Consider the following 72,089-nt stretch of genomic DNA (forward strand, 5'->3'; position numbering starts at 1 on the left):
ATGTTCTCTTTGTGTATATTGTTTAATGCAGAAACATAATACGTCATTGTATTTTTATAAATGGGATATATGTCAGAATAAAGTAGGTGTTGCAATTAATTTTCTTAGATCATGTATGTATCGCACCATTAATGTTTGTTTATTTGTGTATCACATTTTGTAATACGTTTATTTAGAGTTAACTCACAAAACTGGTGTTGTATAGGTTTATAAGGGTATACAAGCTGTGTAGTATACATTGGAACCAAAGCTTGGCAAGTTGGGTTGGTTGAAATGTTGTGGAATAAATCTCTTAAAATTGTTTTGGTGTTGTGGCTCCTTTCTTATGTTGTTACTATTCGAAAGGAAATTGGAAGGTAACCTTGGAGTGCTGCACCCAAATCCCATTCAGTGGAGTGCCGGTCCTCTCTATTATTTCGGTGTCATTTACAGGTGTCCTATTATGGGTGTCACCAGTAATGTGAGTTGGCCCACCCATTCCAACCTCATACCTCTACATTTTGGAAGGTATGCTCTTCTATTAAAATTATTTTCTCCTTACAATACATTAACCCACCCCTCTTCCTTTCTATCATCTGCATCATTTAATGTTCATATAAGTCATTTTTGGGTTAACTAAACTTGCAATCAGATTTTATGATGTATGGAATACATATTACTGTTTACTTTGGGTAGTAATAGACCACCTCTCGTGCTGTAACTTGTTAGTCCACCAATTGTACAGCACGGCAGCAGATGTTGCTACTTTATGAATAGCAAGAATTGTATTCATAAACCTAATTAAAATTGAAATATATTTACTTGCCCAAGCTAAGCTGTAAAATCTAAAGGAAAATTCAGGGCTTTCTGAGCAGTAACTGATTAACTGATTTTAATAATAAATCTCCAAATTAAGCACAAAAATATGAATTTACATAATAATATTAATAACCAGCAATATTATCTAACTGCAAATAATAGAAAGGGATCTATTTTTAGTTGTTCTTAAAACCATGAAGAGTAACTGTAAATAGAAAAGCAGATTGGTAGTTATCAAACTTTGACATTTTATTTTGTCCAATATACAGTTTTGCTTCCTCTGCACTGTCACATACAGGGGATAAATCCCACCTAAATTGAAGTGCTCCCAGAAGGATTGGGAAATTATTTAAACCCCATGTCGAGTGTCTGTACCTATCACAAAGTAAAAATATATATATATATAAAGTTTGCAATTAACAGATACATGTCATATCTTGTTTCCAGCTGTGCACTATCTTGGATCAGCAAAACTCCCTGCTGTATAAGGGAATGAAGACTCTCAACTTGCTTCTGTTCACGGATATATTAGATCCCTGTAATTGGAAACAGGTGAGCTGGAGTCAATGCTTAATCAAGTCTGAGGTCTAAGGTCTTGAAAAAAATAAAAAAACACAGCAATGTGAATTGTACAGTTTATAGCCACAAACAAAAGCTCAAGAAGGTTAACAATTGCTCTATCCGTCATAATAAAAGGTCAAATAAAATGTATGCAAGGAACATATGTTTTAAGAATCTTTTCAAGTTATTACTGTGTCACTGTCTTTATTCAGCTTGTTATTAATAGCTTTTGAAAAAAAAATTATATATATATATATATATATATATATATATATATATATATATATATAAATTATTGTATATAAATGATCTTCAGAGACCTGGATTAATGGGATACTATAGCCACCTTGACAACAGAATTAAGTCCACCTCCACTGGTTGTCATACAGACAGCCACAAGAGGTGCTTCCTGGTGCATAACAGAGTTTTAGCCCATGTAATGAGGATGGACATCCTCACGCTTTTACATGAGTTTGTCTAATGTCTTGAAATTTTGCATAGGATAGCATTGATTCAGAGCTTTCTTATGGCAAAGCTTTAATGCGTGTGCAGAAAGCACCACACAAGCGGTGCCTCCATTAAGTTGTATGAGGAGGAGATCTAGCTAGGAATGAGGTAAGTTTAAAAAGGGTTTGAAAGGGTTAATTTATTTTAGCTTAATAATAAGACTAGCAACCTTGTACATTGCATGGACGTCATATACGTACTTTGGCACATGTCCATCTTTGCTGCCCCACTCTTCTAAGAAGACTCTATCCCTATACCCTCCTATTCTAAGAAGATCCCGCCTCATAATGTCCCCTAGATAAGTTTAGAAAAAGAGGGGGCAACACAAGGAGTGAGAGATAAGAGCAGGGCTGTAACAAGCAGTTAAGAAACAAACGTGAAGATGTTCAAGAATACTATGTAAATGTTCTATGTTTTGATATATTGAACAGCAGCTCACAGTGAAAATATGTATATATATATTGACTGTATTGGCATGTGAGAAGTCAGGTTGCAATTTGTAAGTGAATTATGTGTTAAAAGGTTTGAAAAATAATTTTGGCTGAAAGGAAACGTTCGGAAGAAATGTGATAAATAATAGGAAGAATGAGTGTGCCAAGTTGAAAGACAGTCAGAGATAAGAAATCCCAGGGTGATTTCATGGAAGCTGCAGAATGCCTCAAGGTGAAAAAAAAAGAATATCAGCATTACTATGTATGTAGCGGCCTGCTTCGTGGTCGTGGACAATGTTTTAACTGTGGCGAGACTGAGCAATGACATCGACTATCCCTGATCCAGGGGCAGACCTAGTCAACTCTGCTCCTTATTATGACACATCCTATGATTCTCATCCTTCCTTTAAACCCTGCCCAAAAGGTGGAGACCATAGTACCACACATCATCATTAATGGGGAGGTAGCAATGACCGAGCACCATAGCCCAACACTCATGCGTTATTTTCTATATTACCAGACTGTCCATCCAATTTATTAGGCAGAGATCTCATGGTAAAAGTTTATTATTACATGTTATATTCCAGCCTTTTTTTTTCTAATTCTTAGTGTTAATCTGTGATTGATGTTTATATTTGTATGAAAGCTTACCTGATTCAAATCTTCAAATAATTTGTATCCCTGTATATATTTAAAGACTGTGTCTGCAGTTCAGATTGAAAATATGCAGTAATTCCATAACTATAAATTTATTCAGATATTAATCAGAATATATTCTCTAGTAAAATATTAATAGAATTTCCTTATGTAATGTTGAGTTATTGCAATTGCTGTTGATAAATTCTTTAAGACATTAACTAAAGCAGATCTGAATATCTGTCAATATTCTCACATGTTTAAAGCAAATTTAATTGTTACATGTTATTTGGTATAGATTGTTGTTCTCCAATTAAGTTTTAATTTAAGAAATACAGTTGTTGTATGTTATACTGTGTTGGATTATAAAACTAAGATACTTACCTAAGCTATCCTTTAACTGGAACAGTGATGCATTTAAATAATTACTGTCAAGGATGGATGAATATTATACAGAAAAGTGCTCTGATTTTTGTGTTGCATTATATGTTCAGAACCATATTGATGGGAGACTTTTTAATATTTTCTACATTGTATATATATGACAATAAGGCCCTGGAATCTCTGTTACCAAAATTCAGGCCCAATATCATCCCTGGGTACTAGCATAAATGTGCACATTGATCACTATAGTAAGTGCTATGACCTGGGCTTTATCCACCACTTAATACAAGATATTCTATCTATCTAGTCCTATCTAGTGGCAATACTCTTACAAATAATTACTCTATAGAAAACAATGAATATCAATATCCCAAGACTTCAAGGAAAAGACAACCAGCTTTATTCTTGGTACAAATAGCAACTGTACTTTATTTTCACTTCACATCATTATAAACAAACTACACCATTATCTCCACACTTCCCTTCCCCCATTCCCCCAAGTACACCTTGACAACAACAGCATATCTAGATCAAACAGGCAGATATCTCAGCATGACAGACTGTAACACAATCTGTTTTTGTCCCAGCTGGAGGAAGGGGACTCATTAAAGTCCCTTTTTGTCACAATAAAAGTATAATTTATATTACATTCTGCATATCAAGACACAATGTGAGTGCGAGCTATAAGAAGCCCCCAGATTTATTGCTAGACAAAAGTAGTGACCGACCAGTCCTGGAACTCAAGGGATGGCTGAAGTTAATAACAATATGCCTCAGTAGATACCAGGATAAAGTGTGATTAATTTAAAATTAATAGGCCAGGTATTAGTTGCCTGGATTAGTTCCTTATAAATACATAAGACAAGTTTATTACTTGGGCTATAGAAGCACACATAAAACCCTCTATTTTACCCAATATGAGTGGAATGTCAAGGTGTAAATGTTTAAAAAAAATAAGATGGATGGATGTATTTCAGTTGCTAGTGCAACTATAGACATTCTGGGGTGAGATCAAACCTCTTATAAAGTAAATGGTACAATACAATATAAACACTACTATGGATAGTAACCATAGTGAAATGTATACAAATACTTAACTTAAACGTTATAATGCAGCCTCCCAAGATCGTTACCCAAAGAAGACGACCTTTTCATATATAGATAACCACAAACAACACAAAGCTTCGGGATACGGCTGAAAATGGGTCTAAAAGGAACAAAAAAAATATACAAAATAGTGAAGTACAATTAACACACTTTTATGCGCTGTATACAAATGCACTCACAGAATTGTGTAGAATATATCGCTCATAGGGTGCCTCCCCCGATTGAAGTGGGGGGCTAGTAATCCCTTGGCTCCTTATGAGATTCCTTAATGATGCTCAGGACTCCAAACGGGCAATGGTAGGAAAAAAAGTGCTTTTATTGATAAAAGGTGAATAATCACCATCAATATAAAGTATAATAAAAGAGAAAACGGGGGAGAATACTATGGGAGGGGGAGAATACTATGGGAGAAGAGGGGGGAGAATACTATGGGAGGGGAGGGGGAGAATACTATGGGAGGGGTGGGGGAGAATACTATGGGAGGGGAGGGGGGAGAATACTATGGGAGGGGAGGGGGGGAGAATACTATGTGAGGGGAGGGGAGGGGAGGGGAGGGGGGAGAATACTATGGGAGGGGAGGGGGGGAGAATACTATGGGAGGGGAGGGAAGGGGAGGGGGGAGAATACTATGGGAGGGGAGGGGGAGAATACTATGGGAGGGGAGGGGGAGAATACTATGGGAGGGGGGGGAACACTATGGGATGATGGGGGAACACTATGGGATGAGGGGGGGGGATACTATGGGAGGGGGGAAATTTCCTGGAATTTCTTTCTAAAAATGAGGTGCGTGTTATATGCCGGTGCGTGTTATACGCCGATAAATACGGTAGTTCTTTTCTATATATGATAATATGGAGGAATATACACAATTGCATTTTTTAGTATATATACCAGCCAAATCCCTTTGAAATCTGGGAATTTAATTGTATTTGGGTGTATGGATTTTCTATATTTTGTAAACATACAGATAGTCTAAAATAACACTTTATACGTATCTATTAATAAAAATAATGGGTTAAAAATGTCCATATTATAATTATTTGGGACATTAGATATATGTGTAACTCCATTTAATATTGGAGAATTTTTTATAGGAACATCACAAGATTTCTTCATTTATTTATTATTATTATTATTCATATTAGTTTTTTGGCACTAACCACATATTAATAATTAATGAGTATTAGTATATATTATATAGTTTAATTGTGTATGTTACACTCTGAATATTAATATATTTTTTCTGTTGATCGGATTATACATACTAAAAAAAATGTGTACATCTGTACAATTTTCACTTTATAAATGTTTTGTATTACTGTTTGATCATAGCAACTAAATAATGGTGATTTTTTATAAGTCCAATTACAAAAAATATGCAAATAATGAGGTTACTAATACCATTTTTTCTTTAGTAGATAGAATAAATTGCTCTTTATTGATTTTTATGATCATATAATAATGTTGAAGTACAACGAAGGTGGAACGCATATGAACCGCAGGTGGAACGCATGTGGAACGCAAAAGGAATGCGGAAGTGCAGTACAACCCATACTTCCGGTTCCGGTTATTCAAACGCGCCAAATTTGATTACAGCAATGCGAGGAAGATGGGAAACAGCTGAACAGCTCCCTTACAGGACCAATCAAGTAACGGATACTGGATACCACCCACGGAACCACCAATGGACATAGGGATCAGTCCTATTTAAAGAGGACTCGGGGATGGGGGGAATAGGATGTGTTTTTTACATGTTATGATTGTATATTGATTTTATTTTTTATATACGGTCCCTGATGAAGTTCTTCACAGAACGAAACGCGTAGGACCATACAGTTTTCTCTTTTATTATACTTTATATTGATGGTGATTATTCACCTTTTATCAATAAAAGCACTTTTTTTCCTACCATTGCCCGTTTGGAGTCCTGAGCATTATTAAGGAATCTCATAAGGAGCCAAGGGATTACTAGTCCCCCACTTCAATCGGGGGAGGCACTGTATGAGCGATATATTCTACACAATTCTGTAAGTGCATTTGTATTCAGCGCATAAAAGTGTGTTAAGTGTGTTCCTTTTAGACCCATTTTCAGCCGTATCCCGAAGCTTTGTGTTGTTTGTGGTTATCTCTTATAAAGTAATCATTTTGTTAGGTAATGGTGAAATAGTTGCAGTACTATCCTGGGCTAAGTAAGAGTTTTTACAAATTAAAAAGGATAAGTTCTGCGCTCACTCCCATCACTTCTGGGCAGCAGCAACAATCACAGTACACATCAGCCCCAATATATACAGTAAAAACCAAAGAAAAAGTTACCTGCGCTCTCTCCTGAATTCCTATGTATTTTTAAACAAATGGAGGTCATTTAGTTACTCCAATGGCCATTGGAAGGAATGCCTGCCAGCCAACATCAAGGCACACAACGCCCTAGGCGAGTCCTACATTGACCATTCACCTTGCTTCCTTGAGCTTCTTGCAAAGATATCTCTAATGAGACAGAGAGGGGTATTTTTTATATACACCCCTATATCCTTATTAACCCTTAATAGGGAACACATAAGATGGGCGGCAGCATTTTAACCTAGCTGTGTGATACAAAAGTGAATACAAATACAAAGAAACAAGTGCTGCGCTCAAACTCCCATTATTCCTGGGCGGCAGCAACGACCATACTACACATCAGCCAAAATACATATAGTAAAAATGAAAAAAGTAACCTGCGATTTTTCCACATCCCTATGTATTTTTAAACAAATGGAGGTTTTTTAGTTACCTCCAATGTTTTAAACAAATGGAGGCTGCTAGAGTAGGACTTGCCAAGAATGGGGTACATTGGTGTTGTGGCAGGCTTATGCAATATTTGATCATATAATGTAACTAAACCCCCATTATTTTTTGGTGAGGTGCTTTTAAATAAAACTACTACAATCTGTGGGATTTGAAATCATTGTTTAGTGAATAATCGAGTGCGCTGGATTGTATATATATATATATAAAATGTATAATTGTAAATGTGAAAGATGTAAAAATGTCGAAAGCCAGAGTTCAGTACACTATGTGACTCTCAGATATGAAGTGCACCCCACTAAAATACTATTTAGCAGTTTAGGACCCCAAAAAATTTAAGTTTTAAAACTGCAATGTGACAGCAGTATTTGACGCTTCTATTTGACTCTCAGATATGAAGTGCACCCCACTAATGTACTATTTATCACCCCAAAAAAATTACTTTTTAAAACTCCGATGTAAACGCGGTATTTAAAGCTTCTATTTGACTCTCAGATATGAAGTGCACCCCACCCCACTAATGTACTAGTTTGCAGAATTCTTTCCTAAGCTGTCCCTATCAGCGGCAGCATCCTCTCCCTACACTAATAAGACCGCATGTGCATGCGGCGCTACGCGACTCCAGCTTATATATAGAGGCTTGGTCACATGCTGCACTGGCCAATCACAGCCATGCCATTAGTAGGCATGGCTGTGATGGCTTCTAAGGGCACACAAGTCAAACGCTTGTTGATTGGCTGCCCTGCAGCCTTTGAAAACGCGCCATTAAATCACCGAACACTGAACTCCAACCCAAACATACAGTGATATGTCCGTGTTCGGGTCCGGGGTCCAAAATACCTAATGTTCGGTACAAACCCGAACTTTTCAGTTTGGGTTCGCTCAACTCTAATTAAGACACATTATCAACAAGTCAAAGCCCAACTGTTCATTGCCTTATATTTACTAATATTATTAGGGGAAGTAACTATGCAACAGTACTTATTGAACATCTTCGTTAACTTATTGATAAATCACTTAATATTGAAAATACATATAGTATTAAAACACTTCTGGAAAACATCACAATTATAATTCCAAAATATAAAGTAAACCATTAGGAGTTATGGTTGAATTATACAGTATACGTTGCCCTTTATCCTTTATCTGCTAAAATTGTATAGACACTTTTTACTTTTATTCTGTTATCCAAAACAAATCAAAACTTGGCAGTGGAGATACTGTATATACAATTATTTTAGCTCATATATTTCCTGAAGATGTGTGTGTTTATAGTGTGAAGGAGCCACTGGTTAGGAGGATTGGAGATATTGGCCAAATGTAAAACCCAACTTCTTTTCCAATTGCATCTACTATATCCTGAAATCCACAGTAAATGATTTGCCTCTGGCAAAGCAACCATGACTATTCAGTCAATGCCATAATATCATTGCCTGTGAGAAACCACTATGACCTTCTTTGACCACTGTTAGCAAGGTGGAACTCAAACAACACAAACGTTCATTCCAAATATGAACAATTGCAATGGTGTCAAAATGTAAAAACACAAATACACAAATCACATATCTTTATGAAATAAAATATTATGATATGACACAGGTTAGATAGAATCAGATAAACCTAATGATTTAAATTTCTTTAAAAAGAAATTAGCAGAAAACCATAATGTCAGTTCAACCATATTTATGGTCTGTCCATAGTGAGCTCAGCATTTTTAAGAATTGTAAATCATATTGCTGATTTTTTAAATTATATTGCTCCTGACTTTTTAATTTCTATGTAATTGTGGTGCTGGAATACAAAATATGCACATGCAGAAATAAGTCAAAGGTCAAGAGTGATATTGTATATAGGTTATGTAAGTACAATTCTACAAAATAAAAACAGAAAATTTTGAAATAACTATGTTTTTGCTTTTTCTATTTTATGTCAGGAGAACAAAAATCATTTGTATTTGCCCTGATGTTCAGGCTAGGAAACTAAATGTTTAAAAACAATAAATGTACAGAAGACAAATTGTAAGGATTACATTTGCACAGAAGGGAAAATGTAACACGATTACAAAGCACTACAAGGTATTAACAAGGCAATTCTCCACTCTCTATGACATAACAGCTTAGTGGGTTTTCCATTGCAAGTAGGCAACCATAGATTAACTTTTATGAAGTTTTCTGTCCTGGGTTGATGGTATCAAAAAAATTAAGACTGGCTCTTTAAAGGAGATTTCCCTGATACAGGCATTTCTTTTTGCATGCTTTACAATTGTACTGAAAATAACAAATATTTTTTAAAGGAGAACTGCCATAAAATCTAGGAAGCAGTGTACAAATTATATATTTATGTGCCCTCTGGCAACTTCAAAGACGCACTGAAATCATGGTAAGGTTTGGATTATGTTCAATAATTTGGAATTCTGTAATAATTCTAGTGGCACAATCTTCACTTAGAAATTCATCTTGATGGAACTGGCTCTTTGAATACATCCTGGCAAAATAAAAAGTGATGAATAACTCATATCCTGCACATTTCATAAATGCATAAATATCCTTCGAAAGTAACTTGGACCAATCTAGAATCACACTACAAGCTAAACTGTAATATTGTTGCACTTTGCCTTGTAGAAACTATTTTAACCTTAATGGTCACCATACTCATAATATGAGTTGCAACTGTAGTAGATTCAATACAATGAATTAGCAATGTACCAATCCAAACCTTATAATGAATAAAAATATTAAATTGTCTTTAAAACTATTTTTTTTATTAATTTATTATTTTTTGTAGTAGAGATACACATAGTATGTGATGACATTCATCTTGTGTGTTAAAATAAGTAAACTTAGATTGAAGTTACATAGCAGGTATGTCTTACTTATTAAGGCTCGTGAGGTAGCTCAGTTGGTAAATTCCCTGACTACAGAGCCTGTTAAAAAAAATACAATATTAATCCTGGCAGGGTCAACTCAGTCCTTCATCCTTCTGAGGTCGATATAATGAGTTCCATTAATTGGGTAATAATAGTATCTATTATTATTCAGCTGCCAATTTGGTTACTTCTGAGAGCGGGCGCTGAAAAGTGATTTGAGTCCTACTGGGAGAAAGGCACCAAATTATTATTATTATTAACAATGGCAGTGCGTTTGGAAATGTTATTATTCAGAGTTATATATGCACAGGAAAACCTCATGTCAGGATCCAAACAGATTGACCTATAGACTGTGTCTTATACATTACAATGTATTTTCTAGAAACTGTAACGAAATAATGAGTAAACAAAAGGAAATGATCAAAAAGAGACAATCAAAAAGTAAAAGGTAAAAACATTGTGGACTGGCGTAGATGGGAGATGGTGTTCAAGAGACCAGTAATTTCAATATCTGTGGCAAATAGAAGCAGATCTGTGTGGGTATATGTAGTAATGGAGTGACAGGGTTTCCAATATTGTTTCCCTAAAACTATTTGTTTATGGGTGGAGAAGAAAGTGAGTCATGGGGTCCATATTTTTTTATATCTGTCACAATGTGTTATAAAGTTATTCTAGTTGCCTTATTTGTTCTAATTATATAAACCATTCCTGAAATGTAGGTGGGTGGGTTTGTTTCCAGTGTAATGGTATAAGTGCCTTATATTTTGAGAGTGAAATATTATTATAGTGTAGTAGCATGCATTCTAATACAAAAAGGGAGTCTTATTTTCAATTGTTGCATTCATTGTTTTCCAATAAGGTACCATAAGAGTACAGGTCAACCAGACATGGGGAAATGCTCCTATTGATACTTTTCATTTCCGACATGTAGTGGGAACATTTGGACACATAGTTTGTTGATTAACCCCTTCAGAACTCAGCCAATTGTACAAGTTGTGATCAAAACAAAACGTAAACAAAACCTTGAAGTTGCGCTATATGTTTGTTAAGGCGTAATTTACATCTTTCATATTATGTGCACCCACACTTATGATATATCATTTTGTTCAGAAGAAACAGGGCTTTCATGTCCATAAACATAATTTAATATGAATAAATTGTAAAAAAAATGAGAAATTAAGAAATTATGCTTGGCATTTTAACTGTGAATGTCACAATACTGTTAGCTGTTACTGCAATAAAATACACATATTTGTATTCAGCGATGTCTCAAGTAAAACAGTATCCCCAATGTACAGGTTTTATGGTGTTTTGGAAAGTTACAGGGTCAAATATAGCGCATTACATTTTTCAGTTTATACACATTGAAATTTGCCAGACTGGTTACGTTGCCTTTGAGACCAAATGGTAGCCTAGGAATGAAAAGCATCCCCATGATGGCATACCATTTGCAAAAGTAGATAACCCAAGGTATTACAAATGGGGTATGTTCAGTTTTTTTCTAGTAGCCACTTAGTCACAAACACTGGCCAAAGTTAGCGTTCATATTTGTTTGTGTATGAAAAATGCAAAAAACTAAATTGAACGCTAATTTTGTCTAGTGTTTATGACTAAGTGGCCACTCAGTCTGTAACAAGCTCTACAGTAGATAAATAGAGACATTGATGGGTGGGTAGTATATGCTGCCATGAATAATAGCCAGGAAAATAAAATTACGGTAAGTATGAATATATTTTCCACTTTCCTGGCTAATCATGGCAGCATATACATCATGGGAATACCCAAGCTAACAAAGAGAGGGACAGAAACGTAAATAACTGCCAATCAAATAATCAGAACAATTCAACATAGATTTGAAGATTGAACTGAGTTAAGTACTTGACGTCCAAATTGCGCATCGTTGACTGCTTTAACATCCAGTATGAAATGCAGGACAAACATGTCTAAAGAGATCTAAATGCCAGCTTTACAAAAAGTGTTAGCAGAAACCATTGCCATGAAAGCCCACGATGCTGCAACAGCATGAGTGTAGAGGGCCCTGATTTCCTTTGGCACAGGCAGCGATTGGCATTAATAAGCTTTCCCCTTAGGCAGAATCTCTGGTGCTAAATTCAAGACAACCATATCCTGTTGAAAATTAGTGAATGGGGGTTCACAGGACCAAGCCTGGAGTTCACACATTCTCCTTGCTGAGGTACTAGCCACCAGCAACAGCACTTTTCTGTGCTAACATCATGGAAGCTCCTGCTAGAGGTTCAAATGATGGTTTAGTCACAGACTGTAAGATCAATGATATATCACATATTGGCTTTAACACCCTCCATGGAGGCTTAGTTTAATCACTGTTTACATGAAGCAAAGCACCATGGGCTCCAATGTTCAATGGGAACCCATCAATATGGAAAGTGCAGATATGTGCTCCTCTACAGTGTTATAACTCAGACCCTTTCTAGGCCTGATTGAAGAGTAATTCCAACCTCTATTATTGAGACCAACAGACAAATGCATGCCAAGTTTTGTAAAGTATTTTTTTAGGACTATAAGAGGATCTCAATGACCGTCTCAGAGATGCCTATACTTATAGAGACTCCCGCATCAACACCAGAACTTGAGGATCTTAGTGTGTCAATGGACTTTGTAATAGGTCTGGATGTACTGGATGTTCCAGATTCATCTTACTCATCATAGGAATTTAGAGTCTATGTGGCCTTCCACTGTCTCCTTTTGAATTACATTTAGGAAAATTGAAAACGGAAAAAATATGTACATCAGGCTAAAATTCCAAAATATCCTGACCTTAAGCATTCTGGTCCTAAAATTTAGAAAAAAATACTTCTGGACCTGGTAGTTGAGAAATGGCCATCAGATCTACGTAGGGTATCAGTCAAATTTGAATCAACCCTGAGGATATGTCGGGACATAGTTGCCATTTGGCTCAGGTAATCAGCCATTGTATTCCGAGCCCCTGGTTATTCTTCTGTGCCTTGATCATCATGGACTGTAATTCCCTCATTAATAAGTGGCTGTGAAACCCACCTTGACAATTGATATAGGATACAGTCACGTTGATATTTGAGCAAATTCGGACCCACTTGTTCTTCAGCAACCCTCTGAAGTGAAGAAGAGCCCTGAAAATGACTTGCAATTCCATACAATTGAATGGTAATATTGTGCCTTTATTCACAGACCTTGTGTTACATGGTCCATACACTGTGCAACCAATCTTTGAAAACTGCAAACCGAGTTTATAATTGACCAATGAGGTTCTGTGCACTGGAAACCCAGAGATATTTCATCTCTTTTCAGCTACCAGGTAAAGTGTAACCCCACTGATGGTGACATCGTCACTGGCTGGCTCAAATTTATCTTTATCTTGTTGAACCAAGATAGGAAGGACCTTTGAGGAATCCTGAGATGCCATTGGGCCCATCTGACAAGTCTGATGGTGGAAGCCAGGGTTCCTAGTAGTTGCATATACTGTCTTGTTACCAAGCAAAAATGAAGAAACTGGAAGAGAAAACATCCACAATCTGTAAAACTGTTCATGAGAAAGGAAAAAAGCAGAGCATAGCATTTTCCAATCAGAAATGTCAACCTCTGAGCTGGTGTGAAATATGCTTTTCTTGATATACATCAAGCAGCCAAACTTCAGGAATTCTGAAAGAACTATATTCCTCTGTGTGCCTGCCTTCTGTGGGTCTGAAACTACCAGAAATAGAAAATGCAGATAATGGATCCAGGCGGCGTTCTGGACTCTCAATATCACTATAAGCACATATTTGGGCTCTTGGGGCTGCAATGAGGCCAAATGATAGGGCACTAAATTGAAAGTTCTCTTCTGAGATAATGCTGAAGATCTAGGGTTATTGGAATGTGATAGTAAGCATCCTTGAGATGTTTAGAGAAAAGGAAATTATCCATCCAAATTGCTTGAGATATGGATCTGATTGCCTCCATCCCAAAGACTCTGACATTCAACCTTTTGTTGGCCCTTCTTAGGTCCAGTATACGCTTCCATATTATTACCTATAAAACATTGGTTTTGGGCTACATTTAGATGTTTAAGCAAGCCTCATGATAAGATGAGTCACTTCTTGGTTGTCAGGAAAAGCTTGACCCAACGTGCAGAATTAAGTCATACCTCACATGTTAGAAAAGAGAATGGATAGGTAGGTATTACCAGTCATAAGTAGAAGCAAGGTCGAAACAAGAAGCATTTATAATAATGCTGCAGGAGGGTGGCAAAGGATTGAAGACATTAATGTTTCAAAAGTGATGCAAGAGAGCTGCGTCAATCTGGTTTTGTGAGAGCTATCTATTGAATCTGCAAATATGCAGCAAATTACTCATCAGATGTGAATAACTGTACAGAAGGTATCATCTCTAGGTAAGAAGTCAACTGTTAATGAATCTTCAATTTTGAATGTAAAATTCTGTTCTTTTATGACACCTACAAATGTTGTAAATGAATACACAAAAAAAGACAGTGATTAAAAATGTTTGTGAAACAAAATAGTAAACATGCATAGAAAAATAAAATAAATACTCAACTTGAACTGATCTAAATGACCCTCCTCTAATCAGTGTATCTCGGTCTGGCCAATTAGATTTTTCTTATTCCAAAACCTCTTTTCTAGCATGGATTTATGCTACGTAGTTTATCTCTAGGCAAAGTTCCACTCATTTCACTGCATGAGCACTAAAGCTGAATAAACTGATAAGACATCCTGGTGAGCTGTGAGTATTTTGATATAAGTTGTGTACTGACTGCTATCAGTTTATTCAGCATTTCCATTCATCATTTTAAATATTTTTTGTGAAGAGGTCTGTGCCGAGCAATCTCCTGATCAGCAGATTGTGCATATCGGACTAAGACCACAGGTAGTCCAGAACCGAAATGCCAGCAAGTTCTCTCTCCAGCAAGCCCAAGCAACCTTTTTTTTTTTACACAAATCTCTATACTCTATACACTATAGCCAGGGCCGTTTGAAGGAATTTGGGGCCCCAAGCAAAATGGACATGGAGGCCCCCCAACCCCTGCCGGGCGAGGGAGCACTTTCCCCTGAGTGTTCTGCTCAGCTCCCTCGCGTGCCGCAGAGTGATGCAGGGAGCCAGAATATGACATAATATTCCGTCTCCCGGCATCACTCTGCGGCACGCGAGGGAACTGAGCAGAGCATTCAGGGCAGCGCGCCTCCCTCCCGACCGGATTGTTAGTTAGCCGCAAGGCTAACAAGACATTCGCCCTGAGCATTTGGGGGCGGCTTTTTTGCCGCCCCCCTGAAAGTGCCACCCAAGGCAAATGCCTTGTTTGCCTTGCAGCTAATAAGTCCGTGGTCATTGTCTTGGGGCCCCAGACCAGCTCGGGGCCCCAAGCAATTGCTTGGTTTACTTGCCTTGTCGCGACGGGCCTGACTATAGCCGATCAAAGGTGCACAATTTTAGTGCTTAAAGTGATCAGTTAATGTTGCAATTTATTAAAAGGAAGTGAATTAAGTATTTTTACACACATTCTGCTTTGTTCTGTGTTTAGCTAATAGAAAGTGAATAATTTGATAAACGGAATAAACAAACCATTTCTTTTTTTTTTCCCTTTCTGTAACAAAATAAAATCTTTAATGGGATAATAAGAACCCCTGAGGCAAAGACAACATAATTGCTCAGTGCTTCATTTCAATTATTATTTACTACTTTAAATTTGTTGTAATGCCATTATTTCTTTTAAGAGCCTGATATCTAATGCAACACTTTATTTTGTATTGCTCAAATTTATTTATTGATAAAAATATTTTGCCAGGAAGAATACATTGAGATTTCTCTAGTTTTCAAGTAAGTAAGACAACACACACACACACACACACACGTGGTGGTAGCATGTATGAATGAATATCTAAAATGGTAAATTGTCCTTTTTTTTAAAATGATTTCCTACACAAGATACAAAGGAAACAAAAATTACATGAACCCAGACCCATGCGGTGAAGAGATAGCAAAAGCCCTGCACAATTCTTAATTGATTCCTCACTCCAGTTGTACTTTGCCAGAAGAATTGGAAAGTCAGCCTGGTGTGGCTAGGCTGCCTGCCAATCATGCAGGCTGGTCAAATAAAGAAGGTCTATGCAGACAGTGTTGTTTCAGCGCCCTGAGCTAGGCATGAAAACATCTAATGATACACTTGCTCTACACTTTGTGGGGATAGTTCCCTGATGTCCTCTGACACTCTCTTGTTCCCTCCTCTCCTTACTTTCTTGCTAGCAGGCAGCAGCCACTGGTATGCAGCCTAGGACAGAGATTCATGTAAATGTAGTGAGTGTATAATTAAAGGAGAGACTGAAGCAGCAAGAGCATTCACACAGTGTGCAAAGATAGTTTTACCTTAACTAATTTATAGTCAGCCAGTCCACACTACATCTCCCAAGTTTCTATACTTAATTTCCTCTGCACAAAGCAAGAGCATGTAAAAAGTGACTACATATATATATATATATATATATATATATATATATATATTTTTTTTTTTATTTTTTTTTTTTTAAATCAATGGGACTATTCCATGGGCATGGAGTTTCAGCTCCATTAGCCTTTGTGTTAATGTGGCCCTGACATTAGATTATATAAAGATTCACCGTCTTCCAATAGTTTGGATTCAGAGGAAACATACCAGAGTTGAGTCAAGTTTTACCTTTTAAATAATTGATTTGGCTCAATTGAATACCGGTACTTTAAAATATTTAAATAAAATTAGATGTAATTTGTTTTTGGCAAAATCTGTTACTTAAGAATTTTAGAATTTAAATAACACATGCACACACTTAAAGGTTTGAGTTAAATCTAATAAAAAATGTAAAAGTAAACTAGCATTAGATTAGCTCTGTAAAACCTCTCTTATATATCTGTTTGCCCTTTGAATGGGACAGATACCCCTTTATAGAACACTAGTACTAAAAGAGGAAGGATATATAATGGTGAAGTCTGCTTTCATTCTGCAGTGAATTGTAAAATGTTTTAATGTACACAAGCTCTTGTAAGGCAAAGTGCAAGGCTGCATTCTAAAAATAATGGGTGAGAGCTCTTTCCACGTTATGAGGTTAATTTACAATGCCCTGCATAGTACAGATATTTGTGTAAGCCAAATAAGCATACTTAATGAAACTGTGTACCCAGAAATATGGCCAGGTTCCATAAATGACAAACAACCCTAAGCATGGTATATGGCCATTTTTATTTGTATAGTTAAACCAACTGTAAATGACAAAGTGGTACTTTTGTTTCTATGCTGTTTGTCAGATCCTGTTTAAATATTACAAAACAAAAGAATAATATTTCTAAAAAATATTTTAACAAGTACTAAACAAATATAAAAAAGTAAATACTATTTTGAGAATAAAGTGTTGTTAGAAATTATTCAGATACCCAGATCATATGTACAAAATAGTATCTAAAACGTTTGTACTAAATTCAATAATTCGTAAATATTAAATTTTCCAGTATCCCAGTACAAGCTATAGAACAATTGGCCCACATCTATTAGTTATCAATAGCTCTCAAATGAAAAAGTACATTTTATGATCATTTTTTTTAAACATATAACATTTGGTGGTGACGTGGTTAAGTTTTGTTGGTAATATTAATGCTCATATTAATGCCGACTAGCTAATACAATTTCAAATTAAATAGTTGAATGACTAAATTAAGATATATTCTTTACAAAATTGCATGCGTTGCAAATTGATGACCGATGCACTAATAACTAGCATTTTATTGACTTTTTGTGAATTGATCCAAAAGAAGACAATCAGTCTACAGCTTTGATTTCAAATTAGTACGTTAATTTCCCCATGTCTCCCTGCTGCTTCAATTCCCAACTTTCTTAAAACAACAGGCTCCTTGCAGCCATAACCTACTTAAGTAAGATTCTATACCTTTAAATTCATAGCCAAATTTGTTTGGCCTGTTCACATTTAGTATCCAACTATATTAAAAAAATAATAACCCTTTAACACTTTAAAATTAAGGAAATGTAAAACATCTGTCAAACCAGTTTTGCCATTCTATAATTAGAGGACCTATTCTCATTTATTTATTAATTTATTTGATAAAACATGTCCTATCCAAACAGTAATTAGACTACTCATTGATTCATTAGGCTATTACTAATTGTGAGGTTGTCTGGAACAAAAACTGTACACATACATTGAAGCGGACATCTGGATCCCATTTGTCCCTGTCTTTATTGATGGATGAAATACACATTGTTGCAATGCCGAAAAATCCATTACTTGGAAACACCAGGGATAAAGGTAATGTGAATGAAATGTTCTTTTGCTCATCAATTAGCATGTGTTAACCCTTAGTATTGTACCTATTAAATCTGTTTCTTTTGTATATATACATAGATGTAGAATCTAATGTTGGTAATTAATGCTTTTTTTAGAAACCCTACAAAAATATTTTTAAAAAGTTATATTAATATGAATGCATTGGTTATTTCCAATGCTGAGTGGTATAAAAAAGAACAAATAAGGAAAAAAAGGATCGAGCGAAGATGTTGTTTATATAGGTAATACAGATCCGCTGAATTGGCTCTGTTAAGGTGGACATAACACTTTTTTATTCATTACTAATATTTTTTAAAAGTAATTAAGCATTATTTTAGGATGACAAGTATTAGGAAACACAACATGAGACATCCATTGTTTTATAATAGAAATGATTAAAGCAATATTAGGCAATACATATTCTGGGCAGAACAATTCGAGCTAGATTATCCTTGTTAAGGACTAAATCCGTTCAAACATGCAACAATCCTCAGGCTTGGAACATCTGGTTTTAGATTAATGGACAAGTATGTCCTTAACCTTTGTACCAGTTTATCTAATAATGTATTGTACTGATTCCACCCCTAAAACATTGTTAACATGGCCATTGTACTGATCTGGCATTATACTTGATTCTGGCCTCACCTTTGAGCTCACATCAAGTATGTTACCAAATCCTGTAGATTCCATCTTAAAAAGCTGTATTGCCCTGCTACAGTCTGTAATGAATGCTGCCACCAAACTGATTTTCCTTTCCTGTTGGTCCTCTCACACCTCACCTCTCTGTCAGTCCTTACATAGGCTTCATGTATCCGATTGGAGTCAATTTAAAGTGCTAAACCATACCTATAAAGCATTGAACAGTTCTAGCCACTCTTATATCTCTTCACAGATCCATCGGTATGCTCATTCTCGATCGCTCAGCTCTGCCATGACCTTCTCCTGTCTACTGCTCCTGGGCAGCTCCCTTCCTATGGAATAGCCAGCCTACTAACATCAGACTCTCCCCTCTTCATTAATTTAAGAAGTGCCTTCAAACTATTCTCTTTAGGAAAGCTTATCGCCTCCCAGAGTAGCCTCTACCTCACATACCTGTCCCTTGCTGTCTCCTAAAGAGCAGCACTCTACTCTATCCTCTAGCTCTGCTTCACTCCCACCTTATTTGATTACTATCTCCTGCCCTATTGTGTTTTATATTTATTCTGTTTAAATAAGGTAATTTCACCTTCTATAGACTGTAAGCTTGTTTGAGTAGGGACCTCTTCAACCTATCGTTCCTGTAAGTTTTTTGTAATTGTCCTGTTTATAATTAACCCCCCCCCCCCTTATAATATTGTATAGCGCTACGGAATCTGTTGGCGCTATATAAATGCCAATAATGATAATAATAATAATAATAACTGCAGAAATTTTATATCTTATAAAAATAATTATAATATTCAAAATTATCATGTATGCTGGACCTAAGAGATGGTTGAATTCATGAAATTAGATCTCAGGAAGAAATGAAAAAATGACTTCCTCTGAAGTAGGCATTAACAAAAGATATGCTGTAGCCAGGAAAACCAGATAACAGAATATGGCAAAAGAATGGCAAAATGCAGGCAACTCCAAACTGAAATGTACCCAAATTATGAACAAACGGAACCGCACAATGAAAATGTATAGTTATGGTAATGATCCTGAAATCTGCACATAGCATTATGAAAAGAGATGAATTATGGGGGGAAAAAAAGATGATTGATGGCTAGGTTATAGTCACTAAATGTTGATTTTATTCACAGATAAAGTGAACAATGACCAATGATGAGAGCATTCAATGAGAAGCAGTAAAAAAAAGCTCCTCCTGTTTTTTCACTCTATTAGTTACTTTTTTCTTACTTCAGCTGTAAACCAAATAGATGTAAATGCTCATATTAGTTTACCACAATATATATGTAGGACAAAAAACGTGTAAGTGGGTCAATCTGTGTGTTGAAAAATATGTACAACATTGTATAATGTATGTGTAATATTGTATATATTTTGCAGCACACCTATTGTCCCCTTTACACATCTTTATTGTTAGTTCTCTTAATTTGGTTCCCAAATCAACATTTGGCTGAGCTGAATCAGCTTCTGGCTGAATGTTAGGAGCCCCGTAAAATTTTACATCTTCTGAAAATATGTTTTGTCAGAGCCAAAATATCTTGCAGTACAATAGTCAACAGATTATAATAAATTAGTCAAGAATATTCCAAATATTCCAGGACTAGCAATAGCCATGATGATGATGATGTCCCACCATGAATATGTAGTGCAATTTTGGAACCCAGTTTTATAGAAGGGTTTTTATGGAACCGGAAAGGTTTAGATGTAGACTACAAAATGAAAAGGATTGTAGGCCTTGATTTATTATTGTTAGATAAGCTTTCCAAACGATTTTAGATTTTTGGATATACTTTAAAAATAAAGTTTTCAGCATATTAACAATATAAAAAAATATGTCATATATAAAATGTATCAATACATCAAAAAATATCAAAAGATTAAAACAAATTATGTTAATAATATTAATCAAGGGCTTAATAATAAAAATAAAATAAAAACACTGGAAAAGATGCATTTGTTTACTTATAAAAAATAATATCAAAGAAGATCTTATTGCATTATTCAACTATATACAGAGGCAGCACAAACAGCTCTCTGGTGACATGTTTATTATCAGAGTTCATTCATTAAGATTTCAAGAAAGGTAATTTCGCCTCATGCAGAGCATGGATTTTTAAAGGTTGAACTACAGAGGGTGAATTATCTGCTTAGAGATGTTGTGTTATCAAATTCAGTAGATATCTGTAAATACTCTGAACTGTTTTTGTTTGTATTATTTTTTTTGTTATTTCCCAAAACAGACATTCTTTGCTTTTGCAGATAACATGCGGGGCTTATTGATCCAAATAGAAATTGGATTCCCACTTCAGACACAATTAAAGATAATTTCAAATTCTGGTCTTGTGTAACAATGGAACATATGTGTAAAAGTTGAACACGATGGAGTTCAGTCTGTACAACTTACAATTATTTTCTCATCCAATTCTTAGCAGCCCTAAAGATTGAAAGTAAAGTTGGATCGCCTCTGTAGGAACAGACATATTTTTCTCGGCAAAGTAGCAAACTTACATATTAACACATGGCAACGTTGCGCTGTAGATTTGTAGTCAGTCCCCTCTTTGCAGTTTCAGATCTGCAAATTACTAGTAAGGTATTCTATAATGAAGAAACTGTGGCAATGAATACCCAATTACGGCTCATGCAGATTTTTGTCAGGTAGGATCATGTAAAAATGAAAAACGTCATTAACAGAACAAAGGTAAGTGATTAACCTTATCTTCCAGTTCCTTTTGCAGAAATATTCTGTGATTTGATGAAAACTGAGATTAAATCAATAAAATATTTTTCAATTCCTGGAAGAATAATGAAGATTTCTTTTAAAACTGACCTGACATAGTACAAGGAGGACCTTTAAAGTAATAAACACAGCACTATTTTGCATTATATATCATTTATTCTCTGAGTGTAATTGATTTTGTCCCAGCAATTAAAAATGTCTCTTGGAATTCAAATTGTTACTAATGTGATCACAGTAAAATTCAACACTTAATTTAAACCTAATTATTTTAAATTTTTCAGCATTAGAAGACAGTTTATTTTGCCAACTTTGTTGCAACAAGTGCTTGCTTTGTAGAGAAAAGAATCATTGAACTTAGTTACAATGGTAAATAGTTATTATTTAGTAATACTAATATGTGTATAATGAAAGCTTAACCTGTTTCTTTTTAAAAAAAAGTATTAAAAAAAGAAATTTCTTGGCGGTGTAAATACTCTTCGGAGTTCGGAACACCTGCTAATTGTGCATTATAATTCGAGTATCTAACACAACATAAAGGGACACTGTACTGTAACCACTTCATCTCAATGAAGTGGTTAAATAGTCTCTGTTCCCAGGGTGATGCTCTGGTTAATGTAGATGCTTTAGCACAGAGCTTTCCAACCTGCGGCCCCCAGATGTTGCTGAACTACAACTCCCATGATCCTTTCAATTAAACAGATAGCAAGGGAATGATGGGAGGTGTAGTTCAGCAACATCTGGGGGGCCGCAGGTTGGACAGCCCTGCTTTAGCATGTTCTACAATTAGTGTCGGGCATTGGCTGAGAGTGTCAGCTGACAACTCTCAGCCTATTGCAATTGCCAATTGTTGGAATGAATTGGCATGGCTGAAGAATATTTTAATGCATGCCTTAGCCACACCTACAGTGTGAGCCTGGTGGAGGGTGGCCTGGGACCATCATTCATTGTTAATCCATTGAAAAATAATTTCACTCTGAATGGTGGGTTGTCACCAGGACATTCCAGACACTGTAGCCATTCCAAACAGCATTGATTAGCTACACCCAGTACTTACAAGCAACAAAACCCTGCAAAATCTTCTAAGCAGAGACTGGGCCCCTAAAAACAGCATTGATTAACTACACCCAGTACTCACAAGCAACCAAACCCTGCAGAATTTTCTAAGCAGAGGTATCATCTCTGGAAGATCTATTTAAGAATTCCGGTTATACTTTATTGCTTCCTTTTATTTTTTAATTTAAAATTGTGTTCTATTCCACCTCCCACCTTTTTATTTTATGCTCATTCTTTATGGCTTTTTGTTAATTGTTTATTTAGCTAGTGTTACTTCTTTCACTGATAATCTTGTAAATTTATGTTCATTGTTTTTATGACTCTCACCTATCTGAACCTTTACATATTTTATCCCATATGTTATCTCTCTGGTTTTTCATCTCTATTTACCTCAATATCTCCATGTCTCCCCACCCATAATGGTGTGTTTATATCTTTTTTTTTCTAACCCCAGACATTATATTTCAGACTGGGCCCCTAAAAACAACATTGATTAACTACACCCAGTACTCACAAGCAACCAAACCCTGCAGAATCTTCTAAGCAGAGGTATCATCTCTGGAAGACTGGCCAAAGCTTCTGGAAAGACTTGTCTTTACCCGTATGTCTCACTTCCTCAATTCCAACTCTCCTTGTGTCACATGTTTGGTGGAGATTCTGGTCGGTCTCTGTGACTCTGTCCTCTTGTGGTTTTCCTGTTATCTCTCCCAAAGCTCATTCAGTGTCTCCTTTTCTAATGAAACCTCCTCCCCTCGTCCTGTCTCGGTTCAAGTCCACCAATTGTCCTTGGTCCCCTTCTATTTTCTCTTTATACTGCCTCTCATGGCAAACGTATTACCTGTTTTGGATTCCACTACTACCTGTATGCGGATGACACCCAGATATATCTCTCCTCCCTGGACCTCTCCCCTGCCGTCCTGCAATGTGTCACTGCTTGCCTTTCTTCCATCTCTGACTGGTAGTCCAGTCTGAAACTCAATGTCTCTAAAACATAGCTCCTTGTCTTTCCTCCTCCTCATATTGATCCTCCTCTTTTTCTGTCCCTTAAAATTAGGGGTATACACATAAGTCCATCCTTGCAAACTGTCTTGGCGTCATACTTGATTCTGGCCTCACCTTTGAGCCTCACATCAAGTATGTTGCCAAATCCTGTAGGTTTTATCTTAAAAACATAGCCTGCATCCGCCCCTTTCTTATGCAAGATGCTACCAAGGAGCTTGTCCATGCTGTAGTAATTTCTTGCATGGATTATTGTAACCCTCTCCTAATTGGTCTTCCCAAAAGCCATTTACCCTGCTACAGTCTGTAATGAATGCTGTCACGACAGTGACCCCTTCACACAGCGTGAAACCCACAGGAAGACGGTTACCGGACCTTAGAAAGGCCGGACTAGCATCTGAGAATAGTTAAAGGAATAGCCAGAGGTCAAGGGATTACAGAAGACGGGCACGCGATTATCCAAGCCAAGTAACGGGAAACCAGAAAACAGAATAGTCGGAGAGATAGCCAAGGGTCAAATACCAAGAAGGACAAGCAGAAATAAATAGCACTAGGGGACTTTAAAAATTAACCACACTAGGGCATCTGACAAGCGTCAAGATAGCCCTTTTATAGTGTGGGTTCTTTGACTTTAATTTTGAAGCCACGCCCCCAAAATGTCCGGGAGCGTGGCCACATTTGAATTTTGGCGGCACTTTCATTCTGACGTCGGCGCGCATGCACCGCGTCATAAAGGTGGGCGTGTTCCAAGCGGCCGGCGTCAGAAGGACTGAGCCCCCTCCCGGAAGTATGGGAGGAGGACGCCGTGCTGCGCAGGACCGGCGGGGAAAGGTAAGAGCTTGTTACAAATGCTGCCACCAGACTGATTTTCCTCTCTAGTCACCCCTCTGACAGTACTTACATTGGCTTCCTGTATCCTATAGGAGTCAATTTAAAGTGCTAACCAATACCTAAAAGCACTGAACATGTCTAGACCCTCTTATATCTCTTCACAGATCCATAGGTATGCTCCTTCTTGGTCTCTCTGCTCTTCTGTCCTTTGCTCGAACCTGTACGGCCAACTCACGCTTGTAGGACTTCTCCCTTCCTATGGAATAGCCTGTCTACCGTCATCAGACTCTTCCCTAGTCTAATCTCTTTAGGAAAGCTTATGGCCTCCCAGAGTAACCTTTAACTTACATAGCTGTCTCTTGCTCTCTCCTGAAGGGCAGCACTCTACCTTCTCCTCCAGCTCTGCTTCACTCCCACCTTATTTGATTGCTATTTCCTGTCCTAAGGTGTTTCATACTCCAGTTCTATAGACTGTAAGCAGGGTTCTCTTCAACCTATTGTTCCTGTAAGTTTTCTTGTAATTGTCCTATTTATAGTTCAGTCCCCCCTCTCATAATATTGCGAAGCGCTATGGAATCTGTTGGCACTATATAAATTGCAATAATAATAATACAAGGAGATAAAAGTATTAATTCCTTGCGCTTCCATTTAACTTCTACTTTAGATAGATATGCAGATATCTTAGCATTTTAGATATACAGGGAGTGCAGAATTATTAGGCAAGTTGTATTTTTGAGGATTAATTTTATTATTGAACAACAACCATGTTCTCAATGAACCCAAAAACTCATTAATATCAAAGCTGAATATTTTTGGAAGTAGTTTTTAGTTTGTTTTTAGTTTTAGCTATTTTAGGGGGATATCTGTGTGTGCAGGTGACTATTACTGTGCATAATTATTAGGCAACTTAACAAAAAACAAATATATACCCATTTCAATTATTTATTTTTACCAGTGAAACCAATATAACATGTCAACATTCACAAATATACATTTCTGACATTCAAAAACAAAACAAAAACAAATCAGTGACCAATATAGCCACCTTTCTTTGCAAGGACACTCAAAAGCCTGCCATCCATGGATTCTGTCAGTGTTTTGATCTGTTCACCATCAACATTGCGTGCAGAAGCAACCACAGCCTCCCAGACACTGTTCAGAGAGGTGTACTGTTTTCCCTCATTGTCTCACATTTGATGATGGACCACAGGTTCTCAATGGGGTTCAGATCAGGTGAACAAGGAGGCCATGTCATTAGATTTTCTTCTTTTATACCCTTTCTTGCCAGCCACGCTGTGGAGTACTTGGACGCGTGTGATGGAGCATTGTCCTGCATGAAAATCATGTTTTTCTTGAAGGATGCAGACTCCATCCTCAACCCGAAAAGGCCCCACAAGCTCATCTTTGATGATACCAGCCCAAACCAGTACTCCACCTCCACCTTGCTGGTGTCTGAGTCGGACTGGAGCTCTCTGCCCTTTACCAATCCAGCCACGGGCCCATCCATCTGGCCCATCAAGACTCACTCTCATTTCATCAGTCCATAAAACCTTAGAAAAATCAGTCTTGAGATATTTCTTGGCCCAGTCTTGACGTTTCAGCTTGTGTGTCTTGTTCAGTGGTGGTCGTCTTTCAGCCTTTCTTACCTTGGCCATGTCTCTGAGTATTGACTTTTCTCAGTTCATGGGCAGTTATTTTGCGCCTTGGGTTTTCCACACGCTTCTTGCGACCCTGTTGACTATTTTGAATGAAACGCTTGATTGTTCGATGATCACGCTTCAGAAGCTTTGCAATTTTAAGAGTGCTGCATCCCTCTGCAAGATATCTCACTATTTTTGACTTTTCTGAGCCTGTCAAGTCCTTCTTTTGACCCATTTTGCCAAAGGAAAGGAAGTTGCCTAATAATTATGCACACCTGATATAGGGTGTTGATGTCATTAGACCACACCCCTTCTCATTACAGAGATGCACATCACCTAATATGCTTAATTGGTACTAGGCTTTCGAGCCTATACAGCTTGGAGTAAGACAACATGCATAAAGAGGATGATGTGGTCAAAATACTCATTTGCCTAATAATTCTGCACTCCCTGTATATACAAATAAATAGCAATATAAAATGGCTAAGATGATGACATCAAGTAAGCCAAACCACTATAAATCCATTTCCCCAAACTCTCATACGTTTGCAAATGGTATGCCATCATGGTGGTAATTCTCATTATTGAGGTACCATACGGTCTCAAAGGCAACGTATCCAATCTGGCGAATTTCAATGTGAAAAAACTGAAACGCAAGCCTTATATGTGACTCTGTAACTTTTGAAACCACCATAAAACCTGTACATGAGGGGTACTGTGATACTCAGGAGACTTTGCTGAACATAAATATTAGTGTTTCAAAACAGTAAAACGTATCACAACAATTATATCGTCCGTGTAAGTGCTATTTGTGTGTGAAAAATGCAAAAAAATGATACTGAGACCAAATGGAAGACAAGGATGGACATAAGGTTGCAGCCATACAACAAAGCAAACACCGTTCCCTCACACAGTGGTGAAATGGTGTTCAAGAGTGGAGCGCTTAAATCCTAAACTTACCCCTCGGGGTTAAGGAGAAGTGTGTGACAGTAGTAAGAACCTAAAAGGTATACAGAATACAAATATATTGTATCACTGTACAACAAATGTGTTTTATAAATTTCTAATATGGGCGCACTCACGTGATTCAGAGCCTATGGGTGATCGGCTCTGATCTTGTATGCAGACGTGCACTTTAAGGTGGCACACACCTATCTTGCGTGGATAATAACCTCAGAAATGAGAAAAAAACAGGGAAGCAAAGCCGACCCTGGTGTAGAGACCTTCAATAAATTCAATATATGCAGTAAAGATACAGATGATTGCTCACCTTCTGATGAGCCTATGACTTGGCTCTCAGTATATGTGCAGGTATATCAATTCCGGGTGATATTTGCCCTTCTTATCAGCAGAGAACAGAGTTCCTCCAGACCAGCTTGCAGTAAAATTAAAACTTTTATTCCAATAAAATATAAATACATACAAATAATGCTGGTATCAGGAAGTCCACCAAAACGCGTTTCACTGATTCGGTTCAGCTTTATCAATTGGTAATCTGTTTTCTGCTGTGCATAGTTTAAATAGCTCCCACACTCACACTATTGGTGGGCCAGGCTGATTGTTAACCCAATCACAAATCGCTATTACCCCGCCTGTCAGGTGATGCCGACGGTGCGTAATCTGTCCCCCTTATGATGTCATCACGCACCATGTGCCGTGCGGATGACGGTACATCTGGGACGTTAGTCCTACGTTCTTCTAAGTCCGGAACTGGAGAAGTTTTCGGCGCTCAAAATTGCCGTCTCATCGTCAGCTGATCCTTAATGCTGTAACGCAAAGTCCTGTATCCTCTGGTGAATAGTAGCCATCTTTGTTTCTGGCATAGTCCGTTTTCCCAATGGTATAGGTTTAGCTCATACGTGAATATACACTCAGAATAGGGATAAGAAATAAGAAATAGCAATAAAAAAATGTGGTAATGTTAATTCATTATACACAGTATCTAAAATCAAGTAACTAATACATATACAAACAGTATATAAAATATACGAATATGGTAATATCGAAAGACGACTTCATACTGTGTACATCATAAAAAAATTGAAATATAATGCAGATTCCAATTGGAATGTCTTGTAAATATCATTGTGGTGGGGGTAAATGTCTACTAACCCACCCACTATTAAATGTAAGCATATGTGTAATTAGTACACTACACATACAACAATAAAAACACCAAAAATCTATAAATAATAATATATATAATTATAAAAAATGACATAGCTCGAAGTCGTCGTTCAATCCGTATGGTTGCAAGGTATCCAAATTGAAGATCCATTTCATTTCTGCTCTTCCTATAGTCTTAATTGGATCACCACCCCTCCAGTTTGTGTTAATTTTTTGTATACCTAAAAACTCAATGTAGCCAGGATCACAATTGTGGTGATCTCTAAAGTGAAGGGACACGCTATGCTTATCAAATCCTTTTTTCACATTCCGCACATGTTCCTGTATTCTAGTATTTAAAGTCCTTGTGGTTCTTCCCACATATACTAAATTACAGGGACATTTGATCATATATATGATTTTAGTGGAGTGGCATGTAATCAACTCCTTTATTTTAAACTTCCTTGTCTTATCTCTGGGGTGTTGGAAGTCTCTTACAACACGTTTTTTGCTGTTTGTGTTTTTACACGCCATGCAGAAACCGCAACCGTAGAATCCAGTTGCCTCATTAAAAAATTGTTTCGTTTGTGGCTTAGGGGGAATGTGATTATGAACCAAATTGCTCTTTAAACTCGGTATGCCCCTGTATGTGATCATGGTTTTTTCTGGTAATAGGGGGTGGAGGATGGGGTCATCCCTCAAGATAGACCAATGTCTATTAATTATTTTTCGCAACTGTTTGTTATCACTGTTAAAATCACAAATAAAGTTAAAATTAAAATTCTGAAATTCTATATTAGTGTTTCTTTCTTTATACTGTATTAAATCCAATCTATTGGTTTGTTCCACCTCTATATAGGCTTTATTTAAAAGGGTCCGTTGGTAACCTTTTCGTTTAAAATCATTAATTATCCTGAGTGATTGTTCTTGAAACGTATTCTCATCCGTACAGTTACGCTTCACCCTCAAAAGTTGTGCCTTAGGGGCGTTAAGCAGCCACGGGGAAAAATGACAGCTTGTTTCCCCTATATAGCTGTTGACATCAACTTTTTTTTAAAAAAAAGTGCAAGTTTTTAACGTGTTCTCTTCTACATATATTTTAAGGTCAAGAAATTCAACTGAACTCTTACTGTAGTTACTACTTAGCTTAATCCCCAATTGTTGTTGTTAAGGTGTGATAGAAAAAGGTTCAGGGTGTGCTCACTCCCTTTCCAAATGAAAAAAATGTCGTCTATGTAATGGCGATAGGTCACGGGGCTCGCACCCCACTCATGGCCATGGTAAACAAATTCTTGTTCCCATAGTGCCATGAACAAATTGGCATAGCTGGGCGCGAACCTCGTGCCCATCGCCGTCCCACAGACTTGTAAATAAAACTGCTCACCAAACCAAAAATAATTATGCGTCAGTATCCATTGGATGCCCTCAATGATAAATTCAATTTGTGTCTCCAAAAAATCGTGTGATTGTTCCAAGAAATGTCTTGTGGCTTTGCATCCCAAATCGTGGGATATGATTGTGTATAATGAACTTACGTCCGCTGTGACCAAAAAGTAGTCACCATCCCACGAGATGGTATGCAAAATCTGAAGGATATTAATCGTATCCTTAAGATAACTTGGGCACGTACTGACTACCGGTTGGAGGCATCTGTCGATATATTGTGACAGTTTACCTGAGAGGGAACCGATACCCGAGACTATCGGTCTCCCTGGTGGTTTGGTGCTGTCTTTGTGCAGCTTTGGTAAATAATAAAAAAACGGGATTTTAGGGAATGGCACATCTAAAAATTTGTATTCCCTTTGATTGAGAACATTCAGTGACCTACCTTTTTCCACTAATTGGTTGTAACTCACTTTGATTTCCCTAGTGGGATCTCTCGTTAATTTTTTGTATGTTAAAGAGTCACTCAGTAGTCTCTGGGCTTCCCCAATATAGTCGTTAGTATCTAGTATAGCCGTTCCCCCACCCTTATCCGCCGGTTTAATGGTTATGGAGTGATCCTCTCTTAGTTCTCTTAGGGCTTGTTTTTCTTTAGGATTAAGATTGTATTCATGCCCTTTCGGTTTCTTAATTCTATTTACGTCTCTCATAACAAGTTTTTCGAATGTGGTCATCTCGTTGGAGACGCACCACTTTGGAAAAAATGTAGATCTTTCTTTGAGATCCGTGTGTCTTATCCCTAATTCCTTTAATATTTCTTGATTAATTGGAATTGGGTTCTTTTGGAAGAATTTTTTAAGGCAGAGTTTCCTCTTGAACCTATTTAAATCTAAATAGACGCTGAATCTATCAATTGGTTTCGTGGGTGCAAATTTTAACCCTTTTTTTAAAATCTCAATTTGGGGTTCAGTTAATTCTCATTTCGAGAGGTTGAAAATTCCACTCTGTGTGGTTGTCTGTCTCTCTTTGCAGCCATACGCTGGTCAAGAAAGGGCTCATTAAAGAAAAAAAACGTATATATAAGTAACTATATGAAAATAGAATTAGGAAAACAGGAACTGATGAAAGCTCCACCCAAGTTAGGAGAAAAGAGCATAAACATAAACTAACACCCCCTAAAGTAATACTTTTACAGGCATATGCAACTTCTAAACACAACATAAGCTCTACTTATATATCAGTACAGCACACTCACTGTGTGATTGACAGGGAGGAATTGCCTGATTACTTGAAGTAAGCACCTGTTCTTCAATGTGTCTTTAAAGGAACACTATGGTGTTAGAAATACATATCTGTGTCACTTTGCTCCCATCCGTCCTTCGCAGCCATGTAAAGGGTTAAATAACCTTTTAAACACTTACCTGATTACTGCGTTAACGTCCCTCAGTGCTGGTTCAGTATCCTCCAACATCAGAAAATGAGGGGGAACAAATATCGATGCACGGTGACCAGCAAGCATGCATTAGGCGTTGACTCAATGCTTGAGGGGTACTGTGATACTCAGGAGACTTTGCTGAACACAAATATTAGTGTTTCAAAACAGTAAAATGTATCACAACAATTATATCGTCCGTGTAAGTGCTATTTGTGTGTGAAAAATGCAAAAAATGATACTGAGACCAAATGGAAGACAAGGATGGAAATAAAGTTGCAGCCATACGCTGGTCAAGAAAGGGCTCATTAAAGAAAAAAAACTTATATATAAGTAACTATATGAAAATAGAATTAGGAAAACAGGAACTGATGAAAGCTCCACCCAAGTTAGGAGAAAAGAGCATAAACATAAACTAACACCCCCTAAAGTAATACTTTTACAGGCATATGCAACTTCTAAACACAACATAAGCTCTACTTATATATTAGTACAGCACACTCACTATGTGATTGACAGGGAGGAATTACCTGATTACTTGAAGTAAGCACCTGTTCTTCAATGTGTCTTTAAAGGAACACTATGGTGTTAGAAATACATATCTGTGTCACTTTGCTCCCATCCGTCCTTCGCAGCCATGTAAAGGGTTAAATAACCTTTTAAACACTTACCTGATTACTGCGTTAACGACCCTCAGTGCTGGTTCGGTATCCTCCATCAGAAAATGAGGGGGAACAAATATCGATGCACGGTGACCAGCAAGCATGCATTAGGCGTTGACTCAATGCTTTCTTATGGGGTTTTTTCAACACACAGAGCGTTCACATGCAAAACATGAGGACGTCCAGCGTTGGTTTTATGGAGTCAAACTCTGTGAGGAGTGAGGAAGCACTTCAAGGGTTAAGGGAACAGGGACTCTGCACCCAGGCCACTTCAATGAGATGAAGTGGTATGGGTGCTTATAGAACAGGTCATCATTTCCTTTTCAAAATCTTTCCATGTTAATTGCATATTTGTTTCCACAAAGCATGGCTCGCTGTTCTTAGATACTTGTATAAATTAAGGGTCCAATCATTTATTACAAATTGTTATTGTTATTATACACATTTACTTATCTTTCTATATGCTTAGGAGAGAAAACTTACCTTTTTTTATTTACCAATTCTGCCTAATGTTGGACCAATGTCCATATCTACCTAAACTCTTTTCCATTTCCATTAAAATAATAAAATAATCAAATTCCAGAGATATATATCCTGGCATTTCTTAACATCAATGGCAAATATTTCTGAGTTGGTTGATGCCTGGCTGATTTTATCCTAGAGAACTGAAATTTAATATTGCTATCGTTTTGTTTCTTCTTATACAAAAGCCCAACCTACGTTTGACTAGTAATTGCTTTCAGTGCAACATCAAGTACATTGGCTTTAATGATTTTGCTATAAATTTTAATTATTCCTTCCCAAAAAATTGGATTCAGCAACACTAAAAAGTAATTTACCTTTTGATCTTTCATTCCGAGAAACAAATGCATAATGCAAATCCACAAGAAAGTAAGTCTGAAAGTTAAACACAGGCTAAATGTATCTGATGGTATGCTGACCCTGTTTCCTTTCAGACTAATACATCTCTTCCATTACAGACATGCTTTTATCATTCTGAGATGTTATATGTGTCAGAACTTTGATTATAAAGAAATATGACCTGATATTCTGAATTCAATAGATTATATTGGTTAAGGCCTAGAATGTGCCTTTTCTTTCTTTCTCAATTTATTTCATTTGTGCACTCTTTCTGTTGGGCAGTCTTCCTTTCGTGCTTTCTTTCTTTATTTTTGTACTTTCTTTCTTGTGCCCGTTCTTTCTTTCATACTTTATTGTTCCATGCCATAAATTATATCAAAATCAGACACAAGGAAGCAAGGTGCATGTGGGGATCATCTTGTGTGCATCAGAGCACAGAAGAGACATCACTATATCCCTGTATATGAGTGACAGGTATCATGACAGCCAAGCTGTGGGTGCTCTGAGGTTCATGTGTATGAGTGCCTATGTTTGCTTATCTGTGTCTCTGTATCTGTGCTAGTGTACATTTTATTGTGGCCAGCGTAACGCACACCTTTGCAATAATCATGCTGTCTAATCAGCATCTTGATATGCCACACCTGTGAGGTGGATGGATTATCTCGGCAAAGAAGTGCTCACTAACACAGATTTAGACAGATTTGTAAACAATATTTGAGAGAAATAGGCCTTTGGTGAACACAGAAACAGTCTTAGATCTTTGAGTTAAGTTCATGAAAAATGGGTGAAAAAAACAAAAGTGCGCATCTAGAATGTTATTCAGTGTAGGTCTGCTTGTATGCATTTGCATGGATATCTGCTAGTACATGGCTGCTTGCCTGCAAATGTGTGTCTGGATGTGTGTCTATCAATGTATGATGTTGTGTTAGTATATGCAAGCTTAGAAGTGTCAGTGTAAATGTCATAGTGTATGTACATATATGTGTGCTAATGGACACCTGGGAGTTAGGGTGTGTCTAAATATATGTGTTAATATGTGTGCTAGGCTGTTTCTCTAAAGGTATATTAGTATCACAATATGTACCAATTTACTCCTATGTATGTGCATTGTGCTTTTGTGTGTGTCTACATATGTATGTAATCTTCTAATTAGAAAAAGAGATAAAGTGGATGGCGCTTACACAGTTAAATAAACAAAAAACACACAGTAATGGAGTGAAAAAGGTGTTCCCCAACACCCTAGAGTCAAAGTAATAAAATAGAGGCACTTGAAAACAACAAGTTCCAAATACACACACCACTCCCTGTGTATCAATAGTACCAATAAAAATGACCAAAAATAATACTTATACATGCTGTTCTTTTTAAATTTGCCGCTTCTATGATTGCCGGTCACGTGGGCGGAAGTTCGGCTGACCGGCGTCTGATGTCACTTCCGGTATTTTCAGCACAAATTGCATCGATTAGATTCACTTCAGTTTGTTTGCCCAATTGAAGCCAAAGGCTCCATATTGTAAATGGGCGCCTGTCTTAACTGTCTTAACTGTCCCGCAATCCCAGGCGTCTCTTTGACACCTTTAATTCTCTTCTTCGCCCTGCTGTGGATACCCCCCAAACTAACCTTACTGCTGATAACTTTGCATGTTACGTCACTGACAAGATTGAACAACTAAGGAATTAATTCTCCCCTCCTTGCCTTTCTGTTTCTCAACCACACATAGATCATGCCTTTCCTACCCTTCAGACATTCTCCCCAGCTACTGACCAAGAGGTGGCTGCTCTTCTTTGCTTCTCTCGCCCTACCACTTGCCCACTCGATCCTGTCCCATCTCACCTTATCAGATCTCTCTCCTCTTGTCTCGTGCCTTCTTTAACACACATCTTCAACTGCTCACTCTCTTCTGGCATCGTCCCTGCTGACCTTAAACATGTCACTGTTGTACCTATACTAAAAAAAACATCCCTCGACTCATCCACCCCCTCTAACTACCATCCCATATCCCTGCTCCCTTTTTCCTCAAAGCTGCTGGAAAGACTTGTCTTTACCCGTGTGTCTCATTTCCTCAATTCCAACTCTCTCCTTGACCCCCTTCAATCTGGCTTCCGCTCTCTCCACTCTACAGAGACTGCCCTTATCAAAGTTACTAACGACCTAATCGCAGCTAAATCCAAAGGCCACTACTCCATACTACTTCTTCTTGACCTCTCAGCGGCCTTTGACACCGTTGATCATGCTCTCCTTCTTCAAACTCTTCAATCGCTTGGTCTCTGTGACTCTGTCCTCTCGTGGTTTTCCTCTTATCTCTCCCAATGCTCATTCAGTGTCTATTTTTCTAATGATACCTCCTCCCCTCGTCCTGTCTCGGTTGGAGTCCCCCAAGTCTCCGTCCTTGGTCCCCTTCTATTTTCTCTTTATACTGCCTCTCTTGGCAAACGTATTACCTCTTTTGGATTCCACTACCATCTGTACGCCGATGACACCCAGCTATATCTCTCCTCCCCGGACCTCACCCCTGCAGTCCTGCAACGTGTCACTGCTTGCCTTTCTTCCATCTCTGACTGGATGTTCTCCCGCTTTCTGAAACTCAATCTTTCAAAAACTGAGCTCCTTGTCTTTCCTCCTCCTAATACTGATCCTCCTCTTTCGCTTTCCCTTCAAGTTTGTGGTACCAACATCAGTCCATCCTTGCAAGCGTGCTGTCTTGGCGTCATACTTGACTCTGGTCTCATCCAGCATGTTGCCAAATCCTGTAGATTCCATCTTAAAAACATAGCCCGCATCCGCCCCTTTCTTGCACCAGATACTACCAAGGAGCTTGTCCATGCTCTAGTAATTTCCCGCATGGATTATTGTAACCCTCTCCTGATTGGTCTTCCCAATAGCTGTACTGCACCCCTACAGTCCGTAATGAACGCTGCTGCTAGATTGATTTTCCTCTCTAGTCGTTTCTCTCACACCTCACCCCTCTGCCAGTCCTTACATTGGCTTCCTGTATGCTATAGGAATCAATTCAAGGTACTAACTCACACCTATAAAGCACTGAACAACTCTAGCCCCTCTTATATCTCCTCACAGATCCATAGGTATGTCCCTTCTCGGTCTCTCCGCTCTGCCCGTGACCACCTCCTGTCCGTTGTCCGCACACGTACGGCCAACTCGAAGTGACATCAGACGCCGGTCAGCCGAACTTCCGCCCACGTGGCCGGCAATCATAGAAGCGTCGAATTTAAAAAGAACAGCAACTGGATGATCCTCATGCACTGATGAAAACTTGGACTGAGTTGAAACGCGTCTGCATAACTGTGAATTTGTGTGTCACCATATGGGACCTGCACAGCTATTTTCTAACCTTTATTTGGAATAAATTTGTTTATTTTTATATTATCATTGCTGTTCTTCCTTATTTTGGGGGATATCATCCAGGATTCCCCACATAGCCCTTTGAGGCACCCTTGGGCATTATATACAGAGCCTGGTACGGCTCTGAAATTCGTGAGTGGATTCAATCACTTTTATATGCTTGTATTTGTATATACAGTCTATACTATGTACCATTATTTTGTGTTATTATAGGTATCCACTATATGGAATATTTTTCACAAACATCTGTACATGTATAAGTATTATTTTTTGGTCATTTTTATTGGTACTATTGATACACAGGGAGTGGTGTGTGTATTTGGAACTTGTTGTTTTCAAGTGCCTCTATTTTATTACTAATCTGCTAATTAGGTTGGTGTAAGCGGAATGTTCTGATTTATGCATCTTTTGAAGTGTGTGTGTATGTGAATAGTGTTAATTAGTTGTGCGTGAATAGAAAATGATATATCTGTATGTGGCTAATTAGATGCTTGCAAGTGGCTAGTGCGTGGCCAATATGTGTTTGAAGAGACAAAATGGGGATTCCAAAAATATTTTGCCCAAGAGTCACACTCATTTAACACTGACATCTAAGATCATTCTCGAAAGTGTTTCTTAGCGGCTTTTATTTGTATAAAACCAATTGTGTGATGCAGTTAGAATAAGTGCTTGCTGGGAAAACCACAATAAAGGTGGTGTAAACCAGCCTGCTGTGACAGTATATATCAGATCTTTTTTCTGACTTCCAGGTGTAAATTTTTTTTCAAACTCTAATGACGTAGTCTCGTGGTGTCCCTACATGTTTACCTTAGGCTAGGAACAAATACACTGATCACCCCTTCAATACTGGTTTCATTTCAGTTGTTTAATGCATGCATTTATTGGCGAACATAACTAACTTTTATTTCCAGAATTCCGGCCTCGGTTACACTGACTAATTAAAGCTTCTCCTATTTTAGTAATGTGATAGATGTTAAATGTAATTTCTAATTAGAAATGATTGTTGACTAGCTCAGCTATATGCATTGCATGTGTATTGATATGAAACTTAGCACAGAAAGCAAGAGAAGAAACTCAATATATTTCAAAGCAACGAGAAAAGCTATACATAGACATTTTTAATTCGCCTTTTATTCTCATATAGTATGCTCAATTTAATTTCTATCTGTCAAAGGAACCCTAACAGTTTTTGTACATTCTATTGTAATACACAATGCCTAATCACAGACTGTGATTGTGATAACCTTTCCTAGCCCTCTTTTACAGAATATGGAGGTTAAAACCAAGACCAAATAACGCATTATCTGGACATTGTTACATACTGTGATCAAAGTCTAGATTTTGCAGTCCGAATGGTCCCGTACTGTAGCAAATCGTTTTGCGCCATTGCGTATGAGATCATTCAGACTTCTGAATAATCCGCTAAGTATTTTCTAGTTTTAAAAGTGTTGAATATTTTATTTAAAACTGTTATGTTAAGTTCAACTTTCTGTGACATTCCATAATACATAAGTCAACATGTATTCTATAACCAACAATATAAATATATTCTGCAATACCTGTGCTCAAAATTGTGTCTATTTAAAGAGTCAAATTCTAGCACTAGTGATGGGCTCCTTATTTAAAGAGGGCAGTTTATATATAGTTTTTCTTAAAAAAGTAATTACAAAAACACATTAGATTATATTTGTTATTACTTTTATTACATAACTTGCAATACAATTTAGAACACTCCAAACAATCGTATAACTCTTCTGCTTATTTTTTTTTAAATCAAACAATTGCAGTCATTTAACTGCAAAATGTAATGTAGTCATGTAAAGTGCATACAATCGAAGTTTATTTTCTTGAGCAATGTCCAGAAACTATCATGACCAATCTGCAAAGGTGCTTTTATTTGTAACTTTTGCATGAAAAATGTGTGGGTTTTGCTTAGCACAAAAATGTAACTGCCAGTATTGGTATATACTTTCAGATTTTCATACAAATGAATTCACATACAATTCTGCAGTGTGGTTTAAAAAGACAATGAGAATTAACATTTTGTTATAAATTTGAAGCCTTGGCAAGAAAATGAATTGGTGCAACAGGATAAGAATTATCTATCTCTACTGAGGCCGTGAGATAGCCTAGACACTGCCTCAGCTTACATTACGCTATGTAGCATGGTTCGCTGATACCTGGCCTGCATTATGAACAGATGTATAGTTGTATATTATTGTACACTATGAACGCGTTGACTTTAATGTTTGGACCTGCGTGTCTGCTCTATATTTTGCAACTCTCTGCATATTTCTCAGTATTATTGTTCTGCTCAATAAACAGCTTTGAAAATTAAGAATCATCTTTCTCACAACGACGCAGTCATGAGCTTTGCTGCACAGTGAATTTTGTGAAGTCAGTGATAATTGGCTGAAATTGTAAGTTACACTGCAGACCACGTTACAAACCTCCAAGCCCGGCGTTGGGAAAAAAGGTAAGGGATTAACCCCTTCCTCACCCTAGAGCCCGGCGGGAGGGGGGCTCTAGGGGGGAGGGGGACCCAAGGACCCAATAAAGCCAGGAAAACAAGTATGTTTTTTTGGCACTATAGTGGTCCTTAAAATAACCCGACTTGATGAATTCATGAATTACGATAGTGTAAAATATAATATATAATGAAGCCATTGGGTGCCTTTTGCAGCCAGTCCACTATTAATAGTGCAGACTAGGGGCCAAGCTTCAAGCTGAGTGTAAAGCAATCATCAAATTATTATACGTCTAGAGAAGGTCAGATGAACTGTTTATAAAACACCAAAATAATTTTACAAGTGCAAAGATTGCAGCAATGCCAAACCAATTAATAATACAACTGCTATATTTTGAATTGATTAAGTAGAGGAGTATATTGATGGGTAGTCACTGGCTGCAGACAGTCAGTGAAACTTAACGGCAAAAATTTAACGTTAAGGAGTAATAAGAGAAAAGCACAGAGATGAAAGTTAAGGGATGCTTACATGATGAGTGGGAATGAAAGGGGTATGGACATGGGGAGAGAGAAAATGTTTTATATAATTAGCCCAAGGATCGCCATGATAGATGGAGAGAAAATGTAAATAAAAATGTATTTATGATAAAAGGGACACTGCAGTCACCTACAACTACAGCTTAATTTAGTTGCTCTGGTAAGTTAAGTCAGTCCCTGCAGGTTTTTTGCTGAAACGCTGCTCTTTCAGAAGTGGCCACTAGAGATGCTTGAGTAAATGCATCTCTACGAGGAACTGCTTATAGGCCAGTGTGGCATTTTGCCGTGCATGCACAATAGCCTCTCAATGCTTTCCTATGGGGAGGGGGAACAGGGGAAGAGCCAGTGTCTGCGGACCTGCACAGCGCTGGAATAAAGGTAAGTTTTATACTTATTTAAGGGGGCAAGGGTGGCCCAGGAAGCTAAATAGTGTTTTTCATACTGTAGGGTCAGGAATACACAAATGTGGTTATTCATTTACAGGATTATTCACTTAAGGGAAAATTGTAGGGAGTTGAAAGTGAATTCCAAATTTAAGACTACAAAAGCCAAAATGAAACAGTATTGTCTTTGGATATTTTGGATTAAATTGTGAAATGTACTCTGCATTTACTTTATATTCCAAGCAATTCTCACTATAGTAAGTATCCCTGTAAATCAGGCCTCGGCTGGCTATCAGGCAAACTGGTGGGCTGTGATGGCATGGACAAAGACTGGCAGGGGAGATCACAGCCCATGCAGTGCCATATACGAGAGCGCGGTCTCTTCAAGGACAGGAGGGGTGTTTAAATTAATGGAGAGTGAGCTAGGCAGCTTTCGGGCAGCATGTATGGCAGCATCTATCTTCTCACCCTGTGGAGGTAATGATCAAATAACTGGACCACCAGACCAGATATTAGCATGCCCCCTCTCCCGATGCAAGAGGGAGGGGGGGAGTAAATGTTTTTTTTTTTTTAAATGATAGAGTTATTAAAAACTCAACTCAACACCGCCTGCACTCAGTTACACACACAAACACACTCTATATGCCCTATATACATACTACAACGCCTGCACTCACACAATCCATACCCTCTATAAACATACACACACTCTAAAACAGGGTAGGCAACCTTCAGCAATCCATATTTTGTGGACTATATCTGCCATAATGCTGCTGCAACCATAATGCAGTCAAAGTGTCAAGGGAGATAAAGCCCACAACATCTGGAGTGCCCAAGGTTGCATTATCCTATGCTCTATACCAGGCATAGGCAACCTTTGGCACTCAAGATGTTTTAGACTACACCTCCCTTGATGCTTTACCAGCATTATTGGTGTAAGAGCAATATGGGGAATGTAGTCCACAACATCTGGAGTGCCGAAGGTTGCCTACCGCTCTATACCATCTATAAACACACTACAACCCCTACACTCACACAAACTACACACTATACATCCTATAAACATACAATACACTCTCTGCACTCATACACACTATACCCTATATTAGCACACACATTACAACCCCTGGACTCACACACAGATAGACACTACACACACTATATATCCCCTATAAAATAAACCTACACTACACTCCCTATTTACTTACACACACACACACACACACACACACTATATATATACATGCTACACAATACTCTATATGCCATATACATATACACTATACTCCTAAACACATATTACACCCTCTGTGCACACTATACCACAATACACACTATGCACCCCCTATGTACACATTATACCCCTATACATACACTACAACACATATGCACACAGTATATACCTATACACGCACTACACCCCCTATGTACAGACACTACATACCCTATGCACACATGCACATTAAACCTCTTATACACAAATTACCACACTTATGCCCTTACATGCACACACAATACCTCTTGGCCTACACACTGTACAGGCCCTATAAACATGCACACACACATACTTTACAGCGCAGAAAGACACACACTACAGCTCCCAGCCACACATAGTACACCACAAACAGACTCCTTTACACACATTACAACACAAACAGTCTTGTCTACACACATGCAATACCATAAGCAACCTCCAAGCACATACAACATCACAGGGAGCACCCCCACACATAGTGGTGGAACTAATGTATAGAGGGCCTTAATGCAAGAAAGATTTTTGGGCCCTCCTCTAGTGCAAGAGTAGCCAAAAAGTAGATCTCTAGCTGTTCTGTCCTCTATCTGGTGTTTGCGTGAAGGGGAGTGTTTGTGCATAATTTTGACATTTGAATGTAGGGTTGTGTTTGTATGTAATATTTGTGTTAGATTGCAGGAGTGTGTTTGCATATTGCTTATGTGTTTAACCCCTTAAGGACCAAACTTCTGGAATAAAAGGGAATCATGACATGTCACACATGTCATGTGTCCTTAAGGGGTTAAGTGCTTGGATGTATGCACATACACTGCCACATATTTACATACATATACATTAACACACAGATACACACATATAAACACACTGACAAGTACACACATATAGATACACACACCAACACATACACACACACTGACACAGTGATACAAACACACTGACAAATGCACCCACCTTGACATACAGATACACACAGTGACATACACGCAGATTCACACCGTGACACGCATATACACACTCACTGACACATACACACAAACTGACACAGAGATACAAACACTAATATATGCACACACCTTGAAACATGCACACACCCTGGCACACAGATACAAACAGTGACATACACATAGATGCACACCCTGATACACAGATGCACACACTGACATAGATACGCACACAATCTGACATACATAGACACATAAATGTCATATTTTTCATATTTGCATCCACCCTCCTGTTTGCATACCTTTTATGTATAAGAGGATGGATTGCTTGCGGTCTTGCTGCTGACTGAGGAGAGTGTAGGGGACTGCAGCACTTCCTGCTTCTCCCCATGCTGCCTGCGCCTCCTCCTTCCATGCGGCACTTTCTATGAAGCTGGGAGGAAGGAACCAGTCACTCCTCATAGCCAGCCAATATTACAGGGGCTCAGTCACACTCTTAAGGGGCAACGGCATCTGATCGGTCTCCTGTTCAGCTGCAGGTGGCACTAAGTGCATTGGTCGATGAGCCTCCAAAGCAAGTGAACTACAGATCAACTACACTGGCTGCACCAGCAGTAGTTTCGCAACTGCCCTCACATATACAGCACACATTAACACCATTTTCCATTTTTGTTCTCTGGTCTCCAATTGGAGACAGCAGAGACAAGTCACTTGCAAGGACATTTGCTCAACCCCAGAGCACTGAGTGCTCTGGAGGGGCATCACACTAACATACGCATTTGGGGGGGGGTAGTGCTATTTATTGGTGATGACGTACCACACAACCTTTCTGGCCACAACCGTCCTAGTTGGATGCTCTGCCTTTAACTGCCCATGCAAAATTTCTGTCCCAATCCAGCTCTGCTATAACTTATCAATTAATGAGAATTGAAAATGGAATTAGTAATGTTACAACAAAATACATAAGGAAACTTAGGGTGAAGAAATACTTGTTGTAGTGGTTATGGTGCCAGGAGTACCCTAAAGCCCTCTCATTGTAAGGAGTCAAACCATGTGTGGTTTGCAGGATGCTCGTCTCAGCCCCACTATCAATGTCAGACAGGCAGCAGTTCCTAAACTGTCCCAAATATATAAGCTCTGCACTGTCCCTAATTTCCCTAATCAGACATCAGCTCATTTTTGTTTTCTTGGGTGAAAAAAATACCTAAATGTTCTGCACTCTTTCCCTAAGAATACAGTTTTTATAATCAGCCCTTGTATTTTTATATTTATGAAAGGTCAAGAATAGTGATGTCCCGAACAGTTCGCCGGGAATCGTTCGTCGACGAACATAGCGTGTTCGCGTTGGCGAACACGCGCAATGTTTGGTCCGCCCCCTATTCATCATGGAGGTGGGAAGGTCTGGGAGGGAGGGTCTGCTGCTGATTGGCTGCAATGTGTCTGCTGACTGTGAGGTACAGGGTCAAAGTTTACTCAATGATGACGAATAGGGGGCGGACCGAACATTGCGCATGTTCGCGACCGCGAACACACTATGTTCGCCGGCGAACGGTTCCCGGCGAACTGTTCAGGACATCACTAGTCAAGAACATTAACTCTATCAGTTCAAGATTTCTATGAGTATTAATTCCTGAAAGCAATGCCATTTAATAATAGCTGGTACATCTTATCATTAAAATGCAAATCACATTAAATATAACCACATAATGCATTTTCTATCTTGTAAAGCTTGATAAAATATAAGCACCCTAAACAAGCTACAATAGATTAAATATAACAAGCTGTTATTAAGTTACTTTATTTATCCAATGAATATCTTATTTTTAAAAAAATGTTTAGATTTTCATACAAAAAAAAAATTGTATTATAATTATATGCAAACAGACTTTTCATGCATCACATAATCTCTGCCTTCATTATTAATACTTTAATTCTATTTCTAGCAGCTAACTATTTTACTTAAATGCTGTTTGCTTTTGGAGGTTTTTTTTCTGAAAATTGCTTGTTGTACACACAGAGTTCATTTCTACCAAACATCCATATTTTGCTTTTTGTCTGGTCCGGGGAGCTATTGATTTTTTTTAACTGCGTATACAGTGTTTTATCAAATCAATCATAGCGGAAAGTAACAAAGGCCAGTTCACTGAACCGGTATTCCAGGATTGAGGTCACATAATGATAGACTTGTAGCCTGGACTGGCACTTTTACGGACCAACTTGTCTGACATTAAATACACACAAAGTGATCTATTCACTAAACAACGAACTGAGATGATTTAACTTAATTTAACTAGACTAAAGAAATCAAGCAAGAAAAGTTCTCTGATTTGATGAACTGATTTAAAGATTTTTTTTCTTTTTTTACATTATATTATTATTAGAGATGTCCCGAACAGTTTGCCGGGAACTGTTCACCGGCGAACATAGCTTGTTCGCGGTCGCTGAGGCGGGCGAACATATGCGATGTTCGGTCCGCCCCCTATTCGTCATGGAGGTGGGAGGGTCTGGTAGGGAGGGTCTGCTGCTGATTGGCTGGAATGTGTCTGCTGACTGTGAGGTACAGGGTCAAAGTTTACTCAATGATGACGAATAGGGGGCGGACCGAACATCGCATACGTTCGCCCGCCGCGGCGACCGCGAACAAGCTATGTTCGCTGGCGAATAGTTCCCGGCGAACTGTTCGGGGCATCTCTAATTATTATATAAGTAATGAAATAATGTACTATTTTACTGATGAAAGAGAAATATACCACTAAGCATTCTACTCAGTAAAACCCTTAGTGATATATTTTTATTTTTATATGTTGGCTCAGCATATTCAATCTATTCATAAATGATTACTCTTTAGCTGAAATATTGTGTTTTCATAATACACTGATTTTTGGTAGAGTAATTCTCAAAATTAAAATAAATTTAAAAAAAAAGTAAACATAAAATAAACACTAACACTTACTTCTGTTGCATAGCTGGTACAAAGTTCCACCGGGAGCTAGATCTTCCTTGTCTGACATCACCCCCACCCTACCCACTCAGGATGAGGAGCAGGGAGTACAGACTGAGGGGAGGACAGGAATAGCATAGACCCCTGAAGTGGTCATGGTAGTTTGTGGAAACCTGTGAGTTGAAACTGACTTGCAATGTTTAAATTGAAATGCTTTCAAATATTTGTGGAGTGAATAATAGATCAGGGTGGTGCAGTAGACATTGCCTACCTAGATTTCAGTAAGGCTTTTGACACTGTTCCCCATAGAAGGTTCATCAATAAACTGCAATCTTTAAATTTGGATTCCAATATTGTTGAATGGGTTAGGCAGTGGCTACATGACAGGCAACAGAGGGTTGTTGTCAATGGAGTATATTCGAAGCAAGGTCTAGTTACCAGTGGGGTACCTCAGGGATCTGTACTTGGACCCATTCTCTTTAACATTTTTATTACAGATATTGCAGAAGGTCTTGATGGTAAGGTATGTATTTTTGCTAAGATATGTAACAGGGCTCCAGGAGGGTTAAGCCAAATGGCAAATGATTTAGGTAAACTAGAAAAATGGACAGAGCTGTTGCAACTGACATTTAATGTGGATAAGTGCAAGATAATGCACCTTGGACATAAAAAAACCTCAACATCTGAGGAAAGGGATTTAGGAGTAATTATTTCAGATGACTTAAAGGTAGGAAGACAATGTAATAGAGCAGCTGGAAATGCTAGCAGAATGCTTGGTTGTATAGGGAGAGGTACTAGCAGTAGAAAGAGGGAAGTGCTCATGCCATTGTACAGAACACTGGAGAGACCTCACTTGGAGTATTGAACGCAGTACTGGAGACCGTATCTTCAGAAGGATATTGATACTCTAGAAAGAGTTCAGAGAAGGGCTACTAAGCTGGTTCATGGATTGCAGGATAAAGCTTACCAGGAAAGGTTAAAATATCCTAACATGTATAGCTTTGAGGAAAGATGAGACAGGGGGGATAATGAGAGGGTTGTAGATGCATGGAATAGCCTTCCAGCTGAAGTGGTAGAGGTTAACACAGTGAGTGAGTTTAAGCATGTGTGGGATAAGCATAAGGCTATCCTAGACTTAAGATAAGGCGAGAGACTAATTAAAAGTATTTTGAAATATTGGGCAGACCAGATGGACCGAATGATTCTTATTTGCTGTCACAGTCTATGTTTCAATGTTTCTAATTTTGTAATTTAGCAAATAACACAGCATAAAAGCAGAAACAGAAAATATGAGACGACTGAGAATGGGCAAGAGCCTACTAGCTTGCCGCTAAAGTTTAAAAAAAGATTTGGCTCATCATTATAGAGAAAACCTATAGAGACTGATCTCCTATATAAGGGCAATCCTGATCTGAAATTATGGCAAGTTACCTGGGCATGAGAGATATAGCAAGCTCGGACAATCCTTGTGGCCCTCTTTGGTTTTCATTGGTAAAATAGAGGCACAATGAGACAACTGTTCCTATTATTTCCTGGTTTATTTAGCTCAGTGGTGCTTAACACAAGAGAGGCATCAGTGAGGTGTAGCTGATACACCTTGCTTCACAGTGAGCTTTATTTAAGATCTGAGAGAGGACTAACCCAAGGGAAAGATACTGAGGTTTGCCCACTTCCAAGTGAATTGGAAACAGTGTAGCATAAAAATAGACATACAAAAACAGGTAAAGTACACTGTGTTAAAGTGATCTTTTAGTACTGTATGGTCCTCTGACTCTTTGTGTTTGTGTACATGCATATGCATGTGCAGGCATGTGTGTGATGTGTGTGTCTGAATTTATTTGCATACAAATGTATTTATCATAACTCTTACAACATCATAAATTGCAACGTTTTGATGCCATGAAGCTTGATATATTGTAAAAAGACCTCAACTAGATGTATGTTTTTACTAACTGTATTTTTTCCTGTCTACTATGTCATAATATCTACTTCACAGAACCCTTGGAGAATACCTAGGTTTGTATAATTAAAATCATGCGATACTCAATGGATTTAATCGTGTTTTTGAAGTTATATGGCTAGGGAAATTCATAACCTTTTTTTTCTTTCTTGTTAATTTTTTATTCTTACTAATTGTTATTATAGGTAATTATTAGGAACAGTGTTTCCTCTTGAATTCTCTTTCAAAGGTCACCAGGGGCAAAACCTAAAGATCATAGGTCTCATTCTTCAAAGGATGAGAGAAATGATGCTAAAATAATTAGTGGATAATCTCTCTAGGATTTTTATCTCAAAGACAAAAAAAAAATCCAAATCACAGTTTAACTTGAGGGTTTAATAGGATCCGTATCAGTAATATCGGCTGAGCTAAAATAGCATCGTTCCGTCCCTATGTTCTGCTTAATTGCTGTGTGAATCATATAATCTCACCATGTGTCTGGTCTGTCTTATGGTGGAACGTGCCTCATTAATATGCATTATAACATTTAAACCAGACAGGTTTAGTTCAAGTATGCTCTGGTACTAATTATAGTTAGAATGCTATATAAATTATTCTCCAGAATGCCTAATTACAGCCTACCTGTCATTGACAACTCCCTGTCTGTCCTTACCAGCTATATCACATTAATTTTAACAGCTGCACACCACTGTCTCCTTCCTTTGCAATTCTGAACCAAAATTGTGAAGAGATGCTTTGGCAAATATGTATTTAGATAAAGCACATATCTGAATGTATCATGGATTGCTGAAAAACGACATGACAGATCAAATTAAAGCAGAGCTGAAATTTTCTGCATAGTAAAATCCCTGTGCTAATTCAGTCTATATGTTGTTTTTGTGTCCCTATCAAGTTACTTTGACTAAATATAAGAATTATTTAACCTTGTGATTTTACTTCCTGAAGACAATGTAAAACACAATCTGAATGTAAATGAAGTGAACCACTTAACTTTCTTAGAACTCTCTATTCATACTTTAAAGGGACCCTATATGCACCAAATGTACTTTAATGAAGCAGATTAGGTTTATAGATTGTGCCCCAGTGCTCAGTTCTCTGTAAATTACGAGATAAATCACTTTGTTTATGTAGCCTTAGCCACACCTCACTGCATGTGTTTTGTATAGCTTTTCTAAACACTGTAAAGAGAGAGCTAATGTTTACTCTTCCTTTATTGCACATTCTGTTTAATTTAGAATTTCTTATTGCCTGCTTTGTTAAAAGCCTTCTAGACCCTGCAGGAAAAAGTTAAATTTACAGAGTAGGAGATAAAAAAATATAAAGCAAGTTAACATCTGATTGAAAATTAAACCATTTTGGCCTCATGCAGGCTTTGTCGGTCACAGCCAGGGGAGGTATGGCTAGGGCTGCATAAACAGAAACAAAATAGATTTAACTCTTAAATGGCATATAATTGAGCAGTGAAACTGTAAGAGCATAATATATACACCAAAACTGCTTCATTAAGCTAAAGTTGATTTGGTCAATGATACCTATCTCAAATCTTTGAAGATTGTAAACTTGTTTGAGTGGGGCTGTCTTCATATCCCTTTTCTGCAATTGTTAAATGCTGCAGATTGTTTAGGTGCTACATTAATATTAATAATTTTAGACACAGAAAGTCAAACCTGGGAGGAAAGTTTAAATCCACAAAAAACAACACACATTGAATAATTTACACAAAACAACAATGAATAGGCACTCACTAAAATAACAGAGTGTACCAGCAAGTATTCCCAGCCCTTGCTAAGATACAAAAATGTGGAAGAAAAAGGTTTTGTAAACCGCACCAATGTTGACCGTGCCATCATTGAATAATTAATGCATTTTTAATCTAAGATGTATTCTGGTTGGCAGTTTGCTGATTTCATTCAATGTTAGTGACCAGGAATGTGACGATAAATACACACAAATTGGCGTGCTCCATAAACATGTAGCTAGACCCTACAATATTATATTTCTCTTTTTGCATATTTTGAGTATGCTTATTTAATAATGACTTATGGTGGATTTACCACTGAAACTATTTTTGTGATTTCCTCAAAATGAAATGTTTTTTTTTTTATTTATTTTTTTATGCTAGGAAAATCACCAAGTCATCTCATTAATTTAGAAATGCCTATATTCATGTTGTAAACCTGGCTTAGATTGAAAAACTTTTGAAACATCTTTAACTTTTATGGCTGCCTTGTCCGATGATCTCTACAGACTATTCTGTGAATGGGAATGCACATTCAATTACAAATGGTTAATTGGCGTATAGTTCAAAGTTGAATGTTGGGTATCTTTCTTTGAGCTTCTGATCCCATCTAGAAATTGATAAGGAACAGAACTTTTTGTTTAATCATACTAATGCAGAGGAATACAAAAGAATCACAGATAACATGCAACATGGTTTGGATAAGGTAGAAAAAGACACAATTCAATAAAAAAGAAAAATATATTAGAGATAAAACTGATTATAAAAGAAATTAAGTTTGTACATATGGAAAAAGAAATAATAATAATTTTAAACATAGACAGAACAATAGAAACACAACACATGATAACAGAAATAGAACACACCGCATACAGAACACCAATAGGTATACAGAAAATTACACAAATACTAGATCAGAAAGAGGAATAGTCTCTAAAGTAGAAAATTGATGGAAGTGCACTCCACCCCTTGCCAAGGAATCCAGGGTGCTTCACTGGATATGTCCCAGTACCCAAATGGACCAAATATAATAGTAGAAATAGAAAAATAAATCCAGGCACTCCAAATGAATTCCAAGAAAAAGGCAAGCTTGATAAAGAACCTTAGGGGTTGAAATGTCGCTTTGTAGCTGCTGGTTCCAATAAATTGCCTTTTTATTGGAATTAATTTGGAGTTCCTGGATTCATTTTTCTATTTCTATTTCTAAAGTAGACAGACGACAAAGAGTGGCAGACACTAGGGCTAGAGATTTCAATAAATTTAAACCAGTGACTCGAGCCAGTGAAAGTACAAGAACACCAATCCGAATAGACACAAGAGCTAAGTTGGATGAGCTGCTAACAGCCCAAAGTAAAGTATGCAATAATGCTAGGAGACTATCCCATATACCCATGTCAAATAGATATGAGGCCCTAACAGGAACTCCCCAGGAGAAGATATTTGGAGCTTGAGGAACAGGGAAAAGCTAAAATCCCATCACTAACAATGGTCCCCACAAAAGAGAAGGAGAAGTATAGAAGAAAGGGAGATAGAGGAGGCGTGGACATACGGAGGAGAAAAAAGAGACAGACTAAATCAATAAGCACAAAAGAGAATGAAAAACAAGTAGGAATTTTGAATTTAACACCACATGTTTTAAGTACATCCCATATTAAATTATTAAAAAAGGGCTAAAATTTGCACCTGAAGAATGCAAGAATTTGAACACATTTGAAACATGTGGATCTAAATAGATTCAAGAGAAATCTTTATTTGAAGAAATACTTCAATTCTAACATAAAGGAGAATGATGAATATAGACATACACACTTAAAATAAAAGTCCACCTTTTTTTCAAGGGGTCTCATATTAAGTGAGATGATAACCTTTGAAAAGATGGTGATGAAAGACATAAATAAGATAAAGAAACCAAACAAATATCAACAAAACCGAACTGAAAAACGAAAAAGGAATTTATGATGTTACAAAAATTTCAGAAAGATACTGCAGTGATAATCAAACCAGCTGATAAGGGAGGGGATGTAGAATTATGACATTAGCAGATTACAATAAAGAATCCCAAAGATTGTTGGAAGATAGTAACACCTATAAAAAACTCAAAACTGATCCTACAAGTGTTTTAAAAGATAAATTCCATAATTGTTTGATCAGGGGGCAAGAAAAAGGTATCTTGAATGAAAATGAATTAAATTATCTAAAAACAAATTTCCCAAAAATCCTAGTATTTTATCCCCTCCCAAAAGTACACAAAAATTCCACTCAACCACCTGGTAGGCCGATAGTGACGGGCATCGGATCATGTAGACTATCCGAGTACATCGATAGATGCCTACAACCCATAGTCACGAGAAAATACCTAGTTACCTCAAAGACACAGGGAATGTATTAAGACATATATCAATGACTTGATTTGGGAAGATAAATATTTCCTAGTAATCACTGATGTAAGTTCCCTCTACTCTATTATTGCACATGAGAGGGGCTGCATTGCAACAAGATATTTTTTTGAAAAATCAGATAATATTATACCTGAACAGATTGATTTTATTATTTTAACTAGCAATTATTTCTGGTATGGTGGGGACTTTTATTTACAGGCATGTGGGACGACGATGGGTACAAGGTTCGCACCCAGCTATGCCAATCTTTTTATGGCATGCTGGGAACTCCAATTTATACATCAGGGGGATGGCTGGCCATTAGATGACATAGCTGACTTGTTATTTATTTGGAGAGGCACAGAAGATTCCCTAATAAATGTTATCAATAAACTGAATAAGAATGACTGGGGTATATTACTAACCACCAATTTTAGCCAACAATTAGACAATTTTTTAGATTTAAATATATTTATTGAAGATATCAAAATCAGTACGCAATTTTAAAAAGTTGACGTAAACAGCTTTATACATATACCTCAAGCTGCCATTTTGCACCTTGGTTGAATATTCCTCTAAAAGATTTTTAAATTTTTCCTCCTCACTGGGGAGTGTATACTTTCTCCCCTCAAATCAAAAGTATATTGTGATTATGGTTAAAAAATATTAAGTTCTACTGTAAATATATCTAATTGATTATACTTTCACTTGTAATACACATTTCTAATGTATCTTTTTTATCTTCCATTCTTTTCCCTTCTTTTTTTTTATACTTTGATTCACTCCTATTCCCGGGGTGCCAATATTTAATATGGAGGAAATCGTCCCAGCCAGTGCTGGTAGAGTTTGGGCTGACGCACGCTGATGTCATTACAGACATCCTCCAGCTATGACCGATAGAAAAACATTCTAAGGTATCCTCCCATTTGAACCAACCCCCAAGTGAGCCAGAGGCTGCCCTGATCGATGGGAGGTGCAATAATCTTGAAAGGCTGGCGGGTATGTTGAGTGGCCATGTCATTTGCACCGGCCGGAAATGGAGTTTGACACACTCAAGATTGGCACCTCTGTACACCAATGAGGACGGTTGGGAAAAAGCTAGGTCTGGGTTGCAGGAAACATCCGGTGCTGACGGGCGGATTTGACAAGCTGTGTTGTCCGCGATGTCACTTCCGCCAACCACACACATGACATGACGCATCCAGATCGGCACCACTGACCACCACTGGTAAAACTGGAACAAAAACTGGGAACATCAATTATCCTATACAAGGTTTTTCACTCAGGTGTAAATAATTATCAGAAGGTAAGGTGTGTAATATGGACTTGGGATTGGAATATTCCACCACATGTGACCAAAGGAGGAGGGATTAGGAAATCCACAGGACAGGTAAAAGACAGAAGATTCCTGAGGCTACATTACAGCTGACTGAGGAAGCTCATAGATGAATGAAACGCGTTTCAGCAGATTTGGATTTTTTATTGGACTTTTTTACTTTTCATTGTATTTACTATATATGTTTTAATTTGTAATAAATACATTTTAATATTTAAAATAAAAATTCCAACAAAGTCCTCTGAAGTCTTAGAGAATTTTCATTGGGGTGGTGCCATCCCCAGAATATTGGCACTCTGCTTGTTACCCTTAGAGCCAGGATTTGAGTGCTCTAAATAAGGTGAGCTTAATATTTACCATTAGATTGAAGTTCACAACTGAAATATACTGTGCATTGGTTGTTTCTATTCTCTTATTCCCTTGTACCGTGAGAGTGGTGTGTTGCTGTCCTAAAAGCAAATAGGTCCATCCTACAGAGCCAATATTATATATGCTCCACAACACGTGAGTGGTTCTAGCTTTTTGCCTAATACCAGACTAGAACTATTTTATACCATCTGCACTATTATTTTTGTCTTGTTTTTTCATATCATTTTATGTATCTTCAAGTATATTACAACATTGTATTTGTGGGGTAAGTTTAAAGCACCCCTACACAGGCCAGATATAATTATTTAGTGCTCCACCAATAGGTATTTTTTTACCACAGTTTTTTTCTGATCCCATCTGCCAACCTAATCCAAAGAAAGTCACAGGAGCCAATGTAAGTTGGGATGAGTTGACCAACAATATGAAAAAAACTAGAAAATAATAGCGAAGTTAAAAACATTTAAAATGCATTTGGAGAGGTTTTCCAACTTTTTTATTTTGGAATAAGTTTTCTGATTGGTTTTAACAAATTGCTTTCTATTGAACTGATCCCACAATGTATGGTTTACAGAGTTTTTGAAAGCTTATCAATAAGATAAGATTGTGATGAAAATGTCTTCATGTCAGTTTAAGAAACATATACGCTTATTGAACATAAGAAGACGCATTCATGTGAGTGTCTTGACATTTCTTATTTTAGTAAAATCTTTATGAATTAAAATTGTACATTGCATTTCTAAAAGAACATTGTTTAAAAAAAGTTGTTACAAAAATGTTTTTAAAAAAGGATGACTGTGTAGCCATTAAATATCTACCTCACTAACAATTACTATGCCATATTTTAGATTTGGGTCCCCTTTTTTACTATATAATACATTGATGATGTTAAATATTTATTATTTTTTCAGCAGAGATCATTGGGGCATTAGGGGAAATGGAGAAAGTGACTAAAGTTAACCCCTTAAGGACACAACTTCTGAAATAAAAGGGAATCATGATGGAATAGTTCCGTCATGTGTCCTTAAGGGGTTAATTTCTGATTTGCCAACTCTTTCAAAATTGCACTGAATGAGGTTAAAACACCCATTGTCCACTATATTGCTCAGTTATTATTATTATTATTATTATTATTATTATTATTATTATTATTATTATTATTATTATTATTATTATTATGGTATAGCAACCAAACTACAAGGTGTGAGAGTAGCAGAACTAGAAAGTGAGATTGGAGTGTGGCACTTTACAAGAGAGAAAGAGACATGTTTGTGAAATTGAAGTTACTATGGGAGGCCATAAGCTTTTCTGAAAAGATGGGTTTGAGGGACTTCTTAAATGATTGAACACTAGGGGAGAATCTGGTGAGAGTATGTAGGCTGTTTCCATGGAAATGAGTCACCTGCGATAAGTATTGCAAGTGCGAGCAAGTAAGAAAAGTACTCGCAGCATAAAGGAGAAGATCACCAGCAGAACAAAGACCATGAAGAGACATACCTATGAATCAGTGAAGAAATTGAACAAGGGCTAGAGTAGTTTAGAGCTTTAAAGCTAAGGGTTTGCATTTTAAATTTACTCCAATAGGTTACAGGAAGCATTTGCAAGGATTGACAGAGAGGGTGTAAGAGAAGTGAAAGGAGAGAAAAACCTGTCCAAACTTTTCTATTGCTCATGATCAGTGTGCAAACAACAGCAACTGACTTTATTTTTCACTTTACATCAGTATATACAGAATACACTATTATCTCTACACTTACTTCCCCTATCTGCAAGGCCACCTTGACAACAACAGCATATCTAGATTAACCAGGCAGATATCTCAGCATGATAGACTGTAATACAATCCTTTTTGTCACAGTCCTCTAATGATGGGATTGACCCATGCTGATCGGTGGCATGGGTGTTCACAAAGCACCACACATCTTGTCAAATCAGACACCTGTGCTAAATCCCAGGTAGGCCTCTTATTAGGACTGTCATTCAATGTTGTCTCCCACAACCCCATTTAACAAAATTCAGCTTATTTTGTATACCTGAAAAATGAGTTGAAATTTGATATTTTGTTGGAAAAAGAGAGGACATTTTGCCATAGAGGAGACCCATGTTGACATATTGGCTATAAAGGGTATTTGTGTAACACATACCCTTTTTAAATGCATTTGCATTGATTATGTAACCCCCTAAAATTACATGTGGCACTCATTTAAAAGAGAGTGTATTGGTGTCCTTTTTGGAAACTAGACTAGACTAGAGCTAATTTTGAGCATTCGTACTAGTATAGTTTATACTTGGGTACACAGTTGTTGACATTAAATTGTCATTAATTGCAATGCACATGGAAAACATTCAGGCACATATGATCCTAATTTCTGTAGAGGAATTCAATTAATTTCTATTTCAAAATATTTTAGATATGGACTTTATTAAACCCCAAAGTCAATACAATGTCCCATTTTTGCAGGCTGTTCTTGGTGTACTTAATTTGCCTTTTATAGTAATAGAATGTTAATATGTAGTGTTTTGTATAATTACATTCAGTTTAATTTTTTGTAGATAAAATATCATTAGAAATAAGTAATTAACTAATTCACTAATTTAACCCCTTAAGGACCAAACTTCTGGAATATAAGGGAATCATGACATGTCACACATGTCATGTGTCCTTAAGGGGTTAAAACCAAGAATCATGGTGCATTCTTCCTTTCCGAAATGTGAGGTTTTCACATATTGCTAGAATACTAAATAATGTAAAAGGCACTGGGATAATACTATCTTAATCTAAACTACTTATAAAGAGATCAAAGCTTACATTCATTATTAGTAGTTTAATAGTGCAGGGATGAACCATAAAGTCCTGTAATTGACTGACGTTTGACTCTAAATCAATGAATTATTTCCATTACCATACTGCTAAATAGTAAGGGTCAATTTGTCATTTATATATTCTGGGAAGTTCATTAGTCATGAAGCTTTCTTTGTGATGGAAGTTAAGTTTTCATAGGAGCTAGACTTGGGCATTTGTTTTCGGACATGCACATTTTGGCCAAATTTTGGTTATTCTTCAATTTGTTCGAAAGACAAATGAACGGACAGAAATTACAATGAATGAAATGAAGACTAAATTGCTTTTTGTAAGAGATTTTGTCCTGCGATTATAGGTTCACTAGAATGTTGTTGCTGATAGGGCATTTATAAACTAACTACGAAGCTAGAACAATACGTATACCGCAAAGCTCCATAAGGCCCCTTATAATGATCCATTGTAGTGTGGCATAAGCTTTTACTCATGTTCCGGATGCCTACTGCTAACACAGGCACCAGACACGTGGAATTTCAACATATAGAAATGTGGGTTTAGTTGTCAGAATTGGAGAATGGTCGAATCAGCACTGAGACATGCACACAGCATCACTAGTTATGTGCTTATTCATAAATGAGTCTCGTCAGTGTGGCACATACGTGTGTTTGAATAACAGGCTGCCCAGCAAAGCACCCAGACAGCTCTGGTTCTGTCCTGTAATTTCACTTAGTGCAAGGGAAGCATGTTTAAATAACCATTCACACTGCATTTTTTTTCCTGTTTTTTGTTTTTCAGAGGAGCAATATTAGAGAGTACAGTTGAGACAGAGGGACTAATACTGGTCCCTGATGATTTTATATTTTATGTATGCTTGCAAATAAATTCCAAAAACATTTGAGGTTAACTTCTGTCTGATACAAGAATTATTATTATTTTTTTAGCAGGGGAAAAAAATACTTATAAAATACAAATATTAAATAAAAATAAAATAAAAAAATATGGGGAGCTTACTTTATTTTTACAGGAGTTTTTGCAGAAGATTTAATGTAAAATATATCCTATTGTTTATTGTTTTGGGGAAGATTTTGCCTGCTCATGGAAGCAATCAAGACTTTAGAGAACTCAAATAATCTCTGAGTTTATTAGCTATGGGTTTAAGCTTATATGGCTCAAGATAACCTTGACTTTTATAAAGTGCGGGTGTTAAGTGAATGTTGGACAGTTTAGAACCAGCATCTATGTAGTAATTGCCTGAATAAATTAATTTGATGTGGTCTCAAGAACAGCAGCAGTAACCTAAAACATATTTGTTTCACAGACGTTTAATGCTGCCAAAAGCAGTGATTCAGTGGTAGACACAGCAACAAAATTTGGCTTGGCCGAACTGTTTTTCATGAAATGTTAGTTCGGCTCACTAGAATTTCAAAATGTAGATTCAGAATCAGACCAAAAAAGGATGCGTAAATGAGCTAATCAGTGTGCTGCAAAATATATGCATTATATATTTGTATGTATATATTTTGCATTAGACTAATAGGAGAATTTTTCTGACACTTGTTTCTCATATCAATTAAGAAAAAGTAACCAATGGAGGGTAAACAGGAGTAATAGTATATTAAGAAAATCTGTATATGTTTATACATTATAATTATTATTTTTTTAAATATTTAATATAAATATATTATTTTATTTTATCCAAGGGATATAAAAGGAATCCATTTTTAAAATGGAATAATGAGGCAAAAATGTGATTCTTTGTTGAACTAATTTGCATATGCCCACCCAGAATCCCTTGCAGTAGGAAAAAGCAAATCTTATGGCTTGACTAGTTTGCAGACCTGTGTTTAACAATGTATTGACTATCCACTGACTTCAGGTGAAGGCTTTTCAATCACTTTTTTCCCCACCATAACCTTCTAGGTTTGTGCTCTGCAAGTAACGCCAAACCTCAATAGCAAGCCAGTAACCAACTTCATGCTGTTGAATTGCATTAACAACAACACAGTTGTTCGTGAGTGGTTTAATGTCTTTGCATCTGTTACTGAGTCGTGTTTCAAAGCTGTTATATACAGCAAACATAAACTCCAAGAAATCCATTTATAAAATGGAATAATGAGGCAAAAATGGGATTCTTTGTTGAACTAATTTGCACATGTCCATCCAGAATCCCCTGTAGTAGTAACATCACTGCAAATGTAAGATTTCTGTGGGAAAAGCAATCTAATTGCTTGACTGGTGTGCAGACTTGTGTTTAACAATGTATTGACTATCTTAATATAAATATTTAACTTGTCCCCCTCTTTTCCTTCTGTTGCTCACTTCTCACTTGATCTATGAATAAATTAAATGTTTAGCGACTGTCCCCTAGCCATCGATCATCAATCATCTCCTCCCCCACCCCCATCAATCTTCTCATTTTTTTGGTGGCATATGTGACCCAAACTGAACATGTTCAGCATTGCTTAGTTTGGTCAGTCCATGATTAAGATACATTTTGGCTCAGAATTCAGCCTCTCGACTGATCATTTCCAAATATGGACATATTTCAGTGTAGCCAGAAATAAATCTCAAAGACTTCTCAGCCTAACCAGCAATATCTAGTTCCATAAAGCTCTCATCACTATTACATTAGTTTTGACTTGGGAGCTTTCAATTACTGGTGGTAGAAAAACATATCACAGTTCTTAGGTAGAACAGTTAACTAAAATGTGATGGTTGTTGGCGAAAAGTGGAAACCATTCACACCTTTATAGGGGTTTAGGTCAGGTTTATTCTAAGATTATATGTTTATGTTGTTATCTCAAATGTGTGTTCCTCCATGTAGAGTACAACTTTCACAGGACAAAATACACTAAACGGAAATAAGTGATAGCATTTTATGTATTTATTGAGGCTTTTGAGAAAGCACCATGACTACTTAAATTTTCTTCTTTTTAAATCGATAAAAAAGGTTTTCAAGACTTATTTCCATGTAGGGAATTTTATCCCTGATGCTAGTAAAGCCATGAGCCAACTAGAAGTTGTATAGGAAGTGAGCACCTCTAGACTAAAATATGTTTTTATTTGTTTGTTTGTTCATCCAGCCTACATTGAACAAAAAAAAATGCTCAAAACAAAAATGTTAAACTGGAGATTTTTTGTTTTCAATTTCACTATTTTTTTTTTTTGTCCTAACTCATTTTGAAATAACTTCTAATGATTCACACTTTAGTGAATATAGCCCTGACAATAATTATTTTTCTTTTTATTTAAACAAATTATCTTTTCTAAGTTTCCATAAACTTCTGAACTGTATTCATGCGTTCCACCTGCAGTTCCTAAACACAACAATTTGATTGGGGCTTAGATAGCTCTTTTTCACAAATCTATTTAAACTTTAAATTATCACAAAGCAAGTATCACTTTAAAGGTAGGAGTCAGCTTTTTAATAAACAATAATTTGACAAAACGTACTTTGCAGTTTATTAGGAAAAGTGCATTTTAGTTATAAAAGAGTCATTGTTATTAAATGTAAATTATCACAACAGTTTTACAATGCATTTTATGTTATGTAACAGTCTAGCAATATGCGGGTTTTTTTTTTTAAATGTTGCTAAATGGCACTAAAAGCCCACCTCACTATTTAGAATTAGAAAAGACACATTATGCTCCCTAGCATGTCAATACTCAAAGTGCTTTTCTGATCATGCTGTACCACTGTTTAGTGCCATGAGTGAAAAAAAAAACTAATAAACTAGGATTACATTGACAGAGCAAGAATAAGTGCACTTTGTAATGGGTTTTGGAGAGTCTGACTCTGCTGTGATATTGTTTCCTCCTACCTTTAATTAAAAGGTTCAATTGAAAGTAAAAGCTGTTATTTGAGGCCAAGGACAATGGCCGTATTGTATACCAACTTGGTAAAGCAAGGGTGACCTAGTATTGTAGCCTTTAAATAGTAATAAAATGTAGGACACATGTGTGGTCTGTATTTGAACAATGCTGGCACACACAATATAGAAAAGTGTGCTACATACGTATTAATTAAGTAGACAATGTTTCTTTTATCTTTTAAACAATTTGTTCATTTTTCTACATCTTGCCTCAATCTTAACATTTTTTAAGAAAGTGCAAGTATTGTACTTTTAACAGCAATGGAACATATTAACAAGCTTTGAATACAGAATCTACAAATTCTTAGGGCTGAAGACTCAGATCCAAGTAGCTTTTGCATCCCATCCCATCAATTAAGGCCATTGAGTTGGGTAATAGTAAAATCTACTTATTGGATGCCAATTTGGTTAAGTCTGCAAATTGTACGTAAGCAATTTCAGCCTGTCTAGGAGACAGATACAGTGTTGTTGTTTTAATTGTAATATTATTTTTGAAATGTTATCATCTGTATCCCATATTTCTTTTCAACTTTGTGATGTGATTAAAGGAATACACAAGACACTAAAGCTATTTAGCTCGCTGAAGTAGTTTATGTGCAAAGAATGTGTCTTCTTTTTACATTTCACAAAAAGTGGAGATTTTACTTTTATAAATGAACTTTCTTACACCCCATGGCTGTCAGACAACTAGTCCTGTTACTTCCTGGTTTGTTTAGCTCAGTGGTGCTGTACCCAAGAGACAAGCAATTGCCCATAGTACCTGCTCACAAAAAGAATGAGAAGTCTGTAAATGGACAGCCACAGAAAGTCTGGGTTGGGAAAAGGGCAGGGCTTTAAAAGCTTTTTGCAAGCTGTTCTTAATAAAAAAAAATATAGCAATAAACGCATGCATATTTTCATTCTGTGTATATCTAAAAAAATGTTAAATAATTACCAAAATTTTATTTCATACTTACCTGTAAATTTCTTTTCCTGGCTTTTTATCATGGCAGCATCACTTATGGGTAGCTCCACCCCCAGCCAGATCAGGACAGGAAACAATTGAACAATTAACTAGACTATAGACATAAAAAGTTCCTCCTCCTTCCATACCTCAGTCCAAGTGAAAAGCTCAGATAAAACCCAGGATGGGAACCTGATGCTGCTATGATAAATAGCCAGGAAAATTAATTTACTGGTAACTATGAATTCAAATTTTGGTATTCCTGGCTAATCATGGCAGAATCACTTATGGGTAATACCCAAGCTAATAAGAAAAAAGGAGGGGGAAAAATCATATTCCACAAAAAATTACTGCAAAACACACGAAATGTATTACCCAGAAGCAACTGAAGCCACAACGCTTAGTGGAAGCCAAACTTAGTGGAAGAAGAGGCCAGATCCAATTTTTAATGTTTGATGAAAGTCATTGGACCATGTTAGCCCATGAAGAAGCCAACAATCTAGTAAAATGAGACTTAATTCTCTCTGGCAGAGGTATACTCTTCAATGAATAAGATTTCATTATGACATTAAAAATCCATCTTCTTAAAGTGGAAGTAGATGCAGCTTCACCCTTCCTGGAGCCTGAATGAATTATGAATAGTCTTTTGACAAGATCCTGAAACCTCCAGGTATCCAAACGATGAAGTTTAACTTCCAAATCAGAAAAAGGAGCCGGAACAAAGGAAGGTAGAACAACATCCTGCAAGAGATGAAAGTTGGTGACCACCTTAGATAGAAAGTCCTATTTAGGTCGTAAAACCACTCTGTCATGAAAAACTTGAGTATAGGTCTCATCACAAGAAAAGGCTCTAACCTCAGATAATCTCCTAGCCGAAGTAATGGCCAATAAGAAGAGAGTCTTATATGTCAAGGATGAGGAATCCATCTGTGACGGACCGCTGGCACTCCGACCGAGTACCTCTGCCAATCGATGCTCCTAGTGCTTGCTGAGGACTCCAAGCACCCCAGCTGACACCATCAGCACTGCGCACCCCACTTCGAGCGATGCAGCTGCGCCGGGGTCTCGCAGTCCTTCACCCACCTGCACCCAAGGCGAGGATCCAGCTTCCAGTGGGCAGACCTCTCTTCCTCCAGAGAGCATAGCAGGAACAGGAACAGCTCTTACATTTTCAGAACAAGCATAACTAGGAGACAAACATATTAAGAAATCACCCAAATCGGTTCAGGGGTTGGGAGATAGGTATAAGTCACCTTTGACCGACCACAAGCATGGCTTTCCTGCCCAAAATAGTTCCATAGATTTGGGGTGTGCGGCCACATCTATTCATCCCCATTCACATGTCCTTTGATTGCACAAACGGATGCCATTCGTGAAAATAGTAATAGCAATGCGTTCGGCTCCATTCGAATGGTAAGAGTTCCAAAAGAAGGTAAAACTTCAGTGGTGTTCATGCCGTCGAGTAGCTGATTTTAGTTCCATGAACTCGACTGCAAAACACTGCTGACTGCATTCGAATTAATCAAAATGGCACGTGTTCGGTTGTCGAATGGCAGCCACTTTGACTACTTCGGCACTTCGGATGAATCCGAAGTGCCATAGTAAAGATTGTAGAATTGTGCCAGTTCCATTTAAAGAGCCAGAAGAGTCTTTTAAACACCAAAAAGTCCAAATAGAGTTTTTAACTGGCAAAGTCTCCCAGGGACCATAATCACATATTCTCTAGCAGCTATGCATTTCTTCACCTGAACTTTCAAAATTTTCTCTCAAATCTTGACCACTCTGTCTGGTGACAGAGTCACAATTGAGAGAACTGTACCTAGAAATTGGATCTGTTGCGAAGGTATCAGAGAACTCTTTTTCATGTTCAGGACCCATCTATGTTCTTGAAGGCAATCTATTGTCACTTGGGTATGAAGAGTCACTTCTTGTCGAGAGGATCCCACTATCAAGATGTTGTCCAAATAATGGAATATTTCAATCTTTTTTGTTCTTAGGAAGACCACCAGGGAAACAAGGATCTTCAAGAAGGCTTAACCCAAAAGGAATACACAAACTGAAAATGTTTTCCCCAAATCCAAAACCGCAGAAACTTTACATGGTTCTGGTGTATGGGGAGTCATCCAATCTCCTTCCCTTATGTTCGTGATTATTGTCAAAATGGATTCCATCTTGAATGCTCTTATCTTCAGATTGGTGTTTAACACTTTCAGATCTAGAATAAGTCTCCATTTTCCTTCTGGTTTTGGAGCAAAAAAACACTGTGGAACAGAAACCTCTGAACTTTTCCTCTTTTGGAACTTCCTTGATTACTCCTAGGTTTAACAGATTTGAAATACAATTCCTCATGGTGGTTTATTTTATGCCTCTCGCGACTCTTTAACGCTTGAACACTATTACCCTGAACACTGGTTTTGACGGGAAATGCAAGAATTCTATTCTGTTTATTGACAAGACCCAGGAGTCTGTAACATTTTTGGTCCAGACCAGATAGAATCTTTAAAGTCGCCCCCCCCCCCCAATCATTCCTTAATCCACCAATCAGAGAGTTATGGTCAGGGGGAGGACATTAGGTACCCCCCTTATTAGTATTTAGGACCCCCACCCACCATTCAGGGGTGGGGGCCAGGGGGGAAGACATTAGGTCCCCCTTATTCTAATTTAGGGCCCCCACCCACTGTTCAGGGATAGGGGCCAAGAGGGAGGACATTAGGTCCCCCCTATTCTAATTTAGGGACCCACCCACCATTCAGGGGTGGGGGCCAGGGGGGAGGACATTAGGTCCCCCTTATTAGTATTTAGGGCCCCCACCCACCGCTCAGGGGTGGGGGCCAGGGGGGAGGACAATAGGTCCCCCTTATTAGTATTTAGGGCCCCCACCCACTGCTCAGGGATGGAGACCAGGGGGGAGGACAATAGGTCGCCTCCTTATTCTAATTTAGGGCCCCCACCCACTGCTCAGGGGTGGGGGCCAGGGGGGAGGACATTAGGTTCCCCCTTTTATTACAATGTAGGGCCCCACCCACCGCTCTGGGGTGGGGGCCAGTGGGAGGACAATAGGTCCCCCCTTATTCTGATTTAGGGCCCCCACCAGCCGCTCAGGGGTGGGGGCCGGGGGGAGGACAATAGGTTTTTTTTTTTTTTAAAGGCCACAGGCTGCTCACTGTTTAATAGACATGCCCCTAGTAGTAGGGGCAAAATTTACTAATACTAAGTAATTTGTACTTAGTATTAGTAAATTTGGCTGAAGACCAATTTAGATCTTTCAGCCTTTTGTTAGATAACTCCCTAATACCGTGGGAATTAAGGGAGTTATCTACTAAGCGGCTGCAAGAGAAGTCCCAAAGTGCTGAATTCCCGAAATTCCGGAATTCTGAAATTCCGAAATTCTGAAGTCCCGAAGTCCCGAAGTCCTGAGGTTGCCGAAGTTCCGAATTGCCGAAGTCCTGAATTGCCGAAGTCCCGAATTGCCGAAGTCCCGAATTGTGGAATGCAGAACCGAAAATTTTCCCCATGCACATGCCTAATATAAATATATATATATATATATATATATATATATATATAGATATAGATATATATATATATATATATATATATATATAAATATATATATATATATATATATATATATATATATATATATATATATATATATATATATATATATATATATATATATAATAAGATTTCATCTTCAGGTGGAACAGTATATAAACTGAACCCCATACTCAGTTAGTCCAGGCTGATTACTGAGTTCTTCAGACAAAGAGATGCAGAGATTGTATAGTTAAAACACCGTTAGCAAAGAGGGCGCCACTATCACGAATGTGCAAATATATTTACCATACAGATGTTGGAATATGGCATGTAAAGTAAACATAAGAAAAAATATACATAGTGAAGTATTTAATGATGACAAAAAAACAAAGATAAAAACAATGGATGCACTCACAAAATAAGTGGCACAAAGAGACATATCTATTTATGCTAAAGAACTTGTCAGCCACCAAATGGCTTAGTCCCCACACAATAGATATCAGCTGAAGGTACCTCTAGATGCCAATCAGACACTTGATTTACCAGTGTCCAACAGGATATATAAAAAGCTGGATGATGTCCTGTAGACCTTGAGGGCAATGACTCTTGGCTTCAGTCCTCCGGGATGCGCTAAACTGCTCGACGCGTTTTGACTTCTGACTTTCTCAAGAGCTGTGTGTCTTTCTCAAACTTGGCGGTTTAATTACAATAGATTGCCGGGCTTTCTATGATGCGCGCATGCGTAGAACGGGGGAAAGCGCTACGTTAAACGTCATAACGTAGCCCATCGCGCATGTACGCATTTCCAGCCTGGAAAGCAAATAACTTTATTGATAGTCTGCACCGGAAGACACATGTTCTGATCAGAATTTAATAGTAATAAAATCAGTCAGGCCTTTAGATTTTAAGACATTCTTTTCAGCATCCAGGCCCTCGGTTGGAATTGGGAAGGATTGTTGTGGTGAACTGGACCTTGAGACAACATATGCAGCTTTATTAGAATTTCCCATGGTTCTTCCTGAGACAACTGGAGAAGAAGCAGGAACCATGGTCTTCTTGGCCAGTATGGAAGATTGGAAATGATTGTTGCTTGTTCCTTCCCGATTTTCCTGAGAACTTTTGAGAAATTACAGGAAAGGAGGAACGATTTTACTCAGTTGAAGTTCCATTTCTGGGAAAGTGCATCTTGACCCTTTGCCTTTGGATGGAATCTTCTGTAAAATAATCTGGGTAGTTGTTTGTTTTTGAAGATTGCCATTAGATCTATCACCGGCTTTCCCAGTTTCTTACAAATTTCCGTAAATATTTTCACATCTTGTTTCCACTCTCCTTGATGTATATAGTTCCTGCTCAGATAATGTGCGACTATGTTTTCTTTCCCTGGAAGGTGGATAGCTACTAGCCCTTTTAGGTATTGTCGGGCCCAGAAGAGAATAGGTTTTGATTCTTGAATCAATTTCCTGCTTTTCGTTCCGCCTTGGTGATTTATATATGCCATGACCATTATGTTGTCCACTTTTTTTCAGGAAAGGTTTCAAGGCAATCAGTGCTCCAAACATGACTCTCAATTCCAAAATGTTTGATTGTAGATTCCAGTTTCTCAATGGCCATACTCCTTGTGCCACATGGTGTTTGTAATGAGCACCCCAACCTGTTCCTTTGGCATCCGTTACTACTTTTTCCCATTCTGGTTCTTCCAATGGGACATTTCTCTTGATGTTTTGTTAAATCATCCACCACTGAAAACTCAGTCTCACTTCTTCTGTTAATACAATTGGTTTGTGCCAATTCTGAAGTTTCTGGTTGATTTATATTAGGACATTAATTTGAACTGTCCTTAGGTTCCATTGTGCCAATCTTACAAGATTAATAGTCGAAGAGAGAGTTCCTATAAGACACATGTATTCTGAGGCTTTCATTTCCAGGCAAATTATGGCTTCCTGTACTTTTTTCCGTAATCACAATAGCTGGTCTTCTGATAATGATACCCAATTAGTTTTTGTGTTGATACTTGCACCTAGAAAATGTATCTCTTGGGAAGGACTCAACTGACTTTTTTGTTTAGGTTCAATATCTATCCAAATTCCTGCAAGGTTTTTATCACCATATCCCTGTGTAGTAATAGGGAATGTTTGCACTTGTTTACTACCAGGATATTGTCTAAGTAATATTTTTGATTCCTTTTTCTCTCACAATAGCAATCATGCTGATCAGGATTTTTGTAAATGTCCTGAGTGCTGAGGTGAGACCAAAAGGCATACCTAGAAACTGATAATGATTGTTTAAAATCCAGAACCTTATATACATCCTGTGATTGTGTGCTATAGGAATATGGTAATAGGCATCCTCAAGGTCTATTGATATTAACCATCCTGATGTTTGCAGCTGTGGAATTATTGAGTGAAGACTCTCCATTTTGAATGTTCTTTTCTTCAGGAAAGTATTCAGTCTGTTTAGATCCAAAATCATTCTCCAACTTCCTGATGGTTTTGGAGTAAAGAAAACAGGAGAATAGTTCCCTGTAAATTCTTCCTCGTAAGGAAATTGACAAATCACCTTCTGTTTTAGAAGCATTTTTTAATGCATTCTTTCATTTGCAATTATTTTGCTACCGATATCCCTGACTTGACCACGGTAGGCCTTGGAGTTTTTGCAAATTCTAGTGAGTATCCTTTTTCTATAATGGTTAGAACCCAGGAATATTTTATGTGCAAGGTCCAGATGTGGGAATTTTTTTTCAAAATTTAGGATTTACCTCTGTTTCCTCTTTGTGACTTTGGGGCTTGTCCTTGTACTTTCCAGTATGTTGGTCTGTTGTCAGGTTTGTATGATTTAAAGTCATGAAATGAAAAATGTTCCTTCTATCCTCTTCCCCATCCACTGGAATATCTTTTATTTCTTCTATCCCGTGGCAACAAGGCTTTCTTTCCTTCCGCTGCTTTAGATATAGATTCATCTTAGGCTTTGCCGAATAGAAGGTTACCTTGAAATGGTAATAAGCACAGGTTGGTTTTAGTCTTAAATTAGAGGGACAAAGGTTTAAAAATAATATCAGGAAGTATTACTTTACTGAAAGGGTAGTGGATGCATGGAATAGCCTTCCAGCTGAAGTGGTAGAGGTTAACACAGTAAAGGAGTTTAAGCATGCGTGGGATAGGCATAAGGCTATCCTAACTATAAGATAATGCCAGGGACTAATGAAAGTATTTAGAAAACTGGGCAGACTAGATGGGCCGAATGGTTCTTATCTGCCGTCACATTCTATGTTTCTATGTTTCTATGTTTTAGAAGCATTATCCACTCCCCATGTTCTAAGTCATAAGGAACTCCTGGCTGCTACTGAGTGCCTCATAGCCTTTGAAACCAGTTTGGTAATATCCACTGAAGCCTCAGTAAGGAAATCCGATGCCAATTTTAAATCTCTAGCTATTTCTAGCAGAGCTCCTCTTCTTGTTCCATTAGAAATCTCTTTACTCAATGTTGTTGTCCAAACTCTCAGAGCTCTAGACAATGAGGTTAGGGCTACATATGAATGCATAGCTGCTCCCAATGCGGTATATGTTTTTATGAGATTAGTGTCCATACGCTTCTCCATAGGATCCCTCAGAGAGGCCGTGCTATCAATGGGTAGTACAGTTTTCTTAGCTGCCTTTATAATAGCCGCATCTATCTTAAGTGCTGAAGTCCAGAATTTTACCTCATTACTCTGGAATGGATGAAGTCCGTTAAACTTGCCCTGAGTCAACAGATGTTTTTCAGGCTTATTCCATTCTGATTCTACAAACTCTTTAATAGAATAGTGAATAGGAAAGGTAGCTATTTTCCTGTGCAAATCTTCAAAATAGATGTCAGATTCTTTAAGATTGCCCTGTTCTTCTGGGTTATGTAAGGTGTCTCTGATAAGAGATCTGAGGGAATCTACTGATTTTCCATCCAAATTATAGGGATATTCTAAAGTTTCTTCATCATCAGATGAATCAGACTGTTTTGGTAGTTCCTTTTCAGATTGGGAGCTAGAAGAATCCTCTCTTGCTCTTTTATTTGTATATGAGGAAAGACTTTTATAAGTCACCTCTTAAATACCTGCAGCCATAGCCTGTCAAAAGTTTCCCGAAAGCTGGATTTTCCTACTGGATGAACACCCAAGGTAAGACCAACTTAAAAGACCATTCTACCTTAACAGACCTTTTATATGCCACTGGCACTTTAAGGTATGCCCGCGCATGAGCAATCGCTCCCGAGAGACACCGGTTGGCCATTTTGGATTTTGCCAAACACACAGAGAAGAGAGCTAAGCAGGGAGCTTGGTAAGTAAAATAGGAAAGACCACAAATTATTACACAAAGTTGTCCCAATCCCTTTCCTGATAAGCAGGACAGATCAGAAGATGTGGGGAAAGGGGAAATAATTTATTATTTCGGCCAACCTCTTAGCAATGTGAAAATCATATCAGATGGTTCCAGCCACAGGGTTTAGCGGGAGAGTTAAGCCCTTACCCATATTTGCACACTTAATCATGTAGAGAACAAAGATATATGAAACAAATAAAAAAGGGGGGCTTCCTTACCACCTCTGGTTCCAGCCGCAGGGCTTATAGTTATAATCCTATGAGCTTTCATCAAATTACTATATCCTAAAAAAGTCATCATAATCCAGGGAGTCCCAAACTGCTTGGCTGTATCTTGGTTCTTCTTTAGGGAGAAAGGCTGAACTCCCAAGAGGGCCATATTGAAAATCTTATGGCAGGTGAGCTTTAAGATAAAAATATTTTAGCAGCTGGAGGACATGAAAAAAGACTGCTGGTATTGGGGAGGAAGGTCCTTATATATGTTAACTCAAAGTTTATTATTCCTGTCCCATCAGCTGAGAGGGATGAGCTTAACCCATTGGTGATGCTGACATGGATTAACCAGGAAATACCATTTTACTTTCAGCCTTCTCACGCTAACTGTACTGCAGAAGAGGAGCCGAGGAGACAATTCACCTTACTTCTTTCAGCCTAAATGCAAAATCTCTAATGAGCTAGAGGCAGATATTCCTATGAAACCCTACAAATGAACTAACCCTAACACTAGTTAATAAAACATGTAATCAGAAATGTTACCTTTTCGATAAAATCAGATTTTGAAAATCCCTTGTGGAATTTTTAGTATAAACACTCTTTATGTGCTAAGTTTTCTTTCACGTGCATATATGCATATTATGCCAACGTAAAGGCAGTAGTTCTGTTTTATTCTACGATCGCTTTGAAATCCAGGCATCAATAAAGATGTTAAAGAATTCTTATAAAGATATGTGCATGCAGGACACACAGCATGCTACTGACACATGCAGTTTACACGTATATACATAATCTTTATATTTTCCCTTTACAAATGCAGCCAAACAATGCCAATACATTTAAATAAATGAAGGAAAGTTTGGCATAATAACTAAGCAAAAGATCTTACAATTACTGTCAATATGCACCAAAGTCTGTTTTTGTTACTCTACATCATTTGAGTTTCATGGTTACAGTTGCCAAAAGAAAGTAGCTAAAGGCTTCCAATTACTAATAATTGTTTTGCTGACAACATTAGTTTAATGACTAAGTATGTTGTCACATTTTTTTAATCCATTATTCTTTGCTTTGTCTTCAAATTCGATCAACTTGGGAATAAAATGAGAGCATAAGGGGGGGAGCAGTACACAGATAGAAACACACTGTCTAACAGCAGGAGAGTACTGATTGCCAGTTCTATCTGTTATTGCACCTATCTATTTGGAAGCCACATGATTATTTAATTGGTATTTACATTCACAGTTGAAGGTAACCCAATAGCTTGTTCATTTGTTACCTATTTCTCTTGTGCCGAGATATCTTAAATGCACAATAAAAGTTAAATGAGTCATTGAGCATTACCACCAGTGTGTGTTCTGGGAATCAGTATTACGCAAGACCAAAACCAAGAGCAAATACTAACCTGGCACTTGAGGTTCCACCCTCCAACATACAGTGCATATAAAATCTTATTTTATGATCACTGACAGCACTGTCTTTTAAGGGAAGACCATGATTGGTAAGTCAAAATAAAAAAAAACATGTACGAGCATTTAAGTACTAAATGCCACACGGACATAAAATGCATTAAGTGGTTTTGCCGATGTTCTATTTAGACTTTCTGAAATGGTGTAAAGGGACACTATAGGCAACCAGAACACTTCAGCTCATTGATATGGTCTGGGTGCAGTGCCCTATCTCACTTAGTTCTGCAATGTAAATCATTGCAGTTTTAAGAAAACTTTGCAGGGCTAAGACTGCCTTGAGAGGCTGTTAATCACACATCCACTAGAGGCACTTCCTGCTTGCTAGGTGACCTTGGTCACTTAACTGATGCTGGACTTCCTTACGATCTGCATGAGGACATCCAGTGTCAGAGAAAACCCTGAAGGAAAGCATTGAGGCAATGCTTTCCTTTGGGGAGGATGCTCTCTGAATATGCACAATAGCTCCCTCATCGGGTGACATGAGAGGAGACGGAGCACTGACCCAGTTTCTAAGTAAATATTGGCGGGTAAGTACAGTAATGGTGTTTTAGGTCTTACAGTGCCAGGTGGGCCACGAGGGAGGGTGGGGCCAGATGGACGTATATTGTAAGGAATACAGCTTGGTATTCCTTACACTATAATATCTCTTTAACCCTGGAGGCTTATGGGCATCATCACCCCTTTAGTAAGATTAATTGTTTATGGTGCTCAGAATGTTACTTTAATTCGGTACCTAAAAGTCATCAAGATTGCACATAATAACTTTTCATGTCTAATGTAATTAATTAGCATTCTATAATGTAATAGTGAATTTGTAAATTAATCATGGATCGAATTGTTTTTCCTTTTTAATAAAAAAAAGTTATATATATATATATTTTTTTATTAAATATGTTTTTCCAACATAGAAATAAATAAATAAATATGAAGCTTCCAATACTCATCAAGCAACCAGGGAAAGTAAACAGAATCTTGCAAACACTATGACAATAGAATAAAAAATTAGATTTTGCCAGATTGTTTCATACCCAGTTGTCTGTGGAGATGAATCTAATGCATTATGCTTCACATATCCATGAATATAGGTAGTAATTGATTTTCTTTACACAAATTTTAAAGTGATGTGAATGTAAAACGGATCCATGCCAATTTATGCAGCAGGTGCATAAAATTGTCCAATAATTATTATATTTTTTTTTGTAAGATGAACGTGTTTTTTGCTAAAAATTACAAGTAAACTTTAATTTTATTTAATTTCTGTATTTATGTCACATCTGAACATGCACAGGGTGAGTTTGTTTTTCAGCAAAATCAATTTATTTTCTTATTCATATCATGATATCCAAAATCATGGAGCGGACGGAAAATGAGATTCATTTAAAAGCAGAAAATGATAAATACAACAATACATTTGTTTACATTCATTTCTTTACAGATCTATTTTTAACGCTTTAAGGAACATCATTATCTGTTATCATGTTTAGGCGTAATGGGTTGGAAATCTGCTCATGCTGGAACATGGTAAAATTGTGTGATGGTTAAGAGGCTCATTTGCAGCATGTAATTTGTGCTAAGCTGATGTTTGACCTTAAAACCAGGAGATCAGATCACCAATCTGTGCTTTTTGGTGAATAGAAACATTGCACTTGACACAGATGTTCATTTTGTCCATGTACTCCTGAAATGAAATCAGGATTTCTGAATAAGTATTATTATGAGTTGCACATTATTTGGATATGCCTTTGATAAAAAACCTTTTCAAAGATGCGAGCTCTCGCAAAGTGAGGGTAAGTTAGGAGACAAAAATGTATTTTTATCCATATACATGTAAAGCAAAATAAGACATCTGGAGGCTATAAACATGTAATGTTTTGGGAGCATGGCCTGAGCCTTGGTGACTGCCCACAGCATGTTTAACAGCAATTTCCTGCAAAAACGACACTCCGCACACTGTGGGATACCGCACACTCACTATGGCATCCAAATCAGAGAAACTGAGGTCTAAAACTTCGGATCTCTGTTTCTTCAATTTTTGCCTATGCTGCAGAATGGTGCTTAAACCCCTTCTTCCCCTACTAAGTGGTGAGAAACTAATGATATTCGGGCTCAGATAACAAGTCAAGGAACTTATAGAGGTGCACAACACTTTTGCAGGGTTAACTTCACCTCTAGTGGCTGTCTACCAGAAAGCCACTAGAGGGACTTCTGGGTCATTAGGTGACTTTTGGTCACCTAACTGATGCTGGACATCCTCACGCTGTGCATAAAGATGTACAGCATCACTTGAAACCCCATAGGAAAGCATTGTATAATGCTTTCCTATGGGGAAAGTCCTAAGGTGAGCACAGCCATTGCAGTGAGGTGTCCCCCGCCGGCTGATTTTGATGTTGAGTGGAGGTGGGGTCTGAGCCAGTGCCGAGGGATATTTGCACTGGACTCAGGCAGGGTTTTTTAATACATTCTGCACCACAGTGAGGGAAGCACTATAGGGGAAAAAATA

Source organism: Pelobates fuscus, chromosome 9 (assembly GCF_036172605.1).
Source record: "Pelobates fuscus isolate aPelFus1 chromosome 9, aPelFus1.pri, whole genome shotgun sequence".
Classification (NCBI taxonomy): domain Eukaryota; kingdom Metazoa; phylum Chordata; class Amphibia; order Anura; family Pelobatidae; genus Pelobates; species Pelobates fuscus.